Raw genomic sequence first — 62,065 nt, 5'->3', positions numbered from 1 at the left:
ATTCGGCGTAGTCGGCTCGCATTAGCCGCGCGTTTGCAAGCTTTTCGTGGTTTCAAACGTTCAAACATGTGCTTTGATGTTGCTCCCATACATTAGGGTGGGTTTCAAGGTCACCTGAAGGTCAGGTCAGGTCATTGACCTTTGGTGACCTCCGGTGACCTCGGTTCACTTTTCGAGTTTTACATGTTTCTAGGCTAGTTTTGGAGCTGAATTCGAATTTAGCAACCATTTGAACATTTACGAAGTAGTTTTGGTGCCTTCGTAACATGTTACGAAGCTGTCAGAGGCGGTTGACACGTATTACGAATACCCGTCACAACCCCTACCGGTTGACCTGACCTGACCTGACCCGACCTGGTCTAAATGCTTAAAGACATCATCTCTGATCAAAACTAACACGATATTCGTGATCAGCACCCCGGAAAACCACATAGCAGCCACACTTTACGACTTTCTAACGGGTCCCGATTTTCCCGGTTTTCGGGTCATTGACCTGACCTGGAAGGTCACCCGATGATCTAGGACCTTAAAATTGGGTATCATCGGCTTCCTCTCGTCACGGGCAACACGCTAGCTTTTTCCGCGAAGCTCTAGCTCGATCAGGGGCCAAACGCGAGGAGGGGGGGGGAGTCGTACCAACCCCCCCCCCCTTGTGCCGTCGAAGGACGCAAAATGGCCTGTGCCGGCGAGGGACAGACATCTTATTCTGGAACATTTTTTAAAAATATATTCGATATATCTGATCATATATCTAGACTTATCCGATCTCCACTTAACCCTACCTGATTTGGTATCTGATAAGAGTAGCGCGCTGACGGATGGCATGATTGCAGCCAGTGGCGGCGCCACGAATTTTCGCCAGTGGGGGCAAGCTTGAGGTAACCCGACTGTGGTCTGATACCTACCCCGATCTGCAAAATCCATGAGCACCTTGCCCCTAGAGGTTGCCATTCAAAATTATTATGGTTTCAGGTTTCATGCATAATTGAGCTTAACCATTAACCCTCGCGGGCCAGGGGGGGGGGAGGGGGGAGGGCGTTTTTCGCCTCCCCTGGCGAATATTTGCGATACCTCATGAACACTTAGGGATAGAAAGACGAAACTTGCTGTACCTTATCCCCCATTAATTTGACATCTTTTGAAGCAAGCGAATTGGACCTAGCCTTCTTGATAACGTCTCGGGGCTGATTTTCCTAGACTCCTGCACGGCAAACTTCGGCGTCACAGACGTGAACTTCAACCAGCTGCCAAAAATAGAGGTTTAGAGATGAAGACGAATTACGAGCACGGTTGGTGGCATTTGACCTAGAAAAATGCTTAAGTAACTTTGGTGACCTGAGGTTGGAGGTCAGGTCAATGACCCCGAGCTGGGGCTTTAGTTTTTTTTTTGCAAATAACTTCAACAAAAATGGTCCTAGAGCTACGACAGCGGTAACATCGCATTTGTCTCGTCGAGACGTGTCGAATGACATATATTATATATTATATACATATATATATATATATATTGTTTGAAAAAGGTCAAGTTTTATGTTGACATCATGTGACCTCGAATGACCTTTGGTTGACTTTGACACATGAAAGGGCGTTTGTGATGATTTCGTTGCCGCTGATCACGATTCTGGCATCCATTATGCTCTAAGCATTCATTTAGAGCCTCAGGATGGCATAACATGTCTTAATTATTATGCCTGACTTGAATAAGTGAAATAACCTCTAGCAAGGATACTCTCTTGTGACTTTAAACCTTGTAGCAGCCTTTTATCGTAAGCTAAGGCACAAATAGGGGCCCGCTAAGCTTCAAAACATTTCAAAACATTTCGGAATTTAGTAAACAAGATATAAGAAAAAGTGCAAAGTTTGTGGTCAATTTTGATCATGACTGTGACCTTGCATTTGAATGTTATGCAGATCATCGGAATCCCCAGACTCTCTTCTTTCGTTTAACAACCATTTTAGCCGGTTTCATGCACTATGCCGTCCTCTGGAACACGTACCTACTTTGAGACCACTACAAAAGTGCCGGTTTTTGCCTTTGACCTTGATGTTTGACCTTGAAAATTGACCTGAGATCAAAAAGTTTAGCTTTAGAATCTTCTCGTAAATACCTTTCGTTTGGTACCATTTTTGTTTCCGTAGCTGCCTTATTTACGGAGTTAGACAGGTGTGTGGGGGGCTACAACCCACGAGCAAACAAATCGAGCAAACAAACAACAAACAAACCCCCGGGCTGCGGTGGTTGGGATTGCCCCCCGGACCCGGGCAGGTTACGGTCGCGAGCAAATAAAACTATAAAACTAGATTGCGAGACACAAACCTATGAAAACGTTATGTTATTTGTTGAGATGGATTGAGAATGGCGTATTCCTCAAAACAATGATCAGTACCTAGTTCTCTTTTTTCCCGTAGTGGGTACTAGTGGTGTCAATTTCAGAAAACGTATGTCCAAAGTTCGTCCAATGTCCAATGCTTACGTTGGTTGTCCGTCCAAAAATGTCCAAGCCAGCCATTTGTCCAAAGATGTCCGACACCAACGCAATAGTTTACACTCAACACTGTTATTTAATTTGCTTTTCATGTAACGTTACAAGCTCAAAAGTGTTAATCATATCGAAAGCTGAGCTTTCTAATAGCCAATTAATGTTAAACACGACTACTTTTTAAAAATGTTGAGGTGTAGCAAGCGATTGTCCAAAGTTGTCCAAAGCCTACTGCCATTGTCCAACCGAATTCCGAATTGGACACTAGACAAAATCGGAATTCCGAAGATTCAAATTCCGATTGACACCACTAGTGGGTACGTGTGCGATTCTCACACACACGATTGATATACCAGAACAAGCTTTATTAGGGCGATCCACATACCAGATAACCCGGATATACATACCTATCACATTTTGTCATACCTCCCTGAACTCAAGTCTCAGTCTAAGGGCTCCCAAAAGAAGGTGATCTCTTCTCTGGCCGATTTTGACAAACTGCCTCTCAACCTCCTCGAGGTCAAGCGAGAGGGCAGCCTTCTGGTGAATGAAAATGAGTAGGAGAATGAGTGGGAGGAGATATGCGACAGACGGTCCGAGAACGAACGTTCTGCTAATGCACTTGATACGCGTAACGCGGGGACCGTAAAAACAGGCGTAGGTACACTCGGGGGCAGATTGATGTTCCACCACTCCCTACCCATTGGGCTCCGATGGCTCAGCACTGGCTGCTGCCAGTGGCAGCACTGGCAGCACTGGCACTGGCAGGCAGGCAGTGCTGAGCAGTGCTGAGGGCAGGCAACACCATGGCAGCAGCCACTGCTGATCCATGGGAGCCCGATGGGTAGGGAGTGGTGGAACATCAATCTGCCCCGAGTGTACTATTATAACCGCCTATCATGAATGTTGCACCGGTCTTCTGTTCCCATTTCAACATCAGCCAAATTTTGTGGGGGCAAAAACATAGTCTTGCCCCCATGGCCTTTTGCCAGTGGGGGCAGTCTGCCCCTACTGCCCCCACGGTGGCGCCGCCCTTGATTGCAGCTTCTGTGAAAGGCCCCGTTCGCCCCTATCAGTACCGATACCAGCCTTCGGCGGCAGCGGACAGTGGTGGCGGAGAGGGCGCCAGTGCGGCGCGGTCTGGACGATAGAACTTTGGTGACCTGACCTTGACCTGACCCGTTCAATGACCACAAGGTAAGTACAAACTGAGTGCCACAAGTGTATGGTTTTAAAGTTTTCTTTGTTTTGAAAGAAGAGTTTAGTTTTCTTAGCCTCAGCGATTGTGACGTAGTAGCAGCACGTCGACTTAAAAAAGAAATCTAAACAAGAAATAACTGATTACTCGGATTGCAGAAAGTAATAAGGTACTTGCAAACATAATCTCTTCAAGTAGATATACTAAGCTATAAGCTATAGGATTTTAAACGACATGTCAGTTTTCTTAACCCGCGCCCCGCTGGGGTCTGCCGAGCAACGCATTCTGCTGGGGGGGGGGGGCAATTTGCCCCCTCCTAAGATCTCGAGAACCACGCATCATAGCGACAAGCGGCAAACGGTGTTGGATAGCCCCAACAGGGACTTGTGAACTTGTGACCCAATTTCATTGACCTAGGTTAAACCGATGACGTCACAGGTCAGGTTAAGTGCCGAATTTTCACCGTTTACAGGCATTTTAAGAAATGCGTTGTAAAATCGACTAAAATGAATTTCATTGAAAATCATCGATGGGAAAATGTACGTCAAACACATATTTTGCTATCTGATGTCACTGATACCAGGTCAGGTCACAGAGGTCAGGTCACTGAGGGTCACAATATGAAAATATGTGATGCATGTTTTATGGTCCATTTTATATGCCAAATACCACTATGCGGGTAAGGCAGCCTTCGGGGTCAGTTAACATTATATCCCGGTGAAGGTCAGTTCAAGGTCAGGTCAAGGTCAGGTCAAATTAGGTCAAATTTCAAAGTTGATATTTTTGCATAAACTGGGTATTGACTTGATGCAGCTTGTCACGGGGAGTTCAATGGTGGTTTTTGTTTTGCGCTACGTGGTCTAGAATTGCTAAAAAAATTGAGTTCAAAAATATGACGTCATCAATTTGAACAGTTTTTTCGCCATAACTTGGCCAAAAAGGATGTATCTAGCTAAAACTTGGTATGTATATAGAAGAGCGCAGGAACTATCACATATTTCCGTTTTTTCGAAAAATCTGAAAAATTTTGGGATTTTTTGCGTTTTCTAAAAAATCAATTTTTTAACAATTTTGGGGGTCAAAATCCCAAAGTTTTGAAAATCCGAGATAGAAGTTTTATAGCGCTGTCTTTTGTCTACATGACCATATAAAGAACTTTGAAATTGCTTGGTAACTGTAGCTTTTGTGAGCGTTTCAAGATTTCATGTTTTTTGCTCATTTTTGCTCGAACATGACCTCAGTTTGACCTCCATAACTCCTGACCTAGGTGACCTAAGACTTGAAATTTTGTGTGAAGGTGTCACATTGACGCCCGGGAAGGTATTAAAAGTTTGGCAGCGCTGCGCGCCGCCGATTTCTTGCTATTCAGGAAACACCACAGGGGGTGGGGCAAATTGGCCCCCCAGCGGAGCGAGGGTAATTTTTTCACATTTTAGAGTTATAGATCTTCACCTATGCAAAACCTTACAAGAAAATGGAGAGAATTCGCTTAAAAGTCACATAAATCTCCTTGCTTTAGGCTACGGATTCTTCACTTGCTGTGTCGTGTAAATAGAGCATATCCTCCTTTTGACCCCGCTATGGGGGAAAGTGTGATTTAAGTGTCTCTGCTAACAGCTGGCGACCTCTGCAATTGCAACCTCCTACTCCGTGAAACACAGCTACGCTCGTGTCAGCACAGAGGGCTGTCATGGTGCAGTGTTACGTCACCAGCGTCTCAACTAATCACTGGCGCGCGAATATCAGCTGAGAGGGGCGCACCAACCCAACAGCCCAGCAGGCCAATTCGCAGTAATTAACACCTGATGCTCATGCTGGTTAAGTACTAATTGTTGACATTTTGATAAGTTTTTGCATTTTTACGAGACAAAGCAAAAGTCTTATGATCATGAAGCGCAAGAACACCACTTGAATAGGTACCACAATTGTATCCATCGCCTTTCGAAAAAAAGTTGCATTTTATGTCAAACAATCCACAGAACGCAATAAGGACATCCTTCATCTGGCAGCCCTCATGAGATGCACTAGTGGCGCAGTTGCGGCAGTTGCAGCCTGTAAGCATCATTCAATTACAGTGTCAGGACCACTGCGCCGCAGCTCACCCGTCCCCATTGCATCATCTGTTGTGGCACACTGAACTTGTCATTATCAACAAACGTCAACCGGGATCACATTCGGCTAGAACTACTCGTGGCTTCACCGGAGTGTCTTGGGCCACTACTTGGGCCTGGGCTTGCTGTGAAGGTGGAATCACGAACCAGGCAAGTTGATGTGTTGCTGTGTACCTACGTCCCCGCCGCGGGCCGACGGACTGCGACGTGCGGGAAATCCCGGGTGTGACGCCACAACGGGACAGCTGGCACGTGTCACGTGACGCCATATCTGGATGGCTGGCACGAGTCACGTGACGGGATGGTCGATATGTGCTGTGCTCAGCAGGGCTGCATGGTCAGTGTGGTTCCGACTCCGACTCCGGCTTTTACATCGACCCCGACTCCAGCTTCGACTCCAGACATTTATTTTATTCCATGCGATGACAGTGAAATTCACGTCAAACATCTTGTTATCTCGGTTATCTCGCCTGAAACAGTCCTTGCGCTCCCAAGGTCTTACGGGCCTACGGCTTACGTTACAACTATAGGTATACTTCATAAACAACATGCAGCATTAATCTGAAGCAGCCACTACCTTATCCTTATGCTTTACTCACTGAAAACGCTCGTCCAAAGCAGAAATACCTAGGGCCTGAGCTTCGACAAAATATGTCTTGGAAATGTCAACGAGCGCAATATTTTCATGCAAACAGTTGCAGAAATATACCTTTGAGCCATGGAATGTTGCCTCCGACACCAGGCGGATTGTCCACTGCGACCGACTCCGACTCCGACTCCGACTCCAACTCCGTAACCATGCCGATGCTGCTTGTTACGAGCGAGCGTGATGTAGACTGTAGAGTGTCTCGTGGATCAATCTTCACCCGCATGTGAAGTTTTTCCAGCAACTTATGCATAAGTGTGTTTGTATGTGTGTGTGTGGGGGGGGGGTCTTTCCCTCGCAAGCATGAAATGGTTTATCGAAGCGTTGAGTATATTGAACAATAAAATTGCCCTATCAAGCTACACTTGAACTTTGACCCTATGGGGACTCATGAAAGACTGTTAATTTGTTACAATTTATAGGGGTATGCCACAACCATAAAAACATAAAAACACCTTGGATGTTTCATATTTTGCAAATGAAAAACGAACAAGAGTTTAGTTTGCAGCATAAGCTTATCGATTCCATCATGATCTCGTCTCATTCCCAATGTTCAGTTGACCTTTGGGGCATTCCACGTCAAATCAAACACCGAAATCCGTCATCCCCTTCGATTTTTCTGAAAATTTGTAGGCAGACTGGGCATGGTTCAAAACTGAGTTACGTGTAATATTTTCGAAATTTGATAACGTATCGCCGAGATATAGGTCATCGAATATAGCCAAAAATGCCACACATCATTTTTTAAATGCTTATAACTCTGGTTCCTTTTCTGGTATCAAAATGATATTAACAGGGTCTTGTAGGCAATTGACAAGGCTTTGATTTTTAATTATAAAATTAAATTGAAGTGACCTTGAAATGCATTTGACCTTGAATTAAAACAGAAAAATTTAAATAGCAAAAAACACGCCACCTTCGATTTGAGTAATTTTTACATATTATGTCCGTCACAATGTTCCTAACCATCTGTGAAAAAATTGGAGTGGGCCATTCATAACTTTCGCGGCAAACGCCGTTTTCATGCATCAACATCACGCAACCGCGCGTGACCTTGAAAGACAGAGTCAAGACATGCATGCTTGTGTACACTTTCTGAAATGAATGATTGCTGATTAGTGATATCCCAAACTCTGCGAGAATGGAAATGCATAGTCATCGTAGTCAAGCATTCACGTTCCATTGTAAAAGTGTCTCAGGCAAACGGTATTTTGCGGTGAATTTTGAGCCGTGTGGAAATGCATCATGAAATAAATTCAACGAAAACATTATCACGCAACGATATTTTCACGTCTTTTAATCTTCACTATACGAAAGAACATACATATTTGAGTATGTATGGGGAATTTCTAGTTAATCCGATAATAAATATGGCAGTTAGAGTCCTGCTAAGAGTAACATGTCGCCGGCTGAGGCGGGATCGGCCGACGCGGGAAACGCAGCAGTCACAATTTTGTGTTTACACGTTCATATTTCAATTGTTTACCAACCTATTTTCAGAATTCTTTCACCATAAGATTGCCTGTACATTTCTTAGTCTTCTCACAAAATTTGACGCGAATCGAACGTAATCAGCGGTAAGGAGCGCGATGTAAAGACGGAACCGTTCCGTTCCGTCCCGGCACAGTCTACAATTCAGGCGGCGCGTAGCAGTCGGCGCCGGCTGCCGAGTCGCCGCGTCGCCGCGGCGACAGCATGTTCACTTTACACCGCTATTACTAGAACAGTTGTGAACCGATTTTCTTATTGCTTGCACGATGAGATGTGCAATTCAATTCTGGACAGGTAGCCATAAGTAATTTCGCATCAATATTATGAGATATTGGCGAAAAACAGGAGGGGTGGGGCGAAATTCACTCTTCCCCCTCCACTGCGCGTGCTAACATACGTTTGCATATGTGCCATTTTCTTCAAAACTTATGAATGGCCCACTCTAATTTTTTCACAGGTTGTTAAGAATATGGTAGGCAATAAAATATATGAAAATGAGCCAAATCGAAGGTGGCGTGTTTTTTGCTATTTCAATGTTTGTGCTTAAGAACAGAGTTAAGCAAATTTCAAGGTCATATATTTAAGTCGATGCAATTCTAAACAAATGCTTAAGAAATTACCTAAACAGTAAGGTTTATTCCATTCAAATCAAATAAGTAAAACCAAAGTTATGGTCGTTCAAAAATATAAAGATGCAACATTTTGTAAAAATTTGATGCCCTATATTTAGAAGACCTGTGGTCAGAATGTGCAAAAAACATCAATGTAATGTCCGGGGCGACACAGGAACTCGCTCACAAATTTATAATGAAATCGCTGATGGTAAGGTGCAAAACAGCCGATTTTCGTTCGATTTGACGTGGAATGCCCCCTTTGAAGCTCAAATTGGTTTTCACTCGATGAATCGTTGTGAAAGGTCTAATGATGGGAAAATCGATGAACAAAAAGCAGTCATAAAAATTAAAGCATTGTAGAATGCCTGTTTCAGCAAATCAAGAATACCTATTGACAATTTTTCATCTTTTGACTTTTAGCGTGTCTATGTCCCCAGAAACCATGTCTGATGACGACGAATACCGGCAACGACAAGAGGATGAGTTGGCCGCCATCCGGCTCATTTACTCGGCTCCAGGAGAATGTGAGGACCTGCGCGGGGACTCGCCCAAGACAGGGCGCCCTCCGGACCTTGTCCTGCGCCTGCGCGCCGCTGATGGCGGCAGGGCGCTGAAGCTGCGGCTGAAGATGCCGGCCCGCTACCCGGACGTCCCTCCGGCGATAGAGCTGCTGGAGCCGCAGCAGTTGTCCGTCATCGATTTGGAGAGGCTGGGTGCCGAGCTGCGCCGTGAGGCGCGCAGAAAACTGGGCTCCGAGATGGTCCTGGACCTGGCAAAGCTGGCCGAGAAGCTGCTGAACGCCGCCGCACTATCCCAGGCAGTCTCTGCTGAGAGTGCGGACCTCAGCGAGATCTTGCAAGAAGAGGACGCCAGTGGGCTGACCTCGAACACCATGTCTACCACAGACACTGAGCAGCCTTCCAGATCGGAACGCGTCGCTCCATCGGTGATTACCGAATCTTCTTGTCTGAGTGAGAGTGTCAGTGAGGTCACATCGGCCTCCGTTGTTTCAGAAGGCACTTTGATACCCAGTCAGCACCTTCTACACAATTTCAAAATCATTGATAAGCTTGGATCGGGAGCGTATGGTACCGCCCTGAAAGTGCAAAATAAACTGGACGAAAAGATCTATGCTGTTAAAAGGATCGAGTTAAAGCAAACACAGTCAAGTGCTTATGAGCGCATCATAACAGAGGCAAAGTGTCTGGCCAAACTTGAGCATATAAATGTTGTTCGGTATTACACTTCTTGGATAGAGAGGAAAGAAGAGAATGGTGATGATGATGATGATGATGATGATGATGATGATGATGATGATGATGATGATGATGAAGGCGAGGAAGATGACGGAAGAGGAGACAACGAATACGATTTTGAAAAGAAAAGAAAGGACATAGAGGATGGAGAAAGGCACGAGCAAGACTTATGCGCTAAAAACAAGGGGAATGAGAAGGAATCATCTAGTGATTTTATCGAATTCAAGGACGGCTCCAGTCCCACCAAAAGTAGCGCCGACGGAGCGGCCGACTGCAGTTGTCGTATCTTTCTCTGTATCCAGATGGAGTACTGCGAAAACCGAACACTGCGATCAGCACTGCACCAAGTCCACCTGGAGCCGCAGCGACTCTGGAGACTCTTTCGCGAGATCGTCGAAGGTCTGCGGCACGTTCATCAGCATCGTCTGATACACCGGGATCTCAACCCGAGCAACATCTTCCTCGATCGCAACGATCATGTAAAAATCGCTGATTTTGGTTTAGCCACCTTCAAAGCTGTGAAACAAAGAAATGAAGTGTCGAATTCAAACTTCAACAAGGCGAACACGGCCCAGGAAGCGCACAGTGCTCTGTCAGAGGGAGGAATGACGTGTCCTGGAAACCCTATCGGAACAGTGTTTTACTGGGCACCGGAGTTTGAGTCAGAGCCTGGAGAACAGAAGCGACGAGTCTACACGGAGAAAGTTGACGTATACAGCCTCGGCGTGATCTGGTTCGAAATGTGTTGCGGCAGCTTCGACACACGTTCTGAACGAGCACACCATTTATATCAACTACGACAGGCTGATGTGGAGATAGACAGTGACATACAAGAACGCCTCACAGACCAGCAACTGAAGCTGCTGCACTGGCTGCTGCAACACGATCCGGCGAAACGACCCTCGTGCGAGGAGATCCTCAGCTCGGAGCTGGTGCCGAAACCTCCCCTTGAGGAGAGCAGCTGGCGCAGCATGGTTGAGGCATGTTTCGCACGCCGTCCCTCGAAAGGAGCGCGCTTCAGCGATGATGTGTTGTCAGAAGACTGCAGCGTGTCATCGAAGAGGGCCGCTCTGGAGTGGACTGTACGCCAGCGGCTGGAGAGGCAGCTCCGTCAGCACGGCGCCGTGCCGCTGACTGCGCCGCTGCTCGCCGCATCAGACGCCGACCAGGCTCACAGCAGTGCCGTCCGCCTGATGACCCGCTCCGGAGCGCTGGTCCAGCTGCCCAGCTCCCTCCGAGCGTCGTTGACCCAGCTGTTGGCTCGGCGAGGCGTCACCTCCCTGCGCTACTTCTCGATCGGGCCAGTGTTCGAGGAGTGCCAGCCGCCGGGAGCGGCCTCGCAAGTGCGTCAGGAGGTGCTGGTCGGCTGGCACGCCCCGGCCAGTGACGCGCCGCTCGCCGACGCTCACTTATTAGTCGTGCTCTGCGACCTTCTGGCAGCATTTCCAAAGCTGGCTGCCAAGGACCACTGGCTGGTGCTCGGGCACACGAAGCTGTCGGAGGCGACGCTGGACGTTGCCAGGGTGCCTGAAAACTGCCGAGAGGCGACTCTTCGACTGGTTCAGCGACATGGCAGCAGCGCCGACCAACGCCAGGTGAGACCCTAGCAACGTCAGGTGAGACCCCGAACAGCGTCAGGTGAGACCCCGAACAGCGTCAGGTAAGACCCCGGACAACGCCAGGTGGGACCCTAACAACGTCAGGTGAGACCCCGATCAGCGTCAGGTGAGACCCGGACAACGTCAATGGAGACTGTTTGCCAAGGTGAGGTCACTGATCTACATCAGATGAGATCGCAGGTCCATGTAAGGTGAGATCGCTGACAAATGTCAAGTGAAACCTCGTAACATCATCGGTGAAACTGTCAGTGTAACGTCAGGGGTGAGACCACCACACGTCAGGTGAATCCCCTAACAACGTTAGGTGAGACATCTTATCATTGTCAGGTGAGACCTATTATCAAAGCCAGGTGAGGGCCCGATCAACGTCAGGTGAGACATCTTTCAACATCTGCTGAGACATCTTATCGGCGTCAGGTGAGACCAATTACATTATACTCGTAGACCATTGTATAATGGTCTATTCTAATAGGACCGTCTCGCCTGACTTTGATAATTATCAAAGTCAGGTGAGACGGTCAGACCGGGATGCGGCCACCTCAGCAGCCTAGTTTCGTTCTGAACACTAAGGCGGTACCCCCGAAAATAAGCAGTGATGAGCCTCGATCTGAAGGCAGTATTCTGTTCTCGTGTACCTATGGTAATGTCCCACTCTCCCGGTCCCATCCACTCGGGATCAAACATTTATATTTGTGTGTGTGTTTTTTTAATCTGTGAAAATACTACCTACTTCTTTTGACATCCTATGCATTTTTTAACCAATTGAATTATTCACATTGTCGATAACTTTTGAGCATTACCGTAGAAGGCTACAAGCATTTAACTTTGTTGCATGGAAGAGATGAGGAGAGATACATGAACTTACCTCTGTCTCCTTTACAGTTGCAGCGCGACTTGGAGTCGCTGGGCCTCTCCAAGAAGTGTGTGAACCAGCTGGCCAGCCTGCTGGAGCTGCGCGGGACGCTGGAGACGGTGCGCAGGGCGCTGACCAGACGCGGCCTCTCGCCGATGGCGCGCCAGGCGCTGGACGAGGTCTCCCATGTCGTGGAGCTCGCGCGGGAGATGGGAGTCCAGTGCCAGGTGGTGATCTACCCGGGTAAGTCAGGGCAGTGTCTGGTACTTCAACGCGTGGTAGGGCTGCCTTGCTGTCACTTCATGTTACATAGTTGCCAGCGACAAAGTTTTTGTGATGGTAATTGAGTAATCGTTTTCCAAATGATATCTTGGACATTTCGTCATCCGTGGTACTGCGCCAAGTACTTCTTTTAGTAAACAATTCTGTTTTGCACTTCAAGCTTCCGTTCTCACAATTTCTGTCATATAAGTTATGTCTCTGACATGCCAAAGCTCATGAGAATCCTCTTCCTTTTTCCCTTCGTCAAATATTTGACTTGCCTCATTTCCCTACTCTCCCAGCTGCCGCGTCACCACCTGCGTTTCACCACCAGGTCTGTCGCTGGAGGGCGAACAGCACCAGATGGCAGGCCTGCTGTTCCGGCTGCTGATACGGCAGCGTCGCGGCGCTGGTCTGGCCCTGCTGGCGGAGGGGGGTCGTCACGATCCGCTGCTGGCCCGCTGCTGGTCCCAGCGCCCACCTCCCGCTCTGCCAGCTCCGTCCGCCGGAGCTGCCAGCGTCTCCCTGGAGATGATGATAGAAGCAGCTGAGGAGGAGGAGGCCGATCAGGGAAGGCAAGAACGTGCTCCGTTCCAGGTGGTAGTCACCGTCGCGGACGACGCAGATCGTCGCTCTGCGCGACTCCGACAGGCCTCCGTCGCTCGGCGGCTGCGCAGTGCCGGTATCGCTGCTGTCAACTATGCCGGTGATGGAGGGGACGACGAAGAGGGCGACGTCGACCACGCAGTTCGCTGGGCAGCGGAGAGCGGCGCCGCAGCGCTCATCGTCGTCGATCCCTCGAAGGAGGGACCCGTGGTGAGCGTGAAGCAGCTGCACGTGCGCCGCTGTTCCGAACGTGTTGTTTCCCTTGATGACCTGGTTCAGCATCTCGCAAAAATGGGGATCAGTGGCTAGATGTGCGTCAAAGCTCATTCATCTTACTGCGTGGCAGAAATGGTGGGCTGATGACAGTGTCCTGTGCAGACTTTGAGCGACTAGTTTCGATTATGAGTCACCAAACAGGCATCAGTGACGCTTAAAATAACAAGTACTTGCGCATTTGAAAATGATTTTTTTATTACGAGCTTGATATTCTAAGCCATTTCTAAAACTTTTCTGTGATATTTTCAATAACTGTAGTAAACAACTGCCTTGACTAATTGGTGCCTTAACCCTCGCCGAACCTATTGGTTTTCTACATACGCGCCGGCCGAGGGGGGGGGGGGCGGGTACGACCCCCCTCGCCGTTTCGCCACTGGTGGAGCTAACGCGTCGCGGAAAAAACGAGCGTGTGCACCGTTACGAGACGCAGAGATTGGTACCCGATTTTAAGGCCCTAGGTCAACCGGTGACCTCTGAGGTCAGGTCAATTGCCCCAAGGTACGGTTCAGTTTTTGGTGAATAACTTCGCAAAAAACGGCCGCAGAGCCGCGATTTTGGCAGCATCGTGTTTGCCTCGCTCAGGCACGTCGAAAGATATGCTTTTTGTTCGGGTCAGGTCAACTTAGGGTGTTGACCTCAGGTTAAGGTCAGGTCAGCACCCCTAGGTCACTAAGCTGGTCGAAAGAGGTCATGTCGCATATCATTCGATTCGGCAGGTCATCCTGAGTCCATTGGCGGTTTTCCCGACTCGCTAGCTCAATTTGATCAAGAGTTATTGACGAAAAACTAAAATGACCTTGATGACGTCATAAATGACGTCACGCAAGGTCAACATTGCAAAAGTGACGCATCTAACCTTGCAAGGAGTGCATCAAATCACGATTGTGTGTGCTTGAGATAGTTGGAGATCGTTCCAGGCGCCAGAATAGCAGTTTTCATTTTTCCCCATTGACTTATAATGGTGAGGTTACGAAAATGACCTGACCTCATATGACCTTTAGGAAAAATCCGAGATATACAAGTTGTGAGAATCATAATGGATACTAGATCCTGCAAGTTTCATTTCCCTGTGACATCTCCTCTGGCAGTGAGGGCGTTGCGAAGTTGCGACATCTGAAGACCGTGCAGAGGTTCACTTATGACGTCATAGGTCAGTGACCTGACCTGACCAAAAAATGCGGTTGCTGTTAAAAGATCCGGCTTGAATCAAAGATCAAGTATGCCAAGTTGCAGCTCTCTATCACCAGCGTGTTCGGAGCAATCGCGAAAAACCCCTATGGGGGGGGGGGGGTGGGTGCCGCCTCCCCCCTCGGCCGGCGAGGGTTAACTAATGAATATTGATAACTAATAATATTGCGAACGGTGTAGTGAGGATGCTACATGAAGTGGGTAAAACTGTATAAGCGAGTTATGAATCGACGAGATAGGTATGCCTGGGGAAGAAAATTGTTGTCAGCTCTGCAAGTAACGTCTGTAACTTTTTTCTTACCTGTTTGCTATTAGCGCCAATAAATATACTTTGGGGGCTGAGAGTTGTGTTTCATTGCCTGTTATATACCTTAGCACGTGGACCACCTTTAAATAACCAACCGTCTTAAAGTTGTTTCTACATGTTCAACCCTTGCCCCGTTGGGGGGGGGGGGGGCAATTTGGCCCCCTGTGGTTTTTCCTAAATAGCAAGAAGGCGGCGCGCAGCGCCGCCAAATTTTCAATACCTTCCCGAGCATCAATTTGACACCTTCACACAAAGTTCAAAGTCTTAGGTCACCTTATGAGGTCAAACTGAGGTCATGTTCGAGGAAAAATGAGCAAAAAAAACATGAAATCTTGAAATGCTCACAAAAGCTACAGTTAACCCGGCAGTTGCTGGGGTATTTCGCCACCCACCGTTTGCTGGGGGGGAAGGGGGGCGTTAAACGCCCCCAGCCGATAACTCGAGAACCAATAGGCGCAGCGAAACGCACGAGGCGGCAAACGAAAGAACGCGACGAGACGCTTCAGATGAGTACTTTAAAGTTGAATTTTGAGGTCACAGGTCGGGTCAAGGTCAGGTCAAACACCTGAAATCGGGCTTTCAGTAGCATGGACTTCAGGACTTCGCAATGGGCGCCTCTCGTCATAAACTCTGTCAAAACGGTGCACAATCCATCATATAAGGCCTACAAGAGTGTCAGCTCCATGTAGGGGTCAGTCAAGCATAGGTCAGGGTCAAGGGTAGGTCAGGGTCAACCGGGTAGGCAAATATCCCCGAAAATCAAAACTGATATTCGCAGCCTGTGACACATGCTTTATGGGTAATTTTGGGCGTAGAACACGATGGTGACATTCATTTTATCATATGTGTACGTGTTTGGCTCAAAAAGTTCAATTTAAGAAATGCATGTATCACACGCTAAACATACATGTGGTCCTACAGGGCGCGATCGATAAAAGGTCAATAACATGAAGAGCTACACATTGTAAGCAAGGTTACCTGACAACAGACTTACAATGTGTAGCTCTTCATGTTATTGACCTTTTATCGATCGCGCCCTGTAGGACCACATGTATGTTTAGCGTGTGCACCAACTGTATATGTGTGTATTTATTATTGTGATGCATGTATCATGGTCGTAAAGTAGTCACGAGAAATTGCCAAGATTCAGTTCAAGATTTTGGAAAATGCGGAACGATAATCAATAATCGAAGATAGCCATTTGATTGTTCATGGTATTGGCAGTCTAATGGCGTTTACGGCATGTCTGTATGTCTATTCTGTGATTTTATATGATTTTTTGAACATATGCCGTTTTTGGTCGAAAACTCAGAAATCATGACGTCACTAAAACCTCGATATCTCAAAAATTTTCCGACCGATTTTTTTGAAACTTTGTCACAATACACTTCATCCAATTCCCTACAGGTACCTAAAAGTTGGCGCGCCTGCGGCGCGCCGTTTTTATGCTATGGCCCGGCGAAAAAAGTGGGGGCGTTTAACGCCCCCCCAGCAACTCGCGGGTTAAGAAGCAATTTCAAATCTATTTATATGGTCATGTAGGAAAAACAGCGCTACAAAACTGCTATCTGGGATTTTCAAAGTTATGGGATTTTGACCCAACGGCTAATTTTTTTTGCAAAACAACCCCAATTTTTCGAATTTCGGAAAAATCGTAGCATATGTGATAGTCCCTGCGCTCGCCAAGCACATGTGATGGTCCCTGTTCAAAATAAATGACGTTAAATTTTTTAACTCAGTCCTTAGCAATTCTAGACCACATAGCGCCAAACAAAGAGCACCATTGAACTCCCCGCGACGAGCTGCATCGAATCGATACCCGTTTTATGAAAAACATCAATTTTGAACTTTGACTCAATTTGACCTGACCTTGACCTGACCTTCACCAGAACATAATCTTAACTGGCCCCAAAGGCTGCCTGACCCACATAATCGCACGTGGCATGTAAAATGGACCATGAAACATGCATCACATGACCCTCAGTGACCTGACCTCTGTGACATGATCCGGTATCAGTGACCCCACCCCAAATAGCAAAATAGGTGTTTGACGAGTTGTGTTGGTGGCGATATGAGTTTGATATTAGTGTTGATGGCTGACATTTTTAATACAGAACATAAAGAAATGCTAATGAAACTCAAAGCACTTTTAACCCTATTCCTGGCGGGGGGGCCTCAGGAGCCCCCCCCCCCCTGAGGTTTTTTGGTTATATCTCCCAAACGCGTTGAGCTAGGAAGCTCAAATTTTCTGACTTTTCCTAAAAGGCTTCTACGCAACATGTCTGAAAATTTTGAGTTGATTTGACCTCAGGTCAGGTCACCAGAGGCGGTTTGGTGACGCTACCTCAGAAAAGTTTGCAATCACGCCAGAGCTAGAGTTTTTGACCGATCAATTTCTTCTCTTCAGGGTTTAGTTAGGGTACCAGTATGTGCAATTTGTTTATCTCGGAATTTTGATATCGGTGACCTAAGGTCAGGTCAATTTCGCGACCTCCCCATTATAAGTCAATGGGGGAAAAATCAACTCCCTGTTTTTACCACTAAAACGGGTCGGAATGGCCCCATATACCATACATGACTTCATATACGATCAACCTTCACTACCTTGAGGTCTGTTTTGCTGTTGGGCAGCTGTGAGGTCATGTGACGTCATCAAAGGTCACCAAAGGTTTTTGGCCAATAACTCCGTACAGGAACAAGATACAGACGCGTGGATGGTCTCATTGTGTTCAGCTCGTCAAGACGCATCGAATGATATACATGATGACCTCGAGGTCACGTGACCTGAGGTCAACCTTTGACCTTGACCTTTCGAGGTCAACATATATATCATTCGATGCGGATTGACGAGAGGATCACGATGCTGCCCTTAGTTTGTTCCTATCTTGACTAATTCGAAAGTTATTCGAGAAAAACTCTCTCCATATCTAGTGCCGCCATTTTGACTTTTTCGACCCCTGTGACGTCATCTTTGACCTGACCTGAAAATGACCTTTGTAAAAATTGTAGATCTTGGCCGTGCGTATCCGATGCCGTTTACCGCTTGTCGCTATCTTGCTTCGTTCTCGAGATCTCAGGGGGGGGGCGAATCGGCCCCCCCCCCCCGCCAGTTTCTTGTCCCGGCGGAGCCCGCCAGGAATAGGGTTAAGAGTGGTATCAGGTATGTCGTTCGCATATGTCGTTTGATAACAAGAAAATGGGAGACTAAGCAGTTAAAATGCGATTTGATGCTAATCTTTCTTTATAATAATGTTTTACCTATTTCCTATGCAATGCGTTAATTCTATTATTTTAATGCATTTCAGCGCCGGCCCCAAAAATAAACACATGCGTTCTCACAAATTCTCAGCGAACACCACTCCATTCACTCGCTGCAGCTGTACGGCAGATGCACGGTCTTAGCACGGGGATGCACGGTTTTAGCGCGGGGAGCTGCATCTGTTGTCCGGACGTGTTCTCTAACCACGGCAATTCAAGTTTTTGTTGTTTGTCTAATCTATGCTACAAACACCGCACCTGTCAACTGTTGTGAGCGTCAGCAGCATCAGCAAACCGGTCTCTGCAGTGAACACAGGATGAACGCCAGTCACCTTCACACCAGTTACGCTTAGTTCCTGCACACATCATCGTCTTTCCGTCTCGTTATTTGAACACGTCATCGGCATGCGTGCTTATTGTTGCATTTCTATTCAATCGGTGCCGTTGCACATGTCCATTGGCCAGATCAGCTTCATTAGTCACATGCTCATTGTTTTACTCGGCGTTGGTCACCTGCTTATCATTTCACTCGTTATTAGATCACCAGTTGATTCATTTGAAGCGTCGTGATGTAACGTGCACACTGCACAGTGCACACTCCGTTCGATAGATGTTATCTCGCAGAACATTTTATCGCACGGCGCCACCGGACCACCTTACCCAATATTCATGACAGACAAGGGTCGCCACACGCCACCCCATCCATTGAAGAGTGGGTTTACGTGTAGGTCCACCCTTTGTTGGATTAAGGCATTGACATTCAGTTCAATGAAACCACTTTAGAGCCTCGAAATGAGAAGATAAGGAAGATATTGATAGATGAGATCGAATCGACCACCGGCTGGTGCACCATGACGAAATGGCACCTCACTTATTCACCCATACTCGTGTATCTACGTCACTTCCCCATAGATTCACCCCTCCACACTCCGTCCTCCCTGCGCATTCCTCTTGCTCCCCAGGAGCTGACCGCTTCCCCTCCCTGCTCCTCACCGTCGTGTCCAAAACATTCCATCGACACCGCTCCTCTCACTGCACGATCCGCGTTCCGGTTTTTAGCGTTCCGGTTCTTAGCGTTCCGGTTTGTAGCGTTCCGGTTAGACCGGACTGTGAGCCCGTGTCCGGAGCACAGGACCGGAGTGGCGCCGGGCCGACGGAGACACAGTCGAGGAGAGAGAGGGGTCGGGCGCGCAGGGCAGACTGTTGTTGGCGACGAACAGTGTCGGCGTTGAACGACAGGGGAGGTGGAGACTCGGTTAGAGACAGGGAGGAAAGGCTTAGCACTGCCGGCTATCAAGGCGGCCGCTCAGATCAGGGTGAGACAGAAGATAGGTAAGTGACGAAGGGAGGAGCCGAGCGGACGTGGGGAGTGTCCAAGAACTTTGAAAATGTTGTGGCGCTGCTGCACGGCGCTGCTGATACTGTCGGCATGCTCAGCAGCTGAGGAAAACAACAAAAAGAATGAAGGTAAGCAAAACGCCAGTATTTGCGAACAACATCCAATTAAACTCCAACCGTAATACCATGATGTGTGCTTTATATGCTGCAGTGCCTGCTGCCTGCTGACTATATGTTGCAGTGCTAACGTTGAATGTATTGAATTGTCGCTTTTGCCAGTGCTAACGTCTTCATCTTGATGCTAAATTGATGCTAACTCTTATCTTGATGTTAGGCGGGTCGATTTTTTGGGTAGAAACTCATTTTCTTAGTACAAACTCAATGAATTGGTTTCCAGTAAACTAGAGGCATTAGCTAAAAGTAGCAGTGGTCTCATTTTGGTTTCATTTGTCGTTTGTGATTGGATGTAGTTTCAAGGCAATGCTGTTTTCGCCGATTTTTTTCCAATTATACTTTTTCACGGAATAAGATCGCATCAAACAACTTTTATTTTGCTTGTTAAGAGTAAGATGCTCGCGTTTTCTCCATCGCCGAACAGCAGGGTAGTTGATTTGTAATAAGCAGGAAACAACTGATATTCTGAGCAGTTTTTTCTCCATCAACTGAACATCTGGTCTTGCTGTTCCTCTCGATCTTTAGGTAAGCACTGCAGCTCCCCGTTTTCACGTGACCAATCTGTCACATGACCGCGCTCCTTTCTTACCTTTCTAACAGCCTCATTCCCTTTCCTTACTCCAAATAATACCCATTCCGTGGCCGGGTTTCGGGTAATCTGTACTCTCCTCTGTCACCAAATGAGCTGTGCTTCTCTTCTATCACCAAATAACCGTCCTTTACTCATTGGCCACCAAATGAGCCTTCGCTCCTCGTCTATCACCAAATGATTCATGTTATTGCCATTCGGCGAGAGCGACGTGCGGTTTCTCATGACTGTACCAACTCTGTTTTTGGTCGGTCACCAATGGACTCCTGCCACTTTTCTGACGTCCGGTGAGAAGCGATGCGACGTCACGTGACTGTTCTTACCGGTCTGACCCGTCCGCCGCGCCGGCCGGTCGGGTCAGGTCACTCACCCCTGGAACCCAGTCAGCACCGGACACACCGGTTTTTCCGCAGCCGACACACTGTAGCCGGTACGGTCAATGTGTGAAGCTATGCGGAACAAATCCTCACGATCTCTGGCTGAGGAAATGCCGGAGCCGCTGCTGACAACGAGCGTCCGAGTAAATCAGATAAAGAGGTCACTGGTCGTTCATGGTTCACGGAGCAAGCTCAGATTGCACGTGACACGAGGATAATGATGGTGACATGGGTGCGCTTATGTAAGCCAGGGAAGGTGTTTGTTTAACGCTGCTCATTTCCAGTCATGTGATAAAACCAGCCATTAAATTTGTCCGGGCTGGTAAGCTGACGAGCTAACTGGTCATCTAGCTGTCACCTATCTTGTCTGTAAATTGTAATGCTGTATCTCAGTCCGTCGCAGGATAAATTTGTAGTTGACATTCGACGACGTAAGTAGTTAAGTACAGCTTTAGGTTTTTACGTCATTTGTAGAAGACATCAAATAAAAAAGATGCTTTAGTTCCCAATGAAATGAAATAACTTGTTGCAGGGATGGTGAAACTTGAGTCTCACTTTATGGAACTCCCTGTCATTCATTGCGAAGCTCTCCGTAAGTTTGTGTTCCAATCATCTTGTTTATTTATGATTTTAATTGTACAATGGTCAATGGAATACAAATAAACACTTCAAATTATCTTTTGCCGAACATACTAGGGGCCATGTACCCGCTCCTTCTCTACTTACGTTTGTAGTTTCACAGACAACTGGATTTACCTATAATTTATCTATCTAGCCGCTGATGATGCGTCGCTGCAAAATATCAGTACTTTCAATTGAAAAATTGTCGACAGTGGCCAAGAAAAACGAAGGCGGCTCTGCTCACCGCATATCACCATCTGAATTCTGGTTCATTTTCAATCCTCTGAGCTCTTTGATCTATCCTCAAGATACAAACCTATTCTCCTCGAAATCCGTGGCCCGTTCCAGGCTGGACAGTCACGGCTTCATCAAACGTGAGAGACTCCCCAGGAGCATGTTCTAGTGCGATGGGGTAACCGTTAGCGGGGCTGAGAGTGGTCTGTCCATCGAGACGGACTCAGCCTTGGTGGAGCACCAGGATGGCCATCCAGATCAATGCAATGTCTCCCCTAGTCCCTAATATCCTTCCAACTCAAAAACTGTCCCATTATACCGGAAAGGCTCAACGCAGCAATACAATGACAAACAAATGTTTATAATCATAATTAATTGACACATGTTTCTCTTCACAGGACTGGTGATAGTCACAACTCAGGAAGGCACCGCCGACGGGCACGACAGGTTTCTCCGATCAGCCAAAGCAGCAGAGGCAGAGGTGAGTGAATACTTTCAGCTTAGCCTTTCCACACTCAATGTCTCCAAATAAAGGTCAAGTAAAAACAGCCTCAGGTATGCCTAATCTTGTATCACTTCTGTTGGGAAGAAATTCATAGTCAAAAAGATATACTGATATCAACGTTTCAATTAAGTCGGAAATTTTCACGTGCACAGAAGATGTGCGAAAAGTAGTGCCAAAACAGCGGCACTCCGCGCCGCGCCGTTTTGAGATATGTGCGGAAAACTACAGAGGTGTCCAACCCTCCCCCTCTCCGGTCGGCGCGGATTCTCTCCTATTACAGCATACATTACTCCTTTAGGGCATCTAGTGTATGGTCTCCCTCATAGCAAAATTGTGTAGGTATTTGCTGTCATTTTATGAAAAGGTTTGGCGTTAATACCTCAATTGGGTGTAGCTGGCGAGAGCGTGACAAACTTTATAACGACACGTCAATAATAATTGCTTGCGTTTGTGAGCTGCTTTTATCCTGATCAAGTAGACGTGAAGCACCCAACTGTTTTACAACCAGCAGTGTCAGCATCCAACAAATAAAAACCCAATAAAACCGGAATTCCAGCACACACAGAGACCGCGAAATGTCAGCTGCTGGTACGGCTGCACTAAAAACTCAGCAGACAATTATCGGGGTTACATGAGCACAGTAAATACGTATTTAGCCGCTAATTCGAATTAGGAACGCATTACCGACTCATGTAGCCACCTGCTAGTACGAATCGGCGATCCGATCCGCGGTTACATGAGCAAAGCAAATACGTATCACGATGCGGATCAGGAGCGTACTACCGACTCATGTATCCACCTGCTAATACGAATCGGCGGTCCGAACAAAATCCGCTGAGAAAGAGGCTTAGAAGCGAATAGGACCAAGATACGTATTACAGGAACTATTTCTTCGCAAAAAGAAACATTAAAATGCAAAATAATAGGTATTTTTTCATTTTCTTCTTTTGAAATAATATTTTAAAAAATATGTCGGTATTTTGCCAAGTTTTCAACAATAAATGTAGTGAAAACCAAATAGTAAATATCCACATAATTTCAGTTGAAACATTTTTCTGACAGCACTACAGACGAATCAAGAGAGGCAATTGCCCAATGAGTCAAAACAAGACAACTTTATGTTCAACTTTTTTTTTTGTTAAGTTAATTGAGAATGTTTTGAGCAGATTAAATGCAAAAAAAGACATAAGATAATAAATTTTTAATTTAGTCACCTCTATTGCTACGGAAGTGCGCCACATTTGTATGCTATTCCGTTTGTAATGCGCATCGGGCCGAGAGCCAAACTAGATCCGTTTGACGTCACTGATACGAATTTGCTCATGTAGTCGGTGCACTGAATGCGTTCTTGGGGAGCTGATGCGAATTAGCGTCGTGCGTATTTGGAACGGATCGCTCATGTAACCGAAACGTCCGAGGCACACGATTCGGGCCGTATTTCACAAGAACTATTCTTTGCTGACTGGAAGCGTCAAAATGCAAAATACTTAACAATTTTTTTATTGGCTACCTCGTAGAAAATAGCAAAAAAATGTTGGTATTTTGGTTAAGTCTTTGCATGTGAAATAAAATGAATGAAATATTTTGATAGATAATTTTTTCTGACCACCCTGCTGTCGCTGCATGGCGAATCAGTGCCCACTGGCTTAAAACAAGAAAACTTTGTTTTCATTTTTTGATTTCATGTTAATTTAAAATGTTTTTGAGCCTATCAAATGATATAAGTATTTAAAATTTAGCTCAGTCGTCCCGGTAAATGCCGTAACTGCGCCATGACTGTACGCTAATCCTATTCCGTTTGTGATGCGAATTACCGGCCGTCGAGGAGTCAGCCCGGGTGAGCCAAACAAGATCCGTTTGACGTAGATAAAACGAATTAGTCTCATGTAACCGGTGCCGTAGATCCGTTTGTGGGGAGCTGATGCGCATTAGCGTAGTGCGTATTTGGAACGGATCGCTCATGTAACCCCGGTAAATGTCACCTGACGAGTTTTTACGCAACGAGTCACTGTCCATGACAATGCCCCCTCCCCGTCCCCAGGTCATCGCCTTACCGGCCGGCGAGTCAGCTGACAGCGGCGCTCAAGGTCAAGAGGTCACTCGCCTGAGGGCTCAGCTAGAGCAGTCAGCTGTCTCCCCGCGGCGTTTGGTGCTCGTTCTGCGCGTGCCCACTTCTGACGTCATCGTGGCTGCTGCCGCCGGAGAGCTACAGGCCGAGTTTGAACAGCAGAAGGGACGCGTAGTATTCGTGGCTGATGTGAAATGTCGACCCGACGAAAAACTGGCCAGCGAGTACCCGGTCGGCCCGGGGTACCGGTTCCTCAACTCGAATGGTAGGCAACAGGGGGCTTTAGACTTTTAGAGGCAACGAGCGAGTAAAATTTGAATGAGTCCGTGGAAAGCAGCTGTAAATATTATAAGTCTCGTAACATCCCTAGCGTGACGCTATCACCTAGGGCTGCAAATGATACGCTGCAAAGCAATCCTTCATAATAAACGAAGAATTGTTATTTTACGGTTTTAGTTTGCTGTAAGAAATGTGACGCTGACAATGCATATCAACACGTGGCACCATGTTCGCAATCGATCTGACATTTCAGGAGAGACCCTTATGAATTCAACAGGCCAGCTCTCCCGATTTCATATATTTGTTATAAGTGTAATATCTTGCATGACAATTATTTGTTATTAGGAAATGTACCGAGAGACAGATCCAACCCATTGATACCCAAACACTCAGCGTCTGCGTTTGTATTTTCAGCGTTTATTGGTTACGGCCCGGACCTGGTGGCCCTCCTGTCGGACGAGACCCTCCTGAAGGACGGAGGCGACCAACTGGCCTTCACCAAACTATTCCTGGACGAGAAGCGGAGGGAGAAGTACGGAGTACGCATCGACAACGCTGCCGAGCTGCTGCAGAACCTCGAGGGAGCCGAAGGTGGGTTCGTGAGACCCGACGGACAGCATGCTCTGCATTGGTCCGAGACAATGGACTGACGTATTGCATGACGTACTGCATTGACAATGGGCACGTATGTATATTGTATTTATTCATTCTTTTACATCGTGTGGTCATCCCTTAAACGTACCACAAAAACGTACCTATAGCGTAAAAAACATGATCAACATCATAGGGCTGTTCTTGAACACGAGTCCAAGCACGAGACTATTATCATTAAGCAAGTAGGCATTGCGCTATTTTTTATCATCTTTTTTCTTCAACAACTTGTTCAAACGTCTTACCTCGTAAATGTATGTCGTACGCTAGCCTTGGCTTGTTACAGTTTCACTATATGCCTGAATTGGCAAAAAAGAAGCATAACTGAGTGTCAGCTATCTCCCCTACCACTCACTGGGGCCGTCTCAGCTGATCATAACCGTTCTATCTATCTCTCCGCAGAAGAGGTGGTGGTGCGCTTCAAGGGTCGGCACGCGTTCCTACAGAACGTGCCACTGAGTACGGTGCCCCTGGTAGCACTGGGCAGCGGCGCCTCCAAACAACACCTGGACACCCTGGGCAACTACCTGGCCGGCGTGTGGGACCCGCGAGAGGGCTGCCGCACCTGCTGGGACGGTCAGAAGGAGCTCGGGGACAAGGTGAGCTGCGGCCGGGGTCCAGAGAACAGCCGTGGCATGCCTCGGCAACGGCGAGTTTTTTTATGAAGAAGGATTACCAATGATAATTGGATTTGGATTGTTTGCTGTATAAAAACTTACAAAGCCCTGCGAATTAGGCACAGCTAATAATTTTACGTCTTAGCATAACCATCAATCAATTCATTTTCTATCTTAGTTCACAATCAAAACTAGGCCGGCGGTATGTGCCATATTAACACGCGCACTGCAGGGGGGGTTGTTTTCAACCCCCCCCCCCTGTGGTTTTTCGCAAATCGCGAGAAAACGGCGGCGCGTAGCGCCGCCAAATTTTGCATACCTGTTCTCCCAACTTTTGCACACCTTGAGTAAAAATTTTGACCCCAGGTGACCTATGGTCAGGTCACCAGGTCAGGTCAAGTGACCCTACCTCGAAACGTAAATTTCGAAGTTTGCAATCCCACCAAGCCTACAGTTGTTGAGATATGATCGTGAAACCCACAGGAAATATGAGATGATGTTTTTTCGTACTCCAGCGTAGACCTAACAATGATCCACAGGAAATAGTAAAGTCATCACGAGCTACAACTTGTATATCTCGGAATTTTTATATCGATGACCTAAGGTCAGGTCATTTTTGCGACCGGCCCGACGCCTAAAAACCCTCATCAGAGTCAGCACGCCTGCTAAACACAAGTCCCGGCGGCGTCCGCCCATTTTTCCGCCATCTTTCTGACGTCGAGCCATCCATGTTCTGCCTCCAGACGGATACCTTCCCCCGCGTTCTGCTAGCTGTGTTCATCGACCAGCCGACTCCTTTCCTCGAGGAGTTCTTCAACAACATCTGGAAGCTCAACTACCCCAAGAGCAAGATCGACCTTCTTATCTACAACGCGGCGCCTTTCCATGATAAGATGGCGGCTGACTTTGTCGAGCACGGCAGCGGGATTTACGCGTCCGTGAAGTTGATTGGTCACGAAGAGAAGATCAGCAAAATGGCGGCCAGGGAACAGGCCATGTAAGTTTGTCAGTGAAAAACTGAAACATGAATTCGACAACTGATTGTGAGACGTTTTATCAAAGACGGTTAACGATGTTGGGTTTTCATGACTACCTATTTTGCGTTGTTTACCCTTACCTTCCTACAACACATGCAGCTCTCACCTTCCTATGGCATTTTCAGTGAAGCGGGCATGGAAGGAAAAGCAGAGTTCTTCATGTTCGTTGATTCTACGGCACACCTGAACAACCCCCACGCTGTAAAGCTGCTCATTGAACAGAACAGGTACGTAAATGGCAAATGCATGCGCATGTATGTACATGTTCCCTACGTAGACGGTATTACCTATGAGGATTTTCAATTTTAAGATTTTGGTACGTTCTTGCAGTTATGCTTCACGCTTACCCTTGCTCTCTCATTTCCAGGGACATCGTGGCGCCGATGCTGATACGCCCTTACTCATTCTGGGCCAACTTCAAGATTGAGCTTTCGGTAGACAGAAACAACCCCAACGATATCTCATCAGAGTACAAAACCATTGTAACAAACAAGAGAAAGTAAGTTGAATGAGATAAACCACATTTTAAACAGTAAACACTTCTCAGGACGCCTATGACCAGTCGGGATAAGACTAGAACATTCAGCTAAGGACTTATAACAGTCAGCATAAAAGTTTGTTTCTACAAAAGCAATCGTGTTTAAAGTCAGTAGACCGCAGCATTCCACAACAAACCTCAGGGGTTGGCAGTCTTACGTAGCGAAGCACCACGCTCCAAGACATAATCAACGGTCCAAGTGAAACAAAAACACCTAGCATGATCATATCGCATCTAAAACAAAGCCGTGAGTCACGGTTCACACGCAACATCTAACCGTGTCGTTGCAGGGGCCTCTGGAACATGCCCTACATCTCAGAATGCTACCTGGTGAAAAGGGCCGTATTGGAAAATAAAAACACCCGACCCGACTTCAGCGACGGAAAACAGACAGACGTGCACGAAGTGTTCAGCTCGACCATGCGTCAGGCGGTATGTAGTCCACGTGTTTTTTTTTTCTAGCCTTGTGTCTTACTGTGGTAATTATCAGAAATGAATCTAACGAGTTAGGTATCTCGAATTGCAAGGGAAACAGTTGTCCAGATAGCGTGCATTTATTTGATTTGATGCAAGCCAATTATAAAGATAGGATTACAAACTGAGCTTCATCGGAGTCATTTCAATCATAAGCGGCAAGAGCCAGCGTGCACTGGTCGAAATTTAGCTAGCTTTCTTAAACGTACGTATCCCACAAAATATAATTCGCCGCTTCATACCATTCGTTCGCTCCCCACACAGGGTAAATTTATGCTGCTGTCGAACCGTATCGACTTCGGGCACCTGGTGGACCCGGCTGGCTTCGACACGTCCCGCCTGCACAGCGAGATGTGGCAGATATTCGCCAACCGGTGGGACTGGGAGCGCCGATACATCCACGAGAACTACTCCAAGGCGCTCGACGAGAGCCTGCCCGTCGCGGAGGTGCGTGAGGCTGAGACTTGTGGTGGAGGTGGGGTTCTGAATTCTGATGTTAGTATGGTTTCCCTTCCAGCACCAGTCTGATTTGACGGTGGTAGGGTAATCGTAACGGTGGCAGCGGTCGTATAGTCTCTCTGGAAAGTACCGATACACTGGAAAAGGAAGTACCGGACGACTAAAATCGGCTTGGCCCTCTCCGCCTCCCCTCGCTCCCCGACATCCTCATCTATCCACACGTCATAGGTTTCGGTGACTCAAATTTAGCAGTCCTCCTTCGGTCGGGCTTGACGGCACCGCCGCACCGTACATCGGTTCTTTCAAGAGAAGCTACACAGACGAGGCCAAACAGATGAACATACTGAAAAATAGCATGTTGGAAAAGCTGATCTAAAAGATATTTAGTGTGAAATGCTGTGATTACATATTGTCTTTGTCATGGATGATACAAATTCAGTGTTATGGGGGCTGATTGTTATTCAATGTTTGCTATTATTTTGGCCGTGTATCTGTTTGAGTGACATATGCTACATTGCTAAAAGTTTCACCGTTTTCCGTTTCTTTTTTTCAGCCGTGTCCGGATGTGTTCTGGGTGCCGATGATCACCGAACGCTTCTGTCAGGAGCTCATCGACACGATGGAGGACTTTGGACAATGGTCCTCCGGTACGCACGAGGTGAGGAACGGGGACATTTCTGTTAGAGATAATCGAAACCACGGAACGGTTACTTTCGATCATCCGATTTGAATTTTCGAGAGAGCCATGGCCCTCGGGTAGGTACACATGTTATGGGTGCCCACTGCTCACCCTATATGGATTAACTAATTTGTGTTTGTATTTGACAGTTAAAACACTCTCCACAGTAAAATTGGCTATCGACTATCGCGTCATAGTTAAAAGGAAAAACAAGTTAAGATGCGCTCGTAAGTCTTATCACACAGCAAGCAAACCATATCACACATTAATCGTTAAGAACACAGACACAACTCGGAAACAGAGCGTTAAAAACTTCCCAGAGAGAGATTTCCGAAGTCATGAGGCAGACGGTTATACTCGTATAACTGGCCTATGCTGTAGAGCAGGCGCCGCGCCTCCCTGCTCATCGGTCCTCACGTGTGGGAGAGACAGATCAGTGTCCCGCCGTGTTGAACGTGAGCGCAGGGAAGAGGTGGCCAGGATTTGGGAGGACATGGTCTCCGGCTCTTCGGTGCAGCGTATTTCGTGGAGGAACTTGAGAGAGTGGGTTTCGTACAACTGGGGGGCGGTGGGCCAGCCCAGTTCCCCTCGCATGTCGGCGATATGCCGGTCAAATTTTCTAATAGGATATGTAGGTTACTGGTTAATGATCCACAGAAAGGTATCGTTCGAAATCTCTTATTGAACCGTTATCTGGAAAACCAAAGTCTTTTCAAACGAATCTTTGTATTTTCCTTCACTACACCATTATTTTGATTTCCGGATACGCTGAAAATTCGCGTTATAGATGGTGTTGCCATACGTTTTGTGATAAATGATTTTGGCTTGCCAGCCGGCTTTCAAACAGAATGGGCGTTGAAGCACCTGATACATTTCAGATTCATTTACCCTCTATAAAGCGGCTGCAGTGTGGCGGAGCGGTCAGGTTGGTACGGATACGCCTGCCGTCATCCGTGCAATACTCCTGCTTTCCGTCGCGGCAGAAGAAGCTGTCGGGCTTGCAGACCAGGTCAGCGCACGAGGGCTCGCCGCTGGAGTTCACGATGCAGATGGGCGCAGCGATGTTGGGCGGCGGGCACTGGATGCGGTCGCAGGGGTTCGGGAAGGCGGGCGCCGCGCACTTGGTGGCCCCGCTGGCACTCGGACAGCAGAGGAGGTTGGACGGACAGTCGGTGTCATACTGACACTGGCTGACCGAGACACCGCTCACCAGCTCCCGAGGGCGACAGAAGCCCGACTTGGGCCTGGAGCGCGGCACGCAGTCTGTCGTGAACTGGCAGAACGGAAATGGGCTGCAGTCGGGCTCGGCGCCGGCTCTCGGCTCTGTCACACACAAGCCACGGCCACACAGCTGCCTCGCACATCGGTTCGGGATACATTCGGGCACTGGGTAGCAGGGCGGAGCAGGCGGCTGAGCGGAGCAGGCGACCTTCTTGAGCACACACACCTCAGAGCCGTCAGCAGAGCCGGGACAGACGACGTCTTCACAACTGGGCGGCCCACTCGACTTCACACATCTCTGAACATAGTAACACACTCTGACCCCTTTGTGGACATACTTCAGACAGTTGAGCTTCCTGTGGCAACTAAATCCTGGTGGGCACTTCTTCGCACACTGCTTGCTTGCTTTCTGAGCTTCCGTTGTACTGAAGAGGAGGAGGAGCAGGAGGGACAACAACATCACTCTGACGGGCGTCAGAGGCTGGGCATTGAGGCCGCCCCAACGGTGAAATCCTGCGCCAGCCATGAGATGCAAACGTTGGAGAGAGACAACGGTGTCCCGACTGATCCGCCTCGCTGCCAGTGAACAAACGAGTGACGAAGGGACCCCACTGCTGACGAACAAACGAGTGACATGTGGACCTCCACTGCCTACGGACCACTCAACACCCCCGGACGGTCGTCAACGCGACGCAGTTTACCAGCAAATGTCACAGAACATCGATTTCAAAGGCCGTCAGTGTTTCGGGCAGTGCCGGGATTCCACAAACCAAGTGACGATGGAACTCGGGGGCGTATAAATGTCATGTGTATGAGCCTCGCTCTGTGGATTCCCAAACAGGAGACTACATTGTTCGCACTGCCGACTTTTGGTCCCATTCTTTCCATGCAACGCCCATAGGGCTAATGTTAAAATGCCAAAATCAAGGGGGCACGGTGCCCCGGTGCCCTCCCCGTTCCGCCGCCTATGGCTGTGAACGTTATTTTCAGAGAGCTTATGTGCGCCAGTTCACCACCATTAGCGAAACAGTAAATTTGTCATGAGAATTGATTTATTATCGAATCTTTTCTAAGCTTTCATCGTTGACACCAATCACTGTGCAGTTATATGTGAAATATCCAAGACAGTTAGGATAAATGATAACAATAACAGGTCAAATTTATATTTAAACACACAAAGTAGGTATGAAAATACCTTGATCACTGTGTTAAACAGAAATGGGGACGGGACAAAATCCTCATTTCTGTTTAACGCAGTGATCAACCTATTTTCATACCGAATGTTATGTGTGTTTCAATAAACATTTGACCTGTTATTGTTATCATTTATTGTAACTGTGCAGTTAGTTGACTTGTCACCTTATCAACACCAATGACAGGGCACTTGGTAACTTCTGCAGTTAGAAGTTACCTTATTGGTTTTTCGCCTGCATCGTACTTTCTGCCACAAAGGCAGCATGAGTGTAATGTGTGTACGTATAGCCGGTGTAGCCACTGTGTACCTACAAGGTGTATGTCAAGGCTGATGTCTAATCAGTTGAAAGAAAGTCAGTAGTCAACAATATTCAATAGTCCCATTTTCGTCATATCCAGCTGGAACGGGTCTAAGATGATCGTCCATATGTTTTCAGTCATGAACCGTGCCTTTTTGCTACACAGGATTCGCGTATTGAGGGCGGCTACGAAAGCGTCCCGACCCGCGACATTCACATGAAGCAGATCAACTTTGACCTCGAGTGGCACCAGTTTCTGCGGGAGTACGTCCAGCCCGTACAGAAACGCGTCTTCATGGGATACGACTCCGATGTAAGTTGGCAGAGGGCAGTTCTAGGTTGACTGTGAACGATTGCGAACGTCCCGTTTGAATACGGAACGAACAGATCGATATGAGGGTCACCGGCTGATGGGCGTTGCCTTTCGGTCTGTCGTAGGTCTTAGACATGAGAAGATCGTATGAAATGAATGTTTCGTATTGTAGGTTAGAGATCGGCCTCTTCAATTGTGGGGAATATTTTTATAAGACGGTAGGACAGAACTCTTACCCTCGTTGAAACATGAGAAAAGCTAGGCCACAAAATGTTCCGTTGGATTGTTCTGGTTTGGGAATTATTGAGAAGATATTGATGATGAGATGCATTCTCAAGCCGCACACCGCCAGTATGAATCAGGGCGGATATGACAACTGCCATTGCATTCGTGGCCAGAGGCTAGAGCCATAAAACGCTATCGTCCGTCCAAGATAGTTTGGTGAAACTATGTTTCACGCTCCCACCACCAGAGGCGCTGTGCGCCACCCGGTGCCCGCTGACCGGTGCGCCCCTGTTTTCCCGCAGCCTCCTCAGGCCAACCTGAATTTCGTGGTGCGTTACCGTCCTGACGAGCAGCCGGCTCTGCAGCCGCACCACGACGCCTCCACCTACACCATCAACATCGCGCTCAACACGCCGCACAAGGACTACGAGGTGAGACGCGGCGCTGTCTGCCGCTGGGACGCCCGACCTCTATCGTACATCACCTGGACCTTACCGGGCCACTGTAGTAACACCGGCCGATTTCTGCATCAGGTGTGGTTTCATCCTCCATCCTTTACTTTACTCTCCAATTGATTCGTTTCTACCTGGCATCGAATGACCCATCTATCGCCAAGGTCCTCCTATCTGACCCCGTTCAACCCGGGACCCCTGTCGACTTATGTGTTTCCAAGTGACTCTTGCATAACCCCTGCAGACCAAAGTGACACTTCTGTGCTTTAGTATCACACATTTATGACCCCGGATGACCCCTCTGTGACCTCGCTGTGACCCTCCGGTCCCCGTTTTGCGTCTGACGCTTGATGACCTCGTCTGACCCGTTGCTAGCCTCTGACGACCTTTATGACCCCTGTCACCACTTGTGACCCTGCCTGACCCTGTCTGACCCCTAGTGACCCTCTCTGACCCCGTTTGGCCCGCCGCATGACCTCGTGTAACCTTGTGTGGCACATGTATGATGTAACCCCAAGTGACCCCAGTTGACCTCCTCTGACCCCGTGTGACCTCTATCTGACCCCGTTTGACCTTCTCTGACCCCGTGTGGCCGGCAGGGCGGCGGCTGTCGGTTCGTCCGCCAGGACTGTTCGGTCACGGAGAGCCGGCGAGGCTGGATGTTGATGCACCCCGGCCGACTGACCCACTACCACGAGGGACTACCGGCCACCAAGGGCACGCGCTACATCTTTGTGTCGTTTGTGGACCCTGAGTAGGGTGACGCTAGTGTGGCATCAGGGCTGGGTGGAGTGGCTAGCAGCAGGCTTGAGTTGTTACAGCAGGTTATAAAGGAGGAATGAGTTGGAATGGAACCTGAATGGGACGAAGCTGCGTTAGTACTTAGTAGCCAGTGTATTGGTGTTGAGAATGGTTAGCTATGGACTCTGCTATTTAGGTTTGGATCGACTGCGACTGGACTTAGTGGACTTTGCTTTGATAATGAACTTAGTGGTCAGTGATCAAGGAAGCCAGAGAAAATAATGGACTGAGACAAGAGTCCACGGTACAGCCGATGCTGGAACATATCGATCAGTGCGGATCAGTAGACAGCTGATGAACGTGGTGGCAACTGCAGTGATGCACAGATGCTGTGCTCGTTGGACACGTTGGAAGTGCGTGTGACGTAAAAACAGTGTCTTATGGTGACGGGAGATATTAGATGAAATGCATGATAGTGAGCAAGGCCGTTAAAACGAAAAGGTGATTTGAGGGTAGTCTCCCTCAGACGCAATCATTTTAGGCAAATGCTACCTTCAAATGTGAATGTTGAGCCTGAAATAAAATTGGTGTGATACAAGATGTGTCCTGGGCAAATACAGAGACCAGGCTGGTGTGCTCGTGAGTACCTAAGTTGAAACATTTTGCAAAAAAAAAGGCGGAAAAGTGAGTCAGGCACTCATGGGGAAGGGGCGTAGTATAAGAAAACATTTAGTAAAATCCGAAGCAGCATCTATCCGCTTATACTAAGAACAAAAAGGAAACATATAAGAAAAATACGAGTTACTAAAGTGTGCATCGATCAAAGCAATAGACTTGTCAAAATGCAGTTTATGGCTGAGTGAATGCTAAGAACATTTTCATTGTCTTATGTTTAAGATTAAACGACGTTTCTGTTCATTCTCTGAATCATTACTCTTGTCGAAAAAACGATTCAGTGAAATCGAAGCACACGTCCTTCCCAGAGCCCACATAAAATACCACTAACCTGAAAATTCAGGGCGGTGTCACGGTCGCCGGTGCCCCTCCTATGCGTCACACGTGTACTCCCCCCCCCCCCTCCCCGTCCCCCACATCCTGTGGTCATGACGGCCACACATTTAAATGTCAGCTGCACGCAGAACTGTCACCCAATTGTCGCCCACTGCGTGAAAACGAGAGTGATGACTGGACCCGGTGACGCCATCGGCGCTACTTAACCATCGGGGTCACTCAGGACAGACATTCGCACCCGACGAGCTGCAGTGAACACCCTCTGCTTCAGTTGATCGTTCTGTGGAACAAGAGACGAGGCTGAGTGAGGCGCGGCTTCCCAAGCTTGAGGCTGACGCAAGACGAGGAAATTGACAGTGTCTCCCTTCTGCTCAGAGTTTCGACACCATGACGCGTTTCGTATGGTGGCTGCTGCTCACGGTGCTGTCCTGTTCAGCGACCTCCAAACCCCGAAGTCCACCCGCCGGTTGTGACCTCAGCAGCCCGACCTCTCTCAGTGCCTGCGTCAGAAACATCATTGAGGCTAGTCGACCGGCCCTCAAGAGCAAGTACGACCCGATCCATATTAAGAGCCACTCCGGAGGAAACAAGGGTTTGAAGTGGTCAGTGAAAGATGTGTACATCAACGGTCTATCAGAGTTCACCATCGGAAAGCTGGACGTTCGCCTGAAGGGTACGAAGATCGCCGTCAACATGGGAGTCTCTTGGCCCAAAGTCGTGGGCAAAGCAAAGGTGCGGGCGCACAAGTGTATGAAGATCTTCTTCCACCGACAGTGTTTTGATGCGCACGGTGACGCAACAGTCAAACTCATCCAACCATCAGTGCGTCTTTCAACAGCGTTAGCTCTATCACTAAAAGGGGGAAAGCCCAAGCTAAGTCCTTCGAAAACGGACATCAAGGTCAGCCTACCGGGCATTCATATCGACCCCAAATTTGATGGCGCCGTGGGTCGGATCCTCGGCATGGTCAAGCAGCCGTTGGACCGCTTCGCCAACAAGTTTGCCAAGAAATTTTGGGCGCAGAACAAGGCCAAGATTGAGAAGCTGATGGAAGCCAGGTTCAATGAGCTCGTCGTTGATCTGTCTCAGAAGCTGCCGTCTTTACTAACAGGGCTCAGCAAAGGGAACCTAGATCTCCCTGACATCAAACTCTTCGGCAAATAAGTGCATGGATAACGTAACCACTAGTGGTTCAAGCACCAATCATTGAGTATGAGTGTAACTGTAAAAGTGAGAAGTTCCTAATTTAATAGCATATTTATTCCACTGCTGTTGTTTCTTTTCGTTGAATGTCTTTCTATTTACCGCTATATATGTTGAAAACGTTATTGCTGATCTGCAAGGACGCTTGTCGAAGCGTCCTCCGATGAAGTTCTCCAAGTGATCTGCTGTGTGCTGCCACTTTTTTTATTGTGCGTTTTCATCCATTGTCCAATTAAAAACGAGTCTTGTCACCAATAAACAAGCGACTGGAAAATAAAGCGTTATGTGCTCCATCAGGACACCTAAATAAATATCAGACATGTGTATAACAAACCACCAGTGATTACTATCTCGATTTTAATTGGCCACCCCCAACAATTTGATCAACATTAATTTCGACTCTCGAGACCTTGGGCGTTACCCACCAAGCTACTCCTTACTATTCAAGTACAATTCAGTCTACACACATGAGTACTGAGTAGGCGTTGTATTAGGATCTTTACCCATGTTGCCAGCCACTTCAGCTGCCTCCATATCCATTAAAGAATCTTCGTGGTAAAATGCGTCTCAGTCCGGGATGAGGCGAAGCTGTCACCCTCCAGCAGTGGTGTAAGCGACGTTCTCCTGAGATTACTCCGTCTTGTCTGGGTCCTTGGGGGCAGTCCTTTTGCTCTCGGTGAACTCCTTGCCTTGTTTCCCAGCCCTGGAAGTGGTGCCCGTCGTACCGATTCCCTCAGCTTTGCAGGAAGATAGGAGGTGACCAATTGCCTGAGCTGATTGGTTATCATGGTCGTCAGTGCAGGTTTCTGTTTCTCCCAAAGTCTCAGCAGTAGGTCCTTGGTAAGCAGTGTCGCCTTGAGCCAGAACTGAGCCAGTTCAATACCTCCCGTGTTGTCGAGCTTCGTCATCGAATCCACGCCGCTGAAGAGGACATCTATCTTGGCTTCCTCAGCGGATACATTCAGCCCACCGGTCCTCAAATTGTCAAGATGCATGGTGGTCGACACTACAGCAAGAGCTCTCTTGACCTTCAGATTCGCACGGCCGTGGATATCGACACAGCGACCTAGCTGTATGAACTCGTCACACACCCTGACGACCCCGTTCATGCCAACCGCCAGCTTCGGCCACCGGATCTGGAACCTGACGTTGAAGTGGGTCACATTCCTCCTCGACAAGGGTCGCACCTGCACCTTCGTGACGCTGAAGTCTGCCGCCCCGCTAACCAGAACCTCTGTGACCTTCCATGGTGCCCCAAACACTTCTCCAGAGATATCCGGTAGCTTCTGCGAGGACTGCAGCTTCTTCATGAGTGCCGGTCGCGCAGAGAGCAGAAGCTTCTTCACGCAGGGCTGTAGACTGGACGGTATGTGGAGGCTGCAGCGGGGCGCTGCGCTGACACTCAGCGCGAACAGGAGGGTGATGAAGAGAAGACCGCTGCGTAACCCGGGAGACATGGTGTGATCGTAACACGTACGCGGCTGTTCTGATCAACCGCTGTCACTGTGCTGGAGAGTCGAGGACTGGAAGATTGCTGACAGCCTATCACTAGCTAAAAAGCCAGCGCATATCAGTCGAAAAGTTCGCAGAATCTCCTACGGGATCAACGTTTTTGGGACGATTCACCACACTCGGGCATTCGAGGTTAAACCGAATGGTCTGTAAAATCAACTCAACATGCCACTCACTCGTCACTGTTTCACAACGACCACTGATCCAATTCAGCCCACATCCGTCAGCGTGGTTCTGAGCGCAGCACGACGAACAGGACGGACTCTCTTCACCGTCAGGGAGTTCAATGTCAGGCTCAGATCTGACGGGGCTCCCGGGCTGCCACCCACGCGCGTGACCGACCTCTGTCACCCTGCCGTCACGTCCACCGCAGTGGTGTGCAGGGAGCTGTCACATTGCTGTCACGTGGGCTGACGACCTCGTGGGTGTGAAATGTGACAGTTGGGTGTTGAATCACATCGGGTGTCATTAGGAGCAGATAGAAGGGCTTCTACGTCGCTCTGTGACTGATATAGCTCTTGTTTTACACATAGGACTCCTCTGTGCTAAGAGGAAATGTATCAGCATAAGTTATATAAGCAGCACTGTTGTTTCTTCATCAGTAAACCACTAGGGTGTTATTTTCCAGTCAGCATCTCAGCACGGAATACCGCAGGCTTACCGCAAAACTGGTTACCGAAGCTCGACGTTTCTGATCGGCGAGCCTTCACGTTCAGTAGCTAGACAGCCGGCACATTGAGATGGCAAGCATGTCAGATAGATTATCTTCACACGCACGTTTATGATTCATTTTACTTTTAAATTCTTGTCACTTGCACAACTGTGTGCAATACTCATGTGTTAAATATCGTACCAAGTAGGTACAAACACATTCGGTGATAAATATAAATGAACGTACCAAAAACACAATCATAACCAACATTATAGGATATCGTGTCAAAATCGTCTTATCTTTATTAACGAGTCCACGCTGACCACTGACTAATGCCTTGGCTGCGTCACTGGGCCAGGCCGCTGCTAATCTCTCAATCCCCGCAGGTGTGACCTGCACTAGGCGTTACACGACGAGCTGAGATTATGATTTAGTGGTGTTTATGTCTGAATATGCGGCCAAAGTTGCACAATACGTGAAACATGAAATGTGCAGGCATTCCAGTTCTATTCAGGTTTATCATGAACATGCGAGGCTGCGCAATGTAATGCTCAAATCCAATTCAGCCAAAAGCGCGAACTGTGTTGCAAGTGAAGAGCCGAATTGCGAATTAGGCGCATGGGCCCCAAAGAAGACTCAAATACGGTTAGCTAAGCTTCATTATATTTTCAGATGCATACGGTAAAAACAAGGTTCCATTGAAGTATACTTCAATGGAACTTCAATGGAAATGGAAGTATACTTCAATGGAAGTATGCTTCAGGGCTCTGCTCGGTGGGAAATCTTACAATATATAGTGTAAGAATCCTCACCGAGCAGAGTCCGACTGTGATGCTGCAATAAAGGCTGTTGAGCTCGTAAAAAAGAGAACCATTTACACATGTGATCCGGAAGCACTCTCGTTCAGATTTCTAGCGATGTCCGGATACCGTTACGGAACTAGCTTCAGCCGCACAGAAACATTTGCGTTTAAGCCCTCATGTTTTCATCACTAACAGGTTTTGCATTCGTAAAGCGCGCTCGCATTGTAAGCGAATCAGCACCTACCGAAATTGTTGATGATCATAGCAGTTAATTTTGGCTTCCAGGAAAGTGAGCACGTAATAGGAACTTGTTCGAACTAGATATAGGGAAAGTGGATCAACAATGTTGTCATTCGTATAAAACTAAGAAGACACTAGAATCTGAATCAGTTTTGAGGGACATCCATCGACAGGTAGGTTTGAGCCTTACTCTGAAATGGTGAAAATGATGTAATGTGTCTGTGCTCTAGTTAGGATAAAACATAAGCAGTAAGCACGTTGTTATTGATTGTAGTGGTCAGCTTTGATTTATAAAGCTTTTTATAATCCCATGTCTCACAGATAAGCGTCAAACACCATGCCGACCAACGTCAAAAAGCATTTAACAGTGAGATTTAGAACATTGAAACAACGATCACATGAACTCTTTTTCGTGCCTTATCAGTCATATTATAGCCAAATTCCAAAGGTCAAAAGATGGCTTACCTTTTGTCTCTTCTTTACCAGGCATGGCGGAAGCGAAGATGAAGATCATCCTTCTCTTCATCTGCGCTGCGGCAACTGCTGGAGAGCTAGGAGTCGCTGCTAGGAAGACCAACATCCGGTCCGGCATCGGCTCCGTCACTCGTTCCAGCATCAGCTCAAACATCGCCTCCAGGCTTCCCGCAAGGATCGCCTCCAGGATGAGCTCCAGAAATTCCTCAAAGGCTGCACCTCTACTCAGCTCCAGCTCCGATTCCAGCACTGTCTCCGTCTCCAGCAGTGGTGCCTCAGACCCGTCCCGTTTCTCGGCCAGTGTCTCCAGCAGTCACGGGCCGGGCGCCACCTCCTTCCTGAGTTCACAGTCAAGTGTTAGTGGCAGCGGCAGCGGCCAGGCGCAGGGTTTCGCCGGCAGCTCGGCCACAGTCAACGGACAGACGATCGGCCTTGGTGTGGGAACCCAGGTCGGCCCCGGGGGCTCCAGTGTGGGGACCCAGGTCGGCCCCGGGGGTCTCAACGTAGGGACTCAGGTCGGCCCCGGGAGTCTGGGCGTGGGGACCCAGGTCGGCCCCGGGGGTCTCAACGTAGGGACCCAGGTCGGCCCCGAGGGCCCCGGTGCTGGGATCCAGGTCAGCCCCGGGAACTTTGGCGTGGGGACCCAGGTCGGCCCCGGGGGTCTCGACCTGAACGCCCTGGCTGCAGGGGGAGATATCGGCATCATAGCACCTGGGCCGCTGTCGGGTCACTTTGGAGGCAATCCTCAGCCTCCAGTAGGAGGTTTCAGACCGACACCTTTCCTCGGAGGTGCCTTTGGAGGACTTGGCGGGGGCGTCTTCGGCAGTGCAGGGCTCCGACCGCCGTTTGGAGGGTTCGGACTGAGTGGGGGTTTTGTTGGAGGGCATCGGCCAGGATACGGGTCTCTGGTGAGTGGCCTCGGATCCGGCACTTTTAGCAGCGGATTTAGGCCGTACCGTCCGTATGTGTCGTACGTAACGTATCGTCCACGCCGTAAGAATGCTGCTTACTCAGTCGACGGGAAGCATCTTGGCAGACTGGGAGATGTTCTCGAGAAGTTGATCCTCGGGAGGAAAGCCAACAAGAATATTGAAGCAGACACGGAAGTGAATGGAAGCGGCCTAAAGGAGGAAGTGGAGAACTCATGAGAAATGGCGAGTAATGCAAACTTGTTTTGTAGTAGTTAATTGTTACGGTCGTGTTTGTAAATGTATGACACTTGTGATGTAATTATAGTGTACACACAACCCCGCACACACTTTATTCAAAGCCAGTGTGAAGACAATTTGCCTGTTTTATTTGTCGAATGTTGTAAATTCGAACGAAACCTTTGCCCATATGAATAGCAGCCTTCGAGCAAATAAAATGAAAACATCGGCTGCCTGCTGAAAAATGTTGCTTAATCAAGTTTGCTAGTAATTTGTTGTGTTATCTCTCCTTAGAGGGTAGATGTTTACTTTCCTTCGTCGTGTTTTACGATGTAAAGCTGCTCCATCTGAGCAGATGTTTGAGCTGCAGCCTGCAAAAAAAGTTATTCGTGTTTCAGCGACTGGGCTATTTTACCAAATATACTTGGAAGTTGGACACATATGCAGGCAAATCATTTCTTAGGTTATGAGTATAAATCGATTAGATATTTGAGGTTATGAGCGTAAATTAATTATATAAATTAGTCACTTGTCTGGGAATCTGTCACACGGGAGACGTTCAGCCGCTGAGACACACGAGTTGGTTGCCGCATCAGCTGACAGCCAATCTTCTCTGCTTGTCCTTTGTCTCTTCCCCCCCCCCTGTCCTAGATTTATCGTGGTGCAATATCTAAGGACCCTCAAATAATCTTCAGAAAGAAAGAACCCAACTAAGAAAACGAAACCGGAAACGAACAGATATAGTTATGTTATCGCCCAGTCCTCTATCGTTTCCCACTGGCCGACCTGATTTTCCGATGACGCACCTTCAGCGACTAGCATCACAACTCAGCCGACGTCACGCAAGCATCAGTCATTACCTCAAGGTTAGATTCGACCCAGAAGTCTTGCAGCTAGGACATCTTGCACGCACGATATCAGTTGCATCAGTAGCATGAGTCAGTTTCACTCTTGACTGTATCCTGAATTACCACTGACCAAACCTGAGCTCCGGGGCTGGTTCCATGAAACCCGCCACCGCCAGGGCCGGGTCGACTTCGGTAGCCGATCCGACTAAACGAATCCTGCTCAACCGTCTCAGCCGATTGAGCTTCCGTGAACTCAGAGGGACCTGGTCTGACCTCCCGTGACCCGTGTGCTGCAACGTCTCGAGCTTCGGATTATGTCTCGGCAAACCTAATATAGGCTGATACGTCAGGAGGGATGGTATCGTATCGAAAGGTCGTAGTTCTAGGAAATTATATGATCGGTAACGCATCTTTTGCACTCCATTTTTTGTTTTGTTTTTGTGTGTGTTCATCAGGCACCCCCTTACAGCACTGGCCATTACCAAGATTTCATATTTTTCCAAATAACTTTTCTCATGCTTCATAGCCGTTTGATAAAACACTGGGCTGTTTTTTTTTTTTTGCCTGGGCCAAGGTCATGGCCAGGTGTGATCTCTGAAGTTAGATTTTATTGTAATTAGATTTTATTTAGCATAACTTAATTGTTCACATCCCACTTATTAATATTCCTTTTATCCCACGACAACAGATTGGGCGATTTTCACACGATGATTTGACAGGCAATTCCAGTCTTCTATGTAAAATACGAGTGGAACAGATATTCTGTTCAAGCAATTACAGCTATGCGCGCATCATCTCTTTTTTGTTCTCCATTTCCCCAGCTAGCCCTCCATAGTACCATTAAAGGATCACACCCAAGTTGCAAAATGCAAGTTCTACATAGCTGAAATACGCATCATCCAACATGTGCAACTTTCTCCCGAAGGAAAATGCGCAACGAATTAGAGTAAATCCTTCACCGCAAGATTGTGTGGTTAGAAAAAGAAGCTAAGGCGGCTCTCTTTCTTCACAGGACAGTGGGACTGCAACGCATCTGCTTTCATTTTCACCAAACACTGTAACTTAGCGACCCGTCCATGAATTAGGGTCGCGTGGTTGCATACAATCAACTGAAGATTGCAAGTCAGGACTATCTGTAAAGCTGGTCATGTGAAGCTTGCATACAAGCTTCTGGTATATAAAGACGGCAGCCTTGGTTCGAAGCATCAGTTCACACAGCCTCGAGTAGTAACAGGTAAGCAAACTGAACTCACACTGATGTACTTTCAAAGCAGTTGGACCAAAACTGTATACAATGTATAAAGGAGAAAGCCCGAACAAAGTCTTGTATTGTTCCTTGTTTCTGTATCATAAAGATCGGTGACAAAGCTAACGGATCAATTTGCTCTGACATTTTAACTCCAATAACGCAGTGTCGCAAAGTGTTGACGGAATGCTGTCGTCCTCAGGTACCGATACCCCTCATCATGAGAGTCCTGCTCGTTCTCCTTCTCTGCGTGGCGGCGGCTGTCGCCTTCAAGCAGCGCACTTTCGGCGGTTTCGGGTACGGTCGACCCCACATTGGCTACGGAGTCGGTCATGGACTCGGATTCGGCCACGGAATCGGCTACGGACACGGAATTGGATACGGACACGGCATTGGCTTCGGCGGATTCCGCCCGGGCGGTTTCGGCTACCGTCCGTACGGATACGGCCCGTACGGTTTCGGACGGAACTCCGATACGGACATCAAGGCTGAGGGCTCGGTCGCCGAGCCGGCGGAGAAGGCGGCCGACAAGGCGTAAACTGCGTTTTTGAGGATCAGAGGCGGTTTCTGACGACCGGCGAAGGTTCATACTCGTGCCTCACCATATTTCTGTATCTCATACATATGTTTATCTGCATCTATACTCAACAAATATATTGATTATTACATGAACAGGCATCGTTTTTATGAGGTTGCAGCCAGAGTAGACGGGGATGCGGGCTGCAATAATTTTCTTTGACGATTCGTTTGTCAACGGCAAATCGGAGACGACAACAAACGCGCCGGAGACCGTGAATAGGGCGTTAACTGCAGCTTAGGTCGTGAACTAGTGCTGTTTTGACTCCAGCTAACAATCAGAGAACGCACTCGCACGTACGGTAAAATGATAGCCCAGCATCATAAAGAACGCAGTGGGCAGAATGATCTTGGAGGCTGGAGCGCATTCTCTTGAATCAGACTAAACCACAGTGTAGGATAGATATATACATAAGCGAATGATAATACATAATACATAAGTGTAGATAACACATAAGTGGTTTTACGCCGAAAGCTCCCGATACTGTATTTCGTTTTTTTTTTTGACTTCTTATCTTTTCGGCTAATATGAGAGTAGGGTTATTCTCTTTTAATTTTCCCATAATGTCACTCAAAACAATGCTTAAAGCCATTATAAGCCACAGTATGTCACCCGTTAACGGTATCTCTTTTTTGATATAATTAATATTTTTTCGAATAGGAATGCCCATTCAATTACATGAGCCAAATCGCATCACCAGTAGCGGTGCCACATTTCTTTGGAAACAGACGATGACTTCACAGTACGTGCTACGCTGGGTTGCCATGCCTGATTCATCCCCCTAAAGATGCAGTTGCTGACACCGTGTATAGGGGTTGTGATACACTCCCACATTGCGCAAACCCAGAAGCTGTGCATACTGCATGTTTGAGCACAGGAACTTCAAAACTGTCCATCAGTTATCCTTTCGTCTCTTTATTTGTTTCGGAAGAAAAACCAGTGGGTATAGTGGATTTTGCTATCAAAGATGCCGTCGACTGTCGAGGCATGGAAACTCGCGTCGTTTAAAATTCATTCATTGTTGATCGTTGCCCTTGTGTTAAATTTGTGGCTGTCTTTCAGCTTATTGGTGTGCTCCAGATGGCAGTTGTACTTACACGAGGTTCTTACCCTAAAGTGTATGTCGGGTCTCGGCTCGTACCTATTAGCCGCGCGTTTGCAACCTGTACGGGATAGACACGGAATGGTTTAACAACTATTTGACGGGTACGTGCAGCAGGTACCGTACGAGGTGCTGACGGTTCCAGCATAACGTCCCGACCCAGAGAAAACAAAATCGGAGTTTTTCAAGGTGGAAGCCTCAGTTGTGTATTATGGATGCTGTTCGCCAATGACCTGAGCTTACATTTGCCCGATGGCGTCACCATTGTTCAATTTGCGGATGACACGCAAATTTTGGTCACCGGTAAGAAACGGGATCTGGCTACTATCATCTCACTCATGGAGACTGCCCTCGATAACGCTTACCAGTGGTTTTGTCACAACGGAATGAAACTAAACACTGCCAAAACGCAGATGTTAGTTTTGGGCACCCCAGCTATGTTAAACCCGCGCCCTGCTGGGGGGTGTTTGAACACCCCCCCCCCTTGTGGTTTTTCGCGAATATCTCAAAAACGGCGGCGCGGAGCGCCGCCGTTTTTGGTACACCTTATCATACATCAATTCTACACATGTTGTGAAAATTTCAGACCAAGGTCATTCAAGGTCAGGTCACCAGGTCACTTGAAGTGACCTCACCTCATAAAAAGTTTCAATGTCTGTCATAGCTACACCGAGAGACCGATCGCTTTGAAACTTTCAGCGATTGCTAAGAGCAATAGCATGTACAAAATGTATATCTCAGAATTTTGATATCGATGACCTAAGGTCAGGTCAATTTTGCGACCTCCCCATTATAAGTCAATGGGAGAAAATTGAAATGCGCCTCTTTTGGACGAAAGACATTATAAACACTCCCAAACACCGAAATACAAGTGTTTTAGACACACTGAACATGGAAATGGTGTCCGTGACCCTTGTTTGTGCCCTGAGGTCATCTTAGGTCACGAATGGTATCTGACAGTTTTTCGCAAATAACTTTTGATAGAGGCATGCTAGAGCGATGAAAACGCCTTATATGTGTTCAGCTCGACGATACGGATCGACTGATATGCAACATGACCCTTTCCGGTCAGGTCATGACCTAGACCTGAGGTCAAATTTTCAAGTTGACCTTTCAAGGTCAAGTTATAGTTCATTCGATGCGTCTTGACGAGAGGAACACGATGCCGGTAAAAGTAAGCTCGTACAAGGCTTGGGTCAAAAGTTATTGCAGAAAAACTGTTTCCGAAAAAATCGGCTATTTTTGCAGTTTTTGCCCCCTGCAGGCAAAACCGTTGACGTTAGGTCAAATCTGAGAGAATTACTCAGAAAGGGCGTTAATAGGGCTATCGAATGCACTTTTCCGCGGCGCTGTAGCTCTATTGGTTCCCGAGTTATGCGTTAGCTTCTTGGAAATTTTCGACATTCGACCTGGAAATCGGCGAAATTTTGCCTTCAATGACCTCTGGTGACCTGACCTTTGACCTGACCAAAAAATTGACCGAAGTGATTTCGTCATTATTTTTTACGCTCTTTCGAACGCCGCCTTCAGCGTATCGCTACGTGGCCCAGGAGCCGAGTTACAAGGGGGGGTGTTCAAACACCCCCCCCCCCCCCAGCAGGGCGTGGAAATCCAGGACCCCCAGCCGGGCGCGGGTTAAGGGGCCTCCCAGCCGTCACCGTTAACTTCTGCGGCTCCGTGGTGGGCAATGCCGGGACTGTGAAAAACTTAGGAATTCAACTCGACCGTCATCTGAGTTACCAGGCACACATTGACGCCATGACTTCAAAATGCACCAGTATACTCATCGCCGTCACCCACGCACGTCACGTGATGCCATCCAGCACACTGAGGTTTGTAGTGCAGGCCCTGGTTCTTTCCATTGTGCGGTACTGCATGAGTGTGTACGGGACGTGTGGTGTGACACAGATGACTCGCGTACAGAAAATCATCAACTTTTGTGCGCGGGTCGTCAGCGGTCGCAGACGCAGTGACCACATCTCCGATGTCATCGAGCGGTTCGGCTGGCTGCGAGCTGATGAGCTAGCCGAGTACCACACTATCTGCGCAGCCTAGCGAGCTATCACCACGAGAACTCCTGAATATATCAGTCAAACCATCGGTCCATTAGCCCGCGACCTGCATGACCACAACACAAGGCACGCCGGCAGACTGACACAACCACGACCCCGAACCGAGACGGAGAGGCGCCGACTGTGTATCAGGGGGTCTCGATGTTGAACGACATGAACTTGGATCCGTATTTGCCATCGTTCCGTCGAGAGGCAAAAAATGCGATTCTTACCAGACGTCACTGAGGTGGTATTGGTGTGAATGTCGTGTGCGTGATTTGTGTGTGCTATGATGATGCCATGCCATGTCCACTTACCCTATGTTTTATCGGTTTTATCTGCTTTACGTGTCAGGTGAAAAGCCACTTTTTGCTGTGGACCCTCGATGAATACATATCTGAATCTGAATCTGAATCTTTCGTGGTTTCAAACGTTCAAACATGTGACTCGATGTTGCTCCCATGTATTAGGATGGATATCAAGGTCACTAAAGGTCAGGTCAGGTCATTGACCTTTGATGAACTCGGCTCACTTTTTCGAAATTTACAGGTTTTTAGACTAGTTTTGGAGCTGAATTCGAATTTAGCAACCGCTTAAACATTTTCGAAGTAATTTTGGTGTTTTCGTAACATGTTACGAGGCTGTCAGAGGCGGTTGTTGACACCTACTGCAAATAATTGACAGAACCTCTACTGGTTGACCTGACCTGACCTGACCTGGCCTAAATGCATGAGGACATCATCTGTGATCAATGTATGTGACCTTAGGTTAGATCAATTTTGCGATCTCTCCATTTTAAGTCGATGGAAGAAAATTAAAATACGCCTCATTTGGATATATCGTCGTTCTAAACACTCTCAGACATTGGTTTACAGATAAGCATGACACATAGAATTGGAAAATTGCACCCGTGACACCTCTTTGTGACCCTGAGGTCATTTCAGGTCATGAGAGGTCCGCAGCAGTTTCTTACATAATTTTTGATAGAGACAGGTTAGAGCGATGAAAACACCTCAGATGTGTTCAACTTAACGTTACGGATCACCTGACATGCAGTATGACCTTTTCGGGGCAGGTCATGACCTTGACCTGAGGTTAAATTTTTTTAAGTGACCCGTCAAGGCAAATTACTAGTTTCTTCGACGCGTATCGGCAAGAGGAACACGTTGCTGGTAGCATATGTGTCGTAAATTTATTCAGCCCAAAGTTATTAGCGTAAACCTTTTTTTATTAAAACGGATATTTTTAGAAGTTTTACCCTCTAAAGGCTAAACCGTTGATCTCATGTCACATCTGAAACAATGCTCAGAAACGCCTTTAAAAAGAGCCATGAATGCGCTTTTTCGCAGCGCTGCAGCTCTATAATTGGTTCCCGAGTTATGCGCTGGGTATTTGGAAAAATGTTGAAATGGGCAGCATTTTACCTTTGATGACCTCTGGTGACCTCACCTTTGACCTGACCTAAAAAATGGCTGAAGTGTTTTCGTCCTATTTTTTGACGCTCTTTCGATTACCGCTGACTGCGTGTCGCTGCGTGTCCCAGGAGCCGAGTTAGACGGGGGACGTAAAAACGCCCCCCCCCCCCCCAGCACTCCACGGAAACCTTAGACCACCAGCACGGCGCGGGTTAATAACATCTAACATTACATTGGTCCCTAGCGAAGCTTCTGCTACTGGCTGAAGGGTTTAGGGGAGCGGAAAAAGAAACTTCAGAGGCTAGAATGTCCACTCACAACGCTCGAGAATGGCCTTCGTGGGTACTTACAGAAATCTCCTTGCGGGATTTTTTTACTAGGGTCGGCACAGTGCAGTTCCATTCTAACATATAGTTCTATGAAATATAGTTGGCTATAGACAAAGAGTGACAAATAAATAATACTGTCTGCCCTTTGTGCCACACATCAAACACAATGCTCGGTAAGCGTATACCATGACGATGGTCGTCGCAGGTACCTATGATGTAGCCTGCAGAAGCATAGGATATATACTCACGCCACTTTTGGAAATGTCAGAAAGAATATCAATCAGTTACTGACGATTGATGATTCGGTTATTATTGGTGAGGCACCAACCAAAGGTAGTTCTGTATGAGAGCTACCCCGCAACCCACCACTGTCGTTGAACGTTGACAACCTTCGAGTGGCTATGACTTTTCAGTTTTCCTTGAAAGTGCAGGGAACGTCCAGTTCGCTGGCCGCTGCACACAGGATCATTAGACGGGGGACGTAAAAACGCCCCCCCCCCCCAGCACTCCACGGAAACCTTAGACCACCAGCACGGCGCGGGTTAATAACATCTAACATTACATTGGTCCCTAGCGAAGCTTCTGCTACTGGCTGAAGGGTTTAGGGGAGCGGAAAAAGAAACTTCAGAGGCTAGAATGTCCACTCACAACGCTCGAGAATGGCCTTCGTGGGTACTTACAGAAATCTCCTTGCGGGATTTTTTTACTAGGGTCGGCACAGTGCAGTTCCATTCTAACATATAGTTCTATGAAATATAGTTGGCTATAGACAAAGAGTGACAAATAAATAATACTGTCTGCCCTTTGTGCCACACATCAAACACAATGCTCGGTAAGCGTATACCATGACGATGGTCGTCGCAGGTACCTATGATGTAGCCTGCAGAAGCATAGGATATATACTCACGCCACTTTTGGAAATGTCAGAAAGAATATCAATCAGTTACTGACGATTGATGATTCGGTTATTATTGGTGAGGCACCAACCAAAGGTAGTTCTGTATGAGAGCTACCCCGCAACCCACCACTGTCGTTGAACGTTGACAACCTTCGAGTGGCTATGACTTTTCAGTTTTCCTTGAAAGTGCAGGGAACGTCCAGTTCGCTGGCCGCTGCACACAGGATCAGTCTCATCAGCAGGAGGCTCATCTGCGCCTTTGAACAGGTTCACAGCAGGCCCTTTCCTTACAGGACACTGGGACCTGTGACTGCAACGCATGTGCTTTCGTTTTCACCCAAAACTGTAGCTTCGTGACCAGTCCATGAATTAGGGTCGCGTGGTTGCATACAATAAACTCCTTGTTGCATAGTCAGGACTATCTGTAAAGCTGGTCATGTGAAGCTTGCATTGGGGCTTCTGGCATATAAAGACGGCAGTCTTGGTTCAGAGCATCAGTTTTCGCATCTTCGAGCAGTAAAAAGCAGTAAAAGGTAGGCAGACTGACTAGCTCACTAACTTTCTATGAACTTTAAGCAGAATAGATACCTATCGCATGCAGGTAACCCAAAAGAATGCCTTTCATTGTTTTGCGTTTCTGTATATACCTAAATCACAGTGATAAGCGAAGTGGCCAAGCTTCTATTCGGAAACATTAATAACGCAGTGTCGTTGCATTGTCTCCGTCACTCTGAAAAAGCTTCTATTTGCACAGCGTTGACTCTACGATGCCTCCCTCAGGTACCGACAGTCCGCACCATGAGAGTCCTGCTCGTGCTCCTTCTCTGCGTGGCGGCAGCTGTTGCCACCAAGCGCACGTTCGGCAGTTACGGATACGGCCGGCCCCTCATTGGTTACGGCCACGGAATCAGTTACGGACACGGAATCAGCTACGGACACGGCATTGGCTACGGCGGATTCCGTCCGTTCGGCTTCGGCTACCGTCCGTACGGATACGGCCCGTACGGTTTCGGACGGAACTCCGATACGGACATCGAGGCGGAGGAGCCGGCTGCTGAGGCGGCGGAAAAGGCGGCAGAAAAGGCGTAAACTGCGTTTTTTAGGATCAGAGGCTGTTCTAATCCCCAGCCACCGCCAGAACTCATATGCGTGCTTCATCATGTTACTGAATCTCATATATATGTTTATCTGTATCTGTACTCACCAAATATATTGACTAAATAACTAGTACGGTAATGGTATTGTTTTGTTCCTGAAGTAACCGGCGTGGAGGTCGAAACGATTACCAGTGGCGTTTTTTATTGCGTTCAAACGACAAACGTCATGTAGGAGTGGTGCGCACATGTGGCGGAAAGTGTATCTGTAAAAATTTAGCAGAATTTGCCTTTCAATAAAGAAATGTTTTTTATTAGGAAGTCTCCCATTCCATTTCATAAGCCAGGTCGCATTATCAGTAATCACCAACAATCCTTGATCGGAAACAGTCGATAACTTCGCAATATGCAACCTACAAGTGACAGCAACCCAATCCGAACCAAGTGAACGTATGGGAGAGGCCTGGGTAGCAAATGATCCCATATTATCTGGCACCGACACACTTTGAAGCGAAATCGATATCGCCACCAGACACCCTTCAACTCTTCCCAAACTGATTTAACACTGCTCACAAAAGTCAGAGACTACGGTAGGTCGACAGGAAAGCACGTAACAGGGACAGCACGATTTGCAATTGAAGAAACACAATGTGTTCAAAATTGTTATACTGTAAGATTCTGTCATCATTCAAAATTCTTCTATCAAGATGCATCAAACCTAAATCCTTTGCAATATTTTAATGATAGATGAAATTGTTTAAGTATTCCTTTAATTTACCCCTTTATCATTTTTTTTGATGCACTGATAAAAGTGATTGAACTAAATTTAAGTCCAGAAGAAGAGCCAATAAATCAAAATGAAGGATTTGTAATATGAAAACGGCTTGCTTATCTGTACATACAGTTCTGTGTTACAGCACAACAGCTAGCTCAACAGCTCATTTTTCGTAACTTGTAGAAAATAAGGACACCAAAAATGATGAATTCAAAATCGACAAATTTTCAACCAGATTTGTAGCAATTATAAATCTGTTAGTGGTGAAAAAGAACATATAACCGAGTTGATATGTAGTGGCAAGATACGTCAGTGACTTATCCTTTTGTTGCCATGCTTTTTATTGTCATGTGTCATGACCAGATGTTGTTGACCTAACTATAACAGTAGCTTGAATAAAGCTGACACAGATGGTTAAATATAATCGTTGTCAACTAATTTGAAGTAAAGGGATATTTTTTTGTGTTTTGATGAATGTGATTTGTGAACCAAACATGATACCTATTTTGGCTATTGTGGAAAAGTTACTGGGGCTTTACGGTCTACTCAACTATGTACATTTGAAAGGCCCGTTATACGTACTTTTTTTTAATTTTTTTTTTAGTTTTTTTTCATATATTTTCACAATCACACGATATTTGCACACTTACACCTTATTGTTTCACTTTCCATTTGCGTTTAATGCACCTATGCCTTCCTGCCCCGCCCCGCATCGCCCCGCGATTGACACACATGCCCGTCCTCGCTGGGGCGATGCCCCAGGCCGCCGGCCGGGCCCGCGACCCGTCACCCTGATAGGTTGGCGAGCCGCGCGCCCGGCCGGCCGGCCGACCCTTAATAGTGCCGGCCTCCGGTTAGCCGGGTTGGGTTAGGGGCGGGCAGTGCGCATATGCTGCTTATTTATCAGCAACAGCTCACTCAACTCACATGCATAGCACAAGATACAAGATACACATGATGCGCGAGGAGCATACTAAGCAATGCATACTACAAAAGGATGCACTGTGCGATCGTCTGTGCCGATTGAAACGCATCGTAATCCTTATTTACCGATTCATCACCATGCTATGTATGTCCCTGCACAAGAATATGTTTTGCCACTTTTCAATAAAGGCTTTAAGGGTGTCACTGACAAATGCTGCATGTTTTTCTACCCTCACTTGATGAACAACCGTGGCTCGAGCCCCTTCATAGGATGGTTTTATCTGATTGTGCCGTAGCTTACAATTAGCGATGTATTGTTTGATAAGCAAGATTATAAGATTTACTGCATTACGGCCCTCTTCTATTCCAAAAAGCACATGTTTTACGTTATTGTGTTCAGACATACCTAGACCCTCAAAAACTTTATCCCAGATATGGTGAACAGTGAAACATTCGTAAAAGAAGTGCTCCAAATCATCTTGCGAGCCACATTCTTGACATAAAGGGCTGTCGATCAATTGTCTAATGCATAAATATCTTCTCGTCGGAATGTATCTGTTCAATACTCTATATTGGAAAGACTGCAACTGAGTCGATTTGGTACATTGATACGGAATTTTGAACAACTTTTCCCAATCCATACTGTCATATCCTCTTTCCTCCCACCTTTTAACTGCCTTTGGCTTTTTACAAGGCATTCCGTATCTGTATAAATGACGGGGGCGTACTTCGGTTATGCGTATTTCGCGATCGTTCACACGAATGATGGGATCTTCGTTTCTTTCTTCAGGGGACAAGGTTCTGACCGCTGTATTTGTAAGGATCGTTTTCCAGTGATTTGGAATTGCTCGCAGTATCGTTTCATATGTTAGGAAGTCTAATCGCAGAGAAGGCAGTTTTTCTTTTAAATTTTGCAGGCTCATAAAGGAGCCATTTTCTCTTGTTATGTCACCAACAAACTTAATTCCGTGCCTGTATAAGCATGGAATAAATATTGTCTTTCTGTGCACTTGAATATTTCGGTTGTACCATATCATTTCCATCTGTATCGACTTGACGCTTTCTACCTCCTTGCATTTGTAGTCCTGATATAGGATTAAAACATCTTTATAAAAATGTGGGATGTTCATTCTTTTAATGTCTCTTATGCTTAAACTGCTTCTGATTAAATCACGAACGCTCATATCACCAATCCTTGCCTGCAATATCACACACCAAGCTGATGACTGATTTGTGTACATACGTCGAATCCATGCACTTCTTAGCGATATCATAAACGCCTCTATGTCTATTTGTCTTAGCCCTCCATGTTCGATCTCTTGAACCAGTGTATCTTTGGCTACTTTTGGTGGCCTACCTCGCCACACAAATTTCATGATTTTACTTTGTATTCTACACATCATTCTTCTTGGAACTTTCGTAAAAGCACTGAGGTAGACTAATTGCGAGGCAAGTAATGTCCTGGCAATTGTTATTCTGCCTTTAATGGTGATAGTTCTTTGGCTCCAGATATTAATTGTTTTTTCAATCTTTTCTGTAACGGGCTCAGTATTTTTTCTTAAACAATTCTCTGACGCGCTAAACCACGCTCCCAAGATTTTTATTTCGCGAGCTGCTTGTATCCTTCCTATTGGGTCTCTCCTTTCCTTTTCCTTACCTAGCCACATTGCGTGACATTTGTCAGAATTAAGCTGTAGCCCTGAAGCTTTGCCAAAATTTTCTATAGTCTGCAACGCTTGTACGCTAGACTGCTTATCATTTAGAAGCAGTGTTATGTCGTCGGCGTAAAGACTTATCTTTACTTCTATCCCACTTGTAGTAATCCCTCGTATATTCGGGTTTCTTCTTATGTTAATGGCCAATATTTCAACCGCCAGGACGAACAGAATCCCACTCAGGGGAGATCCTTGAAACGTCCCACGTTTACAATCGATCCATCGGGATATGTGACCGTTGTTCATTATTGTTAACGAAGCATTACAATAAAGAAGGCGTATACGTAAGAAGCCGTTATACGTACTTATTGGCTCGTAATGCGTTTCTGACCGAGTATTGGAGCTGACCTTTGTTTTCTTTCCCTTGTGAAGCGAAATGGCGTTTTTTTCCTGACCTCTTGTTCAAAACCAATCGCCTGAGGTTTTTCTCACATACCCCTTTTGCGCTGTCGTGGCCGATACTAATCAATTGGTGGGTGGGAGGTATTGGGGATGGTTAAATATAAACTGAAGGCAGGCCATATTTTGCCTAGCCTGTGTGTATAAGCTGCTGTGTGAATAGGACTCGAATACTCGTTCTGTGTTCGCCCGAAATCAGGCAGCTAATTCAGGGTGGGGTCGTGACTTCATGGACTGCTTGTGTAAAAATGCAAGTGTCAGCAAGGCCGTTCCGTCGCTCATTACGTTGTAAAAAACACTTTAACTCCCGACGTTTCGCTGTTTACTGCTTAGTCATTGGACTGCTCAGAACACCAGCACACCTCCAGGCATTTCTGTCCGAGTCTTACGTGTCTTGGTTCTTGTGACAAGCAGGCAAAGGAAAATTTGTGTGTTTCAAAAATTACCATTTGAAATAGAAAAGGATATAAACCCAATGCTGGTGTCTTAGGCTGAGCAATCGTTTATGGCACCATTTTTCGTTTTCATCCCATTCATCTCCATTAGCAACAAACGAAAAACAGTAAATAATATGATGTTCGATATACTTCGATTTATTTGGTGAGTACATATGCTTATGTGACAATGGAATGATATACAGGAGGGCGATGATCACAGAAGCCTGCGGTGTTGAGTGTGATAAACAGTCTCTTACAAACGCAGTTTACGCCTTGTCGGCCGCCTTCTCCGCCGGCTCGGCGGCCGAGCCCTCCGCCTTGATGTCCGTATCGGAGTTCCGTCCGAAACCGTACGGGCCGTATCCGTACGGACGGTAGCCGAAACCGCCCGGACGGAATCCACCACCCACTCCGATTCCATGACCGATGCCGTGGCCGATTCCGATTCCGTGGCCGATTCCGTGGCCGATTCCGTGACCGATTCCGATTCCGTGACCGAAGCCACCTCCGCCAATGATGGGCCGTCCTCCGAAGCCTCCTCCGATGATGGGTCGTCCTCCGAAGCCTCCTCCGATGATGGGTCGTCCTCCTCCAATGAAAGGCCGTCCTCCGAAACCGCCGTATCCACGGTTGTCGGCAGCAGCCACGGCCACGAGCACAAGAGCCAGCAGAACCCTCATGGTGATTGTATGATGAGACCTGATGTAGCAAAATGTCACACTTCATATCCAAGCCGTTGCGTAGACTTAACGTTACTTGACTAATTAAAAAAATGTATTCAAAATGAAGGCACTACATTGCAATGAAATTATTTAATGTTTAGGCAAGGAGGCCCAAGGAGACCCAAAGCTTAAAACAATTTTTTTTTTTTACTAAAGTCAAACAGAGTGCATGTGGCTGCGGTGATGAATTCAAGGTCGTTGGTAAGAAGACATTGTTTCAAGTACACAAACGACAAAACAGTGCAATTCAAATCTTTATATCTATATTTCGCAGACGTTTCAACGACAAGGCGTCTTGTCGTTGAAACGTCTGCGAAATATAGATGTAAAGATTTGAATTGCACTGTTTTGTCGTTTGTGTACTCGAATTCAAGTTCACAAGTTTATGAGATGAACTCGAAAAAGGAAAAGGAGATTCGTATATTTGTCAGGGCAGGAGCATTCGTACTACCCACTTATAATACGCAAAAAGGCAATTATTCCTCAAAATATGACCAACATGAATGAAGTGTCTATACTTCAATTCTTGGAAACCACTGCATTCGGCAGGAGTTAATGAGCTATCAATGAGTTGCTGAGCTGCTGTTATGAGTGTAATATATTGAGCAGGAATTCATCAGCACGCTTTCCAAGCTTTGAAAAAAAAATTGTTCCTATTTTCTCTGCTCACCTTTTCCTTCAACAGAGGTGTGAGAACTGATGCTCGGAGTAGGTCTCGTGGTGTTTATATTCTAGTACGACACACTGTGTAGCTTTGCGGTCGATTACGATTCACCTGGAAGCGGCATGCGTTAGGCAATACTCACTAACCTTAATTCATAGACAGGTCAATGCCATGACTGTCGTACAAAAATGTGCTTGCCGGCTCCGCGCGTCAAATGGACTCCTCGTATGGAAGTTGAACCGGACCTGAGGCATTTCGCTCGAGTATCACAACGGTCGCGAAACCCTGAGAGATTAGTTCTGAATCACGTTAATGCGGTATTTCTTGACACGCAATTGCTGCTTGGTACTATTTCGACATGTCGGTCTTGACTCTTAGTCAATCCTTTATGTCTCATCTCCGGAATAATACTTTGCTTGCTGTGGTCTCAGTATATCTGGTGCGTGTGTGCTTTGTGTCATACATGTACGTACGCTGGGATATGGAATAAATTACAGAACTTATACAGTGTTAGTGAATTTGGGTGGGCTTAATTCCTCAAATATGAAATTTATTGAAAGGTATCTTTGGTCGTCTAATATAAAAATACATTTGTTTTGCAAATAGAGTATATTGCCCGAAAGTTCAATGCCTACCTTGTCTTGCCATCGAAGCTGAACTCAAAATAACATCAGCATTATAGCTTTCGCTAATATCTACCCAGAGATTGAGCGCTGCCCCTCCTAGAAGTTCTCAGCTTAGCCATTAGCTTTGCTTTTTTTTCGATTTACGAGTAAAGCTTCAATTCATGCCGCCTGCTTTCTATGTAGATGCCTTTCCACCAATGAATTAAGATTACTTTGTGGGCCTAGCTTGTGTCATCAGGCGTCCTTAGATTGTCCAAATTACCCTGATCGTATAAAAGGCCTGGATAGCAGTTCGACAAACTGGAGCATGAAGTCTTTTTTCACCTACCTACGTCACGACCAAGAACAGAGTATGAAACATTTCCATTTTGTTTTAGATGTTTTACATTCAATGCTTCACGCAATATACGTTTAAGAGATCATAAAAGGGTCAAGTACGGGTTCAAGGTCAACTTAGGTCGCCTGAAATTATTGTGGCATTCGTCTGTCTCGTGCAATGCATCAAGACATATAATTAAGCAGGAACCCTTTTAGTAGCAGGCTCCTGGCAAGTGGCAGGCCGATATTAGTGGTAAGGGGGCTGTTTAGCCCCCCCCCCCACCCTTGACATCTCGAGATCTAACCGACCGATTTTTAAAATTCGAACGGCATTCGATTCCACTCAACGAGATCTACATCTATTAAAGAAGAAAAGTCCCATAAACGCTTGGGGACCCATAAACGTTTGTTCACTTGTGAGCTTGTAATACCTACAAATAGTGATGTATAATAGTGATGTATAATACCTACAGAATAAATAACTACAGTTATAATGCATCATCAGCGTGATCTTCCCCCAAATGGCTCGATAGGACCTCCCAATTTTCCATGCTCTGACACCCCTTCTGATAAAGGTATCAACTTTATATTTCAAGGGAATGTACCCAGTTTAGTTTAGCAATAAGTCAGAAACTTTCAGCTTCCTAGCTCCAGATGTTTTGAAGATATTCCCGAAAAAAACCTGAGGGGTGGATGGAAATAAACCCTGCCTCTAATAGGGTTAAGCAAGCATTGCAAAAATGCACCGTGCACGTACACATGCATATATGTACCTACGTTATTCGTTCCTTACACACACCAACACAACTGAAAGTGTTAGGTGCTGTTATAGATGAGAGCATCATCGACATGATATGTACACATAAACAGCATGTCACAGAGCTGGAAACTATAACTCCGTGTTTTCTGGCTAAACGTGATATCCGAATTCAACTCCTAACCAGTTTGGTTGAAGCCAGCTGGTTGCAGGCGCGCTTTACTCAAGAACAAAAGGTTATTGGCTTCGCGTTTCGTTCGTCATTTTGCAGTTTGCACCAAAGGATGCATAGAATGGCAATAAGAAGCCAATTTTCAAAACAAAGCTTAAGAGCGTAAGGCAACAACTGTATGATAAGCCTCCAAGTGGTCATTGATAAACAGCAACATTGGTGCACGAACGTTCTTCGTAAAACAAGATGTGACAACGAATTCAAAGGGAGGAGTGGCGCTGCCCAGTGCCCACATGGCAGTGATCAGTGAATTTAGCATAAGCGAGTAACTGATGATCGTAATAAGGCAATAAGCTGAGAAGCCCCCGTTCCGCACCATTCTTGTTGACCCAGCTTCAACGACTTGTACTATCAGACTCACTTTCTTCTGCGCTAAGCCCATGACAATGGACTGACCTGGCCCAGCACTAAGGCTGGGTGTGTGTAACGCCGTTAGAGCCGTAAGAACAACCGGTCACAGGGTGCACGATGAGTAGCTACTGGTATATAAAGCCGGTGGGCGGAGGATCACGGCATCAGTTCACATAGTTCACTCCCAGGTGAGCAGAGTTGGCCTCTTCGTGAGCATTTTAATACACCAACAAAATTTTATATGTATATAGTGAAAGCAGGTCCATTCATGATCTCGTTGCAGTAATATCAGTTTGCTCCTATATTGTGTTATCATTTTTTATTCCACTTTCCCTATCTATACCAACATTATTTTTTCAATGCAGTAATATCAGTTTGCTCCTATATTGTGTTATCATTTTTTATTCCACTTTCCCTATCTATACCAACATTATTTTTACAAGATATTCTTATGAGTTTCTGAGCTCTAACGCAGCTGCTTGCCTCCAGGTCTCAACCAACAGTCACCATGAAGGTTCTACTGGCTCTTGTGCTCGTGGCCGTGGCCGCTGCCGACAACCGCGGATACGGCGGCTTCGGAGGACGGCCTTTCATTGGAGGAGGACGACCCATCATCGGAGGAGGCTTCGGAGGACGACCCATCATCGGAGGAGGCTTCGGAGGACGACCCATCATCGGAGGAGGCTTCGGAGGACGGCCCATCATTGGCGGAGGTGGCTTCGGTCACGGAATCGGAATCGGTCACGGAATCGGCCACGGAATCGGCCACGGAATCGGAATCGGCCACGGCATCGGTCATGGAATCGGAGTTGGTGGCGGATTCCGTCCGGGCGGTTTCGGCTACCGTCCGTACGGATACGGCCCGTACGGTTTCGGACGGAACTCCGATACGGACATCAAGGCTGAGGAGCCGGCCGCGGAACCGGCGGAGAAGGCGGCCGACAAGGCGTAAACTGGCGTAAGCTAGCCTACGCCCACCAAGCGTCGGTGATCATATTCATCATGGAGCATATTCTATAGCATCATTTTTCATATATGTACTCGATAAACATATTCTATGCAGTCAATGCAATCGTTATTCATGTTAATGCGTAATGGAGCGCATGTAATACATTTTACTCAACTCTATGGCTGTCTTTTACAAGGACTGGCTTACGAGACTTGCTACCCACCTGCATAGCAGGTCGCCGATTCTCACTTAGTCTTTTGCCAGTTGACCTTCTCCCTCTATGTTTATATCTTCACTTATTCGGGAAGCTAGTCTTCAAAACTTATTCAGAACAACATCCTAAGCAAAGAGAGCTCGTTTCCATCAACCTGTGTATCGCTGAGGGAGGGTTCTGCAGAGTAGGGCCCTTCTGCAATATCTCCTAGACCACTATGTAGAGCAGTTGTCTGCTGGCCCCCGGGTGGTGCCTCCTTTTTGGACACAACGCAGGGCCATTACCCCACTTATCAGACCATATTGCTTGCACAGCTGATATTCCATCTCTTTCGGTGGCTTTATTTTCTGCATATCAAATGCTATACAACATACTCCCCTGCACTCATACAGATGTGTGCAGGTAGTAGGGACCCTTCCAAAAAAAATGAGCCATTCCGTCTAACTTTTCACAAATTACTAGCGCTATGAGAAGCGTATCACAACAAATCTTACCGTTCCTCCGAGTTGAACATTTTACACTTAACCCGCGCCCCAGTGGCGGTCTCAGCCAACTTCGTCCTAGTGGGGGGGGGGGGGGCATATGTTACCACCCACCTCTAACTCAAAAACTAAGAGGGCTAGAAAGACGCGGTAAAAACAGTCGATAGCTCTCAATGCGTACGTTTGAAAGTATTTCAGTCATTTTTCATCGTAGAGCAATATTGGGGTCACCAGAGGTCATCAAAGGTCAAAATTTGCCAATTGTCATTATATTTTTCAGAAAACATGCCCTTATCTCAGTAACTATGGTAGCTAGAAAAACGCATGGATAAGCAATCAATAGCTTTTAAACTCTTCTTTTGATAAGGTTATTATGAAAATTGACCTCAGGTCAACGGTTTAGCCTCCAGAGGGCAAAAACTCCAAAAATAGCTGTTTTTTCGAAGTGTTTTTCGACAATAACTTTCGGCTTAAAAAATCCACATTTCTATTGCCAGAATCGTGTTCCTCTCGCCGAGACGCGTCGATTGAACCATAATTTGACCTTGAAAGGTCAACTTGAAAATTTGACCTGAGTTCAAGGTCATGACCTGACCGAAAAAGGTCATGTTGCATATCAGTTGATGCGTCTCAACAAGAAATACACAATGAGACCATCCACAACGTTCTTTCTGTTTCCAATCGCGAGTTATTGGCAAAAATCTGTTTGTAGCCTCAAATGACCTCGGATGACCTTTCTAGAGGCTATCACCAAAAAATGACACCCTGGTCATCACGGGTGGTCCAAATCATTGTGATTCTGAAATATTTGGACTGTTCCTATGCGTGCATACGGATCTAGAGGAATTTTCATTTTTCTCCATTGACTTGTAATGGAAAGGTCACGCCACTGACCTGACCTTAGGTCACGGATATAAAAAATCCGAGATATACAAATTATAGGCGCCCATAACATCATGAAATCCACCAAGCTTAAAACCTCTCTGACAAACACTGCAGGCTGGACATGATTGCAAACTTTTTTTAGGCTTGGTCAGTTAACTTGACCTGGTGACCTGACCTGACATGACCTGGGGTCAACAATTTCACACATTGTCCAAAATTGATGTACAAAAAGCTACCCCAAGCGGCGCGGCGCACACGCAAAAAAATGCGACAGAACGGTAACCCACGCCGGGCCGGGGGGTGTTTGAACACCCCCCCCCCCTCCCCTGCGGTTTTTAGCACACCTGTTCGTGCATCTTTTCCGCACATGTTGTGCAAATTTCAGACCCAGGTCACCTTAGGTTAGGTCACCAGGTCACGCCAAGTGACCTCACCTCAGAAAAAATAAGAATGCTCGTCATACCTACACCGATTGATCGATTGCCTTGACACTTTCAGCGATTGGTTAGAGCAACATTATCTATAAAATGTTTATCTCGGAATTTTGATATCGGTGACCTAAGGTCAGGTCAATTTTGCGACCTCTCCATTATAAGTCAATGGGAGAAAATTGAAAAGCGTCTGTTTTGCACGAACGTTATTCTAGACACTCTCAAACATCGAGATGTAGGTAAAAAGGACTCACTGAACCGGAAAATGGCAACTGTGACCCCTCGTTATGTCCCCGAGGTCATCTCAGGTCACGAACAGAATCTAACAGTTTTTCGCTAATAACTTCTGATAGAGACGTGCTAGAGCGCTGAAAACGCCTTAGATGTGTTCGGCTCGACGTTGCGGATCGACTGATATGCAACATGACCTTTTCCGGTCAGGTCATGACCTTGACCTGAGGTCAAATTTTCAAGTAAACCTTTCAAGGTCAAATTATAGTTTATTCGACGCGTCTCGACGAGAGGAACACGATGGTGGCAAAAGTAATGTCATGACTCTTTTGAGTCAAAAGTTATTGCCGAAAAAACGTTTTTCGTAAAAACGGCTATTTTTGGAGTTTTTGCCCCCTGGAGGCTAAACCGTTGACCTGAGGTCAAATCTGAGAACATTACTCAGAAAGGTCTGTAAAAGGGCTATCGAATGCGCTTTTCCGCGGCGCTGTAGCTCTATCGGTTCCCGAGATAGCCGTTGGCAGTTTCCAAAATGTTGAAATAGTGGACATTTGACCTTTGGTGACCTCTGGTGATCTGACCTTTGACCTGACCCAAAAAATGACCGAAGTGTTTTCGTCCTTATTTTGGACGTTCTTTCGATTGCCGCTTACTGCGTGTCGCTACGTGGCCCAGGAGCCGAGTTAGAAGGGAGGATGTTCAGACACCCCCCGGCCCGGCGCGGAATCTCAGAGCACCGGCCCGGCGCGGGGTAACATATGCCCCCCCCCCCCCACTGGGGCGAAGGCTAAAAAAAATGTATGACCCCCATCTGAGCGACCTTTACCTGCGACCTCTTTCTCGGGACCACGCCAGGCAAGAATGGCAATTCGATAGAGATCACGTACACCACCTTATCAATTCGTACGAGTTATAAATGCTTAAAAGATGATAGTTTTCCCAGAGACTTCTCATTACCCCCGCCGAAGGGCTCTGCCGACTCAGGAGTCGGCAACTTTCTGGCTACCCCCCTAGTACCTTAAAATTTGCCATTATTTTTGCTCAGAAATAAAGTTCCGTCAATTTCCTTTCGACTGGGAAAAAACAAAAATGGTAATCTTT

General features: G+C 47.0%; 5 protein-coding genes across 6 annotated transcripts; 4 read left to right on the top strand and 1 right to left on the bottom strand.

Moving 5' to 3' along the window:
- The first annotated feature begins 3,582 nt into the window (after nt 1–3,582).
- On the top strand, nt 3,583–14,943 carry LOC122391221 (eIF-2-alpha kinase GCN2-like). 2 transcript variants are annotated; one of them, XM_043384917.1, is made up of 4 exons: nt 3,583–3,677; nt 8,978–11,391; nt 12,298–12,511; nt 12,864–14,943. In XM_043384917.1, exons 2-4 carry the CDS (start codon nt 8,983–8,985, stop codon nt 13,442–13,444), a joined length of 3,204 nt encoding a protein of 1,067 aa, XP_043240852.1. In that variant the 5' UTR covers nt 3,583–3,677; nt 8,978–8,982; the 3' UTR covers nt 13,445–14,943. The 2 variants fall into 2 exon arrangements, with proteins under 2 accessions (XP_043240852.1, XP_043240853.1); XM_043384918.1 differs by lacking the exon at nt 3,583–3,677 and adding an exon at nt 5,758–5,939.
- Nucleotides 14,944–18,921: 3,978 nt separating this feature from the next.
- Nucleotides 18,922–33,886, top strand: LOC122391220 (multifunctional procollagen lysine hydroxylase and glycosyltransferase LH3-like). Its single transcript, XM_043384916.1, has 14 exons — nt 18,922–19,631; nt 21,896–21,978; nt 24,044–24,335; nt 24,764–24,940; nt 25,403–25,599; nt 26,361–26,614; nt 26,780–26,881; nt 27,022–27,153; nt 27,483–27,624; nt 27,931–28,113; nt 28,679–28,783; nt 31,685–31,831; nt 32,359–32,487; nt 33,108–33,886. The coding sequence occupies exons 1-14, from the start codon at nt 19,553–19,555 to the stop codon at nt 33,264–33,266; spliced, it is 2,181 nt and encodes a 726-aa protein (XP_043240851.1). The 5' UTR covers nt 18,922–19,552; the 3' UTR covers nt 33,267–33,886.
- An 8,075-nt stretch (nt 33,887–41,961) lies between these two features.
- LOC122391196 (keratin-associated protein 19-8-like) lies at nt 41,962–43,055 on the top strand. The gene is made up of 2 exons (XM_043384871.1): nt 41,962–42,374; nt 42,589–43,055. Exon 2 carries the CDS (start codon nt 42,607–42,609, stop codon nt 42,922–42,924), a length of 318 nt encoding a protein of 105 aa, XP_043240806.1. The 5' UTR covers nt 41,962–42,374; nt 42,589–42,606; the 3' UTR covers nt 42,925–43,055.
- An 11,305-nt stretch (nt 43,056–54,360) lies between these two features.
- On the bottom strand, nt 54,361–55,593 carry LOC122391197 (keratin, type II cytoskeletal 2 epidermal-like). Its single transcript, XM_043384872.1, has 2 exons — nt 55,495–55,593; nt 54,361–54,801 (listed from the first exon to the last, which is right to left on the bottom strand). Exon 2 carries the CDS (start codon nt 54,780–54,782, stop codon nt 54,369–54,371), a length of 414 nt encoding a protein of 137 aa, XP_043240807.1. The 5' UTR covers nt 54,783–54,801; nt 55,495–55,593; the 3' UTR covers nt 54,361–54,368.
- A 2,687-nt stretch (nt 55,594–58,280) lies between these two features.
- Nucleotides 58,281–58,724, top strand: LOC122391202 (glycine-rich protein 5-like). The gene has a single exon (XM_043384878.1). It carries the CDS (start codon nt 58,281–58,283, stop codon nt 58,722–58,724), a length of 444 nt encoding a protein of 147 aa, XP_043240813.1.
- The last annotated feature ends 3,341 nt before the right edge of the window (nt 58,725–62,065 follow it).

This window comes from Amphibalanus amphitrite, unplaced genomic scaffold (genome assembly GCF_019059575.1).
Source record: "Amphibalanus amphitrite isolate SeventyFive unplaced genomic scaffold, NRLGWU_Aamphi_draft 000426F_arrow, whole genome shotgun sequence".
NCBI classification, from domain to species: Eukaryota; Metazoa; Arthropoda; class Thecostraca; order Balanomorpha; family Balanidae; genus Amphibalanus; species Amphibalanus amphitrite.
Note: the sequence above shows the minus strand (reverse complement) of the source record. Positions and strands in the feature narration are given on the sequence as shown.

Bases quoted from the DNA above. Each gene is read 5' to 3' on its own strand.
- LOC122391221 (XM_043384917.1), top strand. From the start codon at position 8,983: ATGTCTGATGACGACGAATACCGGCAACGACAAGAGGATGAGTTGGCC. The intron at 11,392-12,297 runs GTGAGACCCTAG...TCTCCTTTACAG, and splicing joins GCAGCGCCGACCAACGCCAG to TTGCAGCGCGACTTGGAGTC. The intron at 12,512-12,863 runs GTAAGTCAGGGC...TTTCACCACCAG, and splicing joins CCAGGTGGTGATCTACCCGG to GTCTGTCGCTGGAGGGCGAA.
- LOC122391220 (XM_043384916.1), top strand. From the start codon at position 19,553: ATGTTGTGGCGCTGCTGCACGGCGCTGCTGATACTGTCGGCATGCTCA. The intron at 26,615-26,779 runs GTAAGTTTGTCA...TGGCATTTTCAG, and splicing joins GCGGCCAGGGAACAGGCCAT to TGAAGCGGGCATGGAAGGAA. The intron at 27,154-27,482 runs GTAAGTTGAATG...GTGTCGTTGCAG, and splicing joins ATTGTAACAAACAAGAGAAA to GGGCCTCTGGAACATGCCCT.
- LOC122391196 (XM_043384871.1), top strand. From the start codon at position 42,607: ATGAGAGTCCTGCTCGTTCTCCTTCTCTGCGTGGCGGCGGCTGTCGCC.
- LOC122391197 (XM_043384872.1), bottom strand. From the start codon at position 54,782: ATGAGGGTTCTGCTGGCTCTTGTGCTCGTGGCCGTGGCTGCTGCCGAC.
- LOC122391202 (XM_043384878.1), top strand. From the start codon at position 58,281: ATGAAGGTTCTACTGGCTCTTGTGCTCGTGGCCGTGGCCGCTGCCGAC.